At 45.2% G+C, this 72,089-nt stretch overlaps 1 protein-coding gene, 3 long non-coding RNA genes and 1 pseudogene across 4 annotated transcripts; 2 read left to right on the top strand and 3 right to left on the bottom strand.

Moving 5' to 3' along the window:
- The first annotated feature begins 42,258 nt into the window (after nt 1-42,258).
- Nucleotides 42,259-45,916, top strand: LOC127298748 (uncharacterized). Its single transcript, XR_007850102.1, has 2 exons — nt 42,259-42,404; nt 45,073-45,916. It is a non-coding gene; the product is annotated as an uncharacterized lncRNA (long non-coding RNA).
- On the bottom strand, nt 42,808-44,928 carry LOC127298747 (uncharacterized). The gene is made up of 2 exons (XR_007850101.2): nt 44,361-44,928; nt 42,808-43,057 (listed from the first exon to the last, which is right to left on the bottom strand). It is a non-coding gene; the product is annotated as an uncharacterized lncRNA (long non-coding RNA).
- Nucleotides 43,350-43,788, top strand: LOC127298749 (uncharacterized). The gene is made up of 2 exons (XR_007850103.1): nt 43,350-43,418; nt 43,495-43,788. It is a non-coding gene; the product is annotated as an uncharacterized lncRNA (long non-coding RNA).
- Nucleotides 45,917-46,285: 369 nt separating the features above from the next.
- Nucleotides 46,286-53,499, bottom strand: LOC127298746 (uncharacterized). The gene is made up of 14 exons (XM_051328604.1): nt 52,943-53,499; nt 52,692-52,731; nt 52,352-52,440; nt 52,069-52,268; nt 51,032-51,074; nt 50,602-50,678; nt 50,481-50,510; nt 50,295-50,390; nt 49,774-49,876; nt 49,383-49,465; nt 48,914-49,036; nt 48,653-48,764; nt 47,749-47,862; nt 46,286-47,636 (listed from the first exon to the last, which is right to left on the bottom strand). Exons 1-14 carry the CDS (start codon nt 53,369-53,371, stop codon nt 46,683-46,685), a joined length of 2,493 nt encoding a protein of 830 aa, XP_051184564.1. The 5' UTR covers nt 53,372-53,499; the 3' UTR covers nt 46,286-46,682.
- A 1,767-nt stretch (nt 53,500-55,266) lies between these two features.
- On the bottom strand, nt 55,267-57,825 carry LOC139831225 (uncharacterized; annotated as a pseudogene).
- Nucleotides 57,826-72,089: the final 14,264 nt, after the last annotated feature.

The raw sequence follows: 72,089 nt of genomic DNA, 5'->3' as shown, positions 1-72,089 counted from the left end.
GATCGAGTGCAACAAGTCCACCAATTCTTCGACAAGAGCTACAAGGCTATGAGGGTAGTTTGGAAGATGATGTTTCCTTTGAATGCAGTTCCTCCTACTCTTTTGACTTTGATGTCTGAGTTTGGAAGTGCCAAGAAGGTTCGGGAGCTAGTAAGATCTCAAGTTTTTGCAGAGGCCAAGTGTACGCTTGCCCTTGTGCTTGCTCATTATCCTTCAACTTGCTTGTTATCTATTGCCAATGCGACTGGTGATTTTGAAGAGCTGTATCCGAAGGTTTTAGCACCCGCCCATATAATTGTCGACAGGCTTGAGGAGGAGTCAAAGGTACCTGAGGAAAGAGAAACTCCGCAAGGGTGATGTGAAGGTGTAAAGTTACTTTTTGTAAATTGTTTTGGCCAGTCCATCCTAGTGTTAGGATTGTTGAGCCGAAACTTTTTATTTGGTTAATACATGAATATGTACTTTTACCATGCCGTTGGCAAATATTCAAAGGAGCAAAGCTTAATTGCCCGTTGGATGTATGTGAACTAGTTGGTCAGCAAATCATTATGAGTGATCAGCTCGTGTTGCAGGTTTTGCTAAACCTGTTGTATGCGCAACTTTGCTTTCAACCGATTGTAAATTTCGATAGTCATTCCCAAATTTTTCGGGTGTAATGATTCTGCCGATGAGCCCGTTGCTCTCTGATATTTCCATAAGTGAAATATCGAGCGTGGGTTGTGTATAAGTTTTCCAAACTCTTGCTTTGTACGGCACTCGTAGAGGCATCTGAAGCAGAGGGAAGGGTTAATGTCCTTATTCTTCTTTGCAGTGCTCGTAGAGGCTTTTGCCCTGGGCGCTATCTTCTGCAGCGCGTTATGTTATGCCGTTACTTGGCGGCGGCACGGTCATAGATGCTTTAGATTACTGCAATACTTTAACAAGAATCGAAACTTAAGTGCTTATTGATAGGGTAAATACGAAACTAGATGGCGAAAACAAGAGGCCCTGTGTAAAGTAAAGGGAAAAAATTTAAAAGCTAAGGGAGTGTTTTATCAAGGAAGGGGTTCTTCTCTTCTTCAGAAGCATCTTCCGATTTCTTCGTCATGCTGGTGGTTGCTGCAGCGCTATTGATTTCGCCAGGTGCCTGGGCAGCGATTGTTAGCATCTTGCCGCCTCCTATATCTTCTGCTTTGGCCACTGCCGAAACTTTTTCCGCCGATACTTTTGCTGCTGGGGCTTCAGGAGTTGGCTTCTTCTTGATTTCCCTGTCGAGTTTTTCCTCCTTGATTTCTTGTATCGTCAATTTGGGCGGGGGGTCGACAGTCTCTCGCCGTGGCCCAAACTTTGTAGCAATCCTTTGGAAGTCACGATCACAATTGTCCGAGCGCGAGAAGCTTCCGTAGACTGTGATGTTTGTTCCGTTGTTCCCTGGCATCTTCAGCTTGAGGTATGCATAGTGCGGTACAGCCATGAACTTGGCATAAGCTGGTCTCCCAAGTATGGCGTGATACTGTGATTCCCAGTTCACGACTTCAAACTCGATCTTCTCCTTCCTGAAGTTGTCGGGTTTGCCGAAGACGACGTTCAGGTATGCCTTGCCAAGAGAGTACGCTGGTGAAGTAGGGAGTATCCCATGGAAGCGGGTGTCTGAGTCTTCCAACATTCTCATGGTGATCCCCATACTTTGAATTGTGTCAAGGAATATCAAGTTGAGTCCACTTCCTCCATCCATGAAGACTTTGCTCATCTTGAACCCTCCTATCTGTGCTTCGACCACTAGGGCGGCGTGCCCTGGTTTTGGTATAGTCATCGGGTGGTCCATTCGACTAAACGTGATCTCCTGAGACGACCACTCGACATATTCAGGGATGTTCGCCATAACACTTTCTGCCAGGTTGATTTCTCGGGTGAGCTTCTTCATCTCTCTTCTTGAAACACCTGTCCTGTGGATCATACTCAGTTGCCCACGTGGTGGTGGAAACGCCTCGTTGGGTTGATGAGGTTGAGCTTGTTGGACTTGATGTTGTGACGAGGGTGGCGGTGGTGGTGGCGGTAGCTGTTGCTGGCCTGCCTGCTGGATGAGTTTATGCATATCGAGGAACTGCCGACAGTCCCTGAGCAGGTGGCTAGACTTTACTTTACCATCCTTGGAATCGGTATATGAATGCAGGTAGCAAGGGGCGTTGATCTGTTCAGCGTAAGGTAATTCGGGAGTTCTCTACGGTCGTGGTTTATAGTTGCCATGGTTCCCAGAGTCGTTCCGATTACCGTCCTGCCGATCGTCTCGCCTGTTGTCGTACCGATCATCCTGCCGATCAGAGTAACCTGCGGCCACCAAGTTATTGTCATCGTAACTGCGGTTCTTCCTTCTCTTGTTCCGATCCCTTCGACCACCCGAATCATGCTTCGGCTGGTCATCCTCTTCATCGTCACTGCGCTGTCGTGGCTTTCGGACGTTGTCTTCACCATCGGCCCAGCTGTTGGCGATTTCCATTAACTTGGTTATGGTTTTCGGCTTCTTGCGCCCAAGTTCTTCTATATAGCTTTCACGTCGGATGCCATCACTGAAAGCATCGATTGCTCTGTCGACAGATACGTCTTCTGCAACATTCAGGAGTTTGGTGAACCTCCCGATATATGCGCGCATCGACTCCTTCTGCTTTTGCTGACAGTGCCGTAACTCCTCGATCCCGACGGGCCTTTTGTAGGTTGCTTGAAAGTTAGCGACAAAAGCTTCTACTAGGTCATCCCATGACTTGATGGAACCCTTCGACAGCCCTCTGAGCCAGGCTCGTGCTGAGTCCTATAGGTAAAGCTGCAGGCATTGCATTGCCGCTATCTGATTCCCTTTTGCGTAATTGCGTCTGCGCAGATAGTCCTCTATCCAGGATCTTGGCTCCTGCTGCCCATCATATTTGGCAGCGTCGGTAGGTGTAGGTTTGAACTTCTTGGGTGGCATCGCCTCCCGAATTTTGTAGCTCAAACAATCGGCTCCTCTAAGCTCGCCGTCGTTCTCCTGGGTCTCGTCCGAAGAATCACTGTCAAGTTCTTCTCTGATGGCGCGTCGTCGCCTTGCTTTGTCGATCCTGCTCTGAGTGATTTCGTCCCGAGCGTCTTTTGCGCGATGCTTTGACCCGCTGGCCTGCAGGGTCTTCTCTTTCGGTGGAACTAGATTATGTCCTAGTATCGCAAGACTTTCCAAAGCGCCACGGTGGGCCTGAGCCATGGATCCTTCTGGACGCTGGTTAATGGGGTATGCTGCAAGATTGGTTGTTGCTCCCGCAACGGTTTTTGGCCGTGGCATGCCCGCGGTGTCTGTGGTCATAAAAGACTTGGTCAGGTTTGATGTTATCTCCCTTGCGTCATCTTCCGAAAGCCTGGACATTCTCGATCGATGTTTGCCCCCTCCGTGGGTACTTCGAGAGGCACTCCCCTGCGAGCCCCTTCGTCGCTCGCTGGACCGGTCTGCCGCAGATAGGCGTCTCTCGAGGGTGGCTTGCTCCTTAGACAGGCGCTCCCGATTTTTCTTCAATATGGAGCGGTAAGCATTGAGTGTGCCAACCGTGGTTCCTGCCGAAAGCGGTGTGTTGTTGAGTACGGCTGCCTTGGCCGCTGCCCACTCTTCTTCTGTAATGGTGTGGTCGCTATTGTCATTGCTGGCGCTATTCTCAAAAGTAGCCCGCCTGCTGGAGCGGGGGGTGTGTTCTCCGTCTCCCCTATTAGCGACGTAAACTTGGAGGGGCGCCACTCTTCGGGTGTCTCCTCGGGCGATGCTGCCGATGCTATCCTCTCCCGATGAATAGTAGGCGTTGCAGATGAATGGCGTGTCGCCATGCCTGGTGTCGCAGTTCATGCAGTAGTACGAGGTCAGCTCCGAGGGCACGGGGTCATCAGATCCGACCGACATGGAAGATGCCGAACAAGGAGTCGATGGTGCGGACGGACTCGACGGGCTTGTCAGGCCAGCCGAAAGGTCGAGTGTCGACGATGCGCTTGGACTCGTTGATCTGGAGATAGGAGATTCCAGCAGCCGAAGAATTCCTTCTGAGTTGACGTTGTAGTGGACGCTTCCGAAAGCCATCTCCATGTTGCCTTGTAGACCAGAGAAGGTCGAGCGAGATGATTCGCTGTGTGGGGTGAATTCGTAGGAGCCAAAACGGATCGGGCTTCCCAGATGAGGCGATGATGGTGCAGATGAAGCTGCTGATGTCATGACGGGTTCAGCCGATGTCCGATCTTGTGCCGACAGGCTTCCCACAGACGGCGCCAATTGTCGAGGGTACTCCTCGCCAATGCCCTCCGATAGGGGCTTAGGGTTGATGGAATCCTGTAGGCTGACACGAGACATCGGTTCACAGACAAGCGGGGAGATCGATTTACCCAGGTTCGGGGCCCTCGATGAGGTAAAACCCTTACGTCCTGCCTGTATGTTCTTCGATTATGAAGATAATGGGTTACAATGGGGCGCCGAATAGTTCGGCTGAGATCTAGGCGAGATTGCTATTGCTAGGGTTACCTAGCTCTAAGCTTTTCCTGGCTAAGATTGCTAAGATTGTTCGTGTCCCTCGGCAGCCCCTCTCCTGGCCTTTATATAGGAGGCCAGGTCTCAAGGGTCCTAACCGAGTACGACTAGGTTTACAGTACTTTTAGGTCTAATCTTTCCTTGTTCGTTCGCTTCCTTGTCTTGCCCGTCAAGGAATCTTCTGGTGCGCCGACCTAGCGGCCCATCACGCCTTCAGGTATCTTCATGGGCCTCCAATTAGTCAATATCGGATAGGGCAACACTGGTTACTCGAAGGGTAATGCCCACGTCACCGGGAAGGGCAATCGTCGGAGTGGACTCGACGCATTGAACCGTCGCGAAGTGGTCTGGAGAGCCGAAACGACTCGTCGGGAACGGTCGAAGTGGCCTCGATGCGAGAACCGCCGTAATGGAGCACGAACTCCGCGGAAGAGCAACCGCCGCTCTCTTCGTCGAGAGACCTACATATACGGTTTCCGACGGCCGACGCCATTCATCTGTTCTCTCCTCACCATCCTCCGTCAACCATGAGCGATCTCTCTTGGCCATCGGACACCGACAGCGAGGGGAAGCCGCCTGGATGGCGCCATTGGTGGGATAAAGCTGTATCGTCCAGCAGCGACGATTCCCCCCCCCCCCCCCCCCCCGCCGGCCAGCGAGGACGAATGGGATGACGACGAGGAGGAGGACGCATGGGATGACGACGAGGAGGAGGACGAAGAGGCCAAGGAGCAGGCCGAGGAAGAGGCCGAGGAAGAGGAGGAGGAGCAGCAGGAGGAGGACGCCGAAGAGGCTGAGGACACTGAGGAGGAGGAGGACTCAACTTCCTCTGACGAGGAGGTGACGAGCCGGAAGCGTCGCCGCCACGACGATGAGGCGGGGCCATGTAGGAAGAAGAAGTAGTTTAAGTTTGTTTTAAAGTTTTTATATGTAATTTTTATGTTTATTCGAATTATATTCGAAATATATATAATCTATCTATGTTGCACCACTTGAGAGTTCAAAGCTTTCGTTCGACGAGGGTATTGCCGTAGATCGGGAAGACGAGGGTATTGCCGTAGATCGGGAAGACGAGGGTATTGCCGTATAAACCCAGACCATTGTCGCCGACAAGTTGGGACCACGCGCGCTTTCGTTTCGTCCGGACTCCCCGAGCGCTCCCCGGGGGGCCGGGGATGGCGTGGGATCGCCGGATGAATTTAGGCCCAAATCCGGACGAAAACGAGGAACCGGAGGCGCGACTGGGCTGAATTACGCCGTCCGGATGGAAAAAACGCCGTTCGGGGGCCTCGTCGGGGAGACGAGTGGAGATGCTCTTACTTCCGGCCACCAACAACAACCCATGTTTTATGCTGCTCCCTTTATCTGATAAAATATATACTGTATTGATTTTATCTAAATTTGAATTTATATATTGTTTAAACTAGCTAAATGCTCGTGCGTTGCTACGAAGTAATAAAGAAAATATAAAAATATAAAATAAATAATTGTCTTATATTTTATAAATATGTTAAATATGAAGGCACATGGTTTCTATTTGTGCATCATAAATACTTATTATCTCTAACTTATTTCCTTCTTGTTATGTTTTTAAACATTATAAAACACATGCTATTAAGAAAAGATGGCACTTTAGTTCCCGTAATTGTAAATAGATTTTACAATTTTTCGTGCCTGAGATCAGACATGAGGAATTTTCAGTATGCAAACATGATATTCTATCATACATTCACTGTAATCGTTTGGTTTGTATCATGGATAGAGGCAGATGGTGATGCGACAACATTTGATTAGAGAGAAGAGATCATGTGCCGTGAAGAGATCATGGAGACAGTAGTAACAGATTGTAGCACATGACCGCGATCCGACAGGTCGAGGATGTCTTGAATTTTGGCTGATTATCCGATTGCTTGACTGAATAAAATAAAATAAGTGAATTTTCTGCACCACACACGTGGTATCCTTATCCTGTCTCTCTCTCTCTCTCTCTTCGTTTTAACCACGGCCAATTCCTCTGTTTCTTCTCAAATAGCGTTTTAGGTACAGAACTACAGCACACGGAGGCACTAAGTAGGCAGCAGAAGGGATCCTGTCACATTGGAGGAAGCCTTCCTCAGGAAGCAGCATATTTGAGAGAAAGAGCGGAGGAGCTACAGCGCGGCCAGAGAGAGCAGCAGAAGCAGCGCCGTTAGGCGGCGACCGGGGCAGCGCGCTGGTGCGATAGTGCCGTCCACAGATAAGAGGAGGAAGGCGTAGAAGTGCATACAGTTGAGGAGGCCGGTGCATATGTAGAACCGCAAGCGAGCACAACGCCACAACCCCTCTCTTCCTCATCGCATGGCGCCGCCTCGTCTTAAAATCCGGCGGCCCATGACGGCTTTCCCTCAAGCCTCGCCTCCTTTTACCTCTCAGGTCCCCGCTCTCTCTCTCTCTGCAGCTCACGCGCCACCGCCCACCTCGCCTCTTCTTCGTCTTCTATCTTCCCCATCGCAGCCCCACCAACTCTTGCCTCCGGCCATGGCGCATGGTCAGCCTCCCTGCAACCTCCATCCCCACCAACCCTGATGGTCTCCCTGCAACTACAACGCCAGCTCCGGGTCTCCAAATCCATGCCACCGAGGTCTCCCCCCCTGCGTCCCGACGGCCGGCGCCGCCCCGAGAGACCCCATCTTGCACGGCATTGGTCGCTGGATTGATTTGCAATCGGTTTCTTCTCCGGTTTTTTCCCCACGGAGGAAGTCTGGCCTGTTTCCCGTCCGGTTTTTTAGCGAGCGATACCAACAAAGCATTGGTTTTTTTTTGACGTACCATTGGTTTTTTGACGTACGGACACCACCCATTGCAAACTAATAGTAAAGATATACATCTAAATTTAAACAAACTTAAAATATGTTTCATAAAACGGAGGAGCAGTTCTGTCCGATATGTATGTGTCATCGGCATCCTGTAACATATGTCTCGCGGCCGATCGTGTGCTGTAGTATACTATTCTCTTGCGTGTGTTTCAAAAGATTCTCATAATAAACGAATACTGTATGTGGCAGTAGCGCTCCCAAGAGATTCGGAAAGATTCACAGAGTCCCAACAAACTTCACCGACGGTGACACGGCCGTCGTGCAGTAGATAGAACGGCACGCTCTCGCTCGGTCAGTGCCGCCGCCCCAAAAATGAGCTACCTTCCAGAGCACCACCGTAGAATAGATCGCCGGCCCCCGTGAGCGGAACACGGATAGCGACGACGAGAAAACTGACGGCCCCCGTGAGGAAACAGACGGAAGTGTGCAATAAGCTCTCTGACGCGAAAACTGTCGGTTTATATTAAAAACAGAGGGTGACGGATGTAACGTGGCACGTTCGTTGTACCTAGCCGCGGCTACGGACCAACGCCACAACGGTGCTTTCAATTCAGCTCTAGCTCAGGCTTGGTTGGTGGTCAGGTCCTGGTCGCGTTCCGTAGATCGGTCTAGACCATAATTTATCTGCTAGCCCAAACTATAAAGTGAGCTTCTCCTAGGTTCGTCTCCAAGCTGGATTAGTACAGATGGCACACAAGATAAGGCTCGATCCCAAGATTAGAGAGGAACACAAGTTGCCGTGCCGGCTCTGATGACACGAAATTCGCACCTTATCAGAAGAGGTGTCTAGCTACTTGTTATGTTTACCTCTTCTCCTAAGCGTCCCTGTTCATTCGTGCCCTGCGTCAGAGCAAGCCTAGCAAATTACGGATATCCGTCCGGTCCGGATGATAACAGTAGTTTTCGGTTTTTACCACACACAAAATAAAATGACCCGTTCATATCTTGGAAAAAAACAGTCCTGGGTATTTTTATTGGGGATGCTGGGAAAATTATTAGTCTCCGGAACCTAGAGCCAGGTGCTAGGCTCACATTTCCCGCACCCACATGCGATGGTTGGGGCCGAAAATTTCAGCTCCACCATTGTAGGTCCCTCAAACATAGGCTCAAACGGTGCCTCCCCGTCTGTCCACCGCCGTCATTCGTAGGGGTGCTCCCGGGACTTCCGCTGCCGGGACGAAACGGAAACAGCAGGGCAACCACATCTGCAAGGAGGCGATGGCCTTGCAGCCGCGAGCTACAGGGTACCTCCCCGTCGATGGTGGCTATCACGAATGGTGCGAAAGAGGAGGCTTTCGGTTGTATGGTGAAATCCATGTCCACCGGTCCACCGAAACAGAAGAATGTGCACCGCACGGATGTGCGCCTCCAAGAACTCCCATGCTGCCAACTACTCTGGCGCGCCTCCAACGTGTTCGCTGAAACACCTCTTAGGTAAACTTTCTTGCCTTTTTATCTAAATTTGGCAAATTGGTTGCAAATATTATATGCTAGGTAACTTAATTATGTAGCCACGACTTGCATACGGTTCCTACCCCGTATATGAACATGTCGGAAGAGAACAAAGTGAACATTGGTACGAAACCTCTCAATGATTACGATACCGGTATTGATGTGGACGATATAGTGAGATAGGGGGTTTAAGGGGGATCATGAGGTGGAGCCGGAGTTGGAGGAGATTGGATAGGAGGCGATTGAAGCTTGTCGACCAAAAGTAAAAGCAAGTAAGAAGGGCCAAGTATACGGAAATCGAGGAACTCATTTTGTTAAATGCATGGGAGAAGATTTCACTCGCTGCAGTGTCCTGCAATGATTAAATCGAAAGAATATTGGCAAATACTTGAAGACATGTTCTGATGGAGTACGAGTGCATGCCACGTATATGTCTAACTAGACTTGGTTAGGATCCAATCTAATCCCTGGTATTATTGCCTTTCCTATCTTGTAATTCGGTCAATATATATGAGATGTGTGCCGAACCTGTTGAGGTGCCCAGCATTGTTCCCTCTGCCTCTCTCTCTCACGAACAATCTTGTTTTATAGGTTCCATCGTAATATGCCGACTCCTTCTAGCTGCTCAATGAGATCATTTCAAGGCCGATATAACGCGATCAAACAAAGTTATAGCCGTTGGAGTACGCTCTGTTTTGGACATGTTTTAAATTGATACTTCTTCTGTCATGCATGTTTGATTGTGAGACTATTATTTACTAATAATTGTGTTGTATAATATTTACGAACTATAAACTATTTTACTTCTGTTTGTATGAGCTAAATGCCATAAACCCTAGTTTACGATACCTCTACGGGTTATCCGGGGGTTTGGGAACTATTATCCCAAAACTACCCAAGATCATATTCACGAAAGATTCACAAACCCAGAGGGCCGAGGGATCCAAACAAATTTCAACGACGGTGACACGTTCGTATATTGTATCGTTGTGCGGTAGATAAAACACCACTCTCGGTCGGTGTCGCCGTTCCAAAAATGCACTGCCTTCCAAAGCACTGTAGATTGCCGGCCCGCCGTGAGTGGAACATAGATAGAGACGATGAGGACGAAAACGACGGAAGTGTGTGATAATCTCTCTGACTTAAATTCAGGTCGAACTCGTGGTCAGTTGGTGGGTGGTGTCCGATCGGTGTGGTCGCATTCAACAGAATCGATCTAGAGGTTAGGTTATCTGCTAGCCGAAAATATAAGCAGGCAGTGAGTTCGCTCAACCTGTAAATTTCAAGAATTTGGAAGCGCAGCTGAAAAGCACGGAAAACCAAGTGATTATTTCCGGCGAGAGGAGATTGCTTGTTTTGGAAGAGACGGCGGTACTACTGCACAAGTTGCCAAATTTTCAGGCGCGGGCTTAATTTGCTTAGAGCATCTCTAGCCGTTGGGCTCCCCAGGCCGAAATCCGGCGCTATTTAGCGCCGGATGGATGTAAAGTTTGGCCTGGGGAGGTGTAACATCCCTGTTTAACCCTGATTAGGATTTGTTTGTGCATTCATGAGCATCATATAAAATGCATTAAGAAAATTTTGATTCTTAAATGAAGTGGAAACCCTAATTCCAAAGTTCTACCTCTATTTGAAATGTTTCAAACATTCAAAATCTTGATATGTGGTATTCATGAATTATTCAAAGAATGCCACATAATATTTGTACAAAGTTAGGAGGGTCTCTGGGTTTTCAAAATAATCCAAAACAGCAAATATAAATGGTTTTAGCCCTGTTTTTATTTGTTTTCAAGAAAACAGAAAAACCCAGGGGGTTTTGGGCAAAAATGCCCTTGTCTTCTTCCACCACGCAGGCAGACACCTGCGTGTGGCCGCTCCGGCCGTCGATCCCTCGCCAGGATCCTCGCCGCCGCTCGCCGCCCTTGGACGAGGGGATAAGGACCCCGCCGACGCTCCCTTCTCCCCTATCTTCCCCCTCTCCCTGACCCTCTCCTCCTCCTCTCTGTGAGCGCGCGCAGCAAACCCTAGCCGCGCCGGCCGCTGCTTCGCGCCGCCGTTGCCGGCCTCCCCAAGCCCAGACGACCATGCCAGCGGCTCCGCCTCGACCTCTGCACCTTCCTCGCCGAAGGGATCGACGCGATGAGCCGCCAATCGCCGCCGCTGTCTGCTTCTTCCCAGCAGCCGGCGAAGACGCCAACGGTCGCTGCGGCGCCTCCCGGCCACCTCCCGCCTCGCCGACCCCCCTACGAGGTTCCCGGTGAGTAGGCCAACCTCCCGCGCCCCTCCTCTTCCTCCCTTCCTTCTCAGTCGCTGCCGCGACGCGCACCCAAAACCGCCGCCGCGCTGCTCGCCGCCACATCGTCTCCGGTGGCCATTCCGGGGCGGCGCCCCCACCATGCGGTCACCCGCGCTCGTGCGCGTCCGCCGCGCCAAACGGCGCATCCAGGGACGCCCCTGGAGCGCCTACTCTGCTCGCCTCTGGCGCCGGACCGCCGTGGTCAACCACCGGCGGTTGACTCCGGTGGGACCCGGTTGCCATGTGGCATTTTCTTTTTATCTTTGTTTTAATTTTCTGTAAAAGAAAAATCCCTGACAGGTGGGTCCCTCTCGTCAGAAATTTAATCATTTCTAAAATATTTCGTTAATTAATAAAATCCTGACAGTGGGCCACGTGTGTCAGAGATTTCATATTTTCCAGAAATTCCAGAAAATGGATAAAACTTGTAAAATCAATAACTTATTTATTTTAAATCAGAAAAATGTGTATAATATATCAAAATCTTCAGAAAAATGAGATCTACCTTTTAGTAGCAACATCATGCATTGTTAAACAACTTTAGTCCCCGTCTTTAATAGGAGAACAAAAGAACCCTTTTCTTTATTTATGTGGTTTATGGAAATGCTAACCCTAGGGCATTCCAAACCCATTTAAATTTCCTTTCATGTTTAGGGATGATTCCAATACCTTTAAACATGTCATGTCATCATTATTGTATGCACATTGCATCGATGCCATGTGTTGATTGTTGTTTTGCCCTTTTCGGTGTTTGCTTCTTCGCGATCGATAGAGCACGAGTCCGAGACGATGAAGATCAACAACACCGATGATCAATTCCTATCCTCCGACGAACAAGTCAATCACAAGATCTATGAAGATCCATATTCTTTGTCAGGGACAAGGCAAGCCCTAACCTGGTTCATCAATGATTTCGAAATGTTTTTATCTCTGGTTCCTATATATTGCATACGATTCAACTGTCTTTTATCGATAGATAGAGTTATCCTATCTGTTGCATGTTCTACCCTTGTAGCCTCAAATCCCTGATCCACTGCTCCTAGCATACCTAGGTTTGGCATGTGTGCATCGCTAGAGCCTTTATATCTTTATGCTTAGCCATGCTTAGTCGTTACGCTATTACTCCGGTCTTCGGACTGGAGGCTTACAATGAAATGAATCTAGCATGACAGGTTGACATGGTAAGTGTAGAGATATTGTTAAACATGATTAAAGGCTCAGACGAGAGGCCATATTGGGATGTGGTGGGTTGTTTCGTTTCTGCCGACCCTAGGAACCGAGTTCTCGCCTCTTGAACCAAGACCGAGCGTACAACCACACGAGGCCCTATTATGGTACCCTCTCAACTCACTAACTTGCCTAGTCGATTCCATGAGTCACATAGTTTGCGCGTTACCTGAATATATGCATTGCATTTTGCTTGGGGGAAAAGGTACATAACAGGTAGGTAAGCGTGGTCGTGGTGGCTGGGGGTTGCGGCCTCTGGGGAAACCCACCTCGGCTCACATCGTTAAGGACCGGCTTCGGGACTTGACCCGTTACGGCGGAATAATCCTTAGCGCGTGACTCATGGTCTAGGCGACAGCAAGGTAAAGGTCGCGGTCAACCACCCTCTGCTGGCTTTCCAAGGAAGAGAGCTTAAACGTTGGCACTAAGAGTCGGTTGGCACGTGTGGGTAAAGTTGTGCACCCCTGCAGGGTTATGAATCTTTTCGAAAAGCCGTGTCCACGGTTACAGATGACTTGGGAACAGACGTGGAGATCATAGAGAACATGAACCTAATCGTAAAACTTGGCAACCAATTGTGTTTACGGATACCTTCTTCGGGTGTTGAGGGGGTGATCCGAGGATAGTGGTTCGAGATGATGAAGATTGGTGGATACAATATGATGATCAGTAGAGCTAGAGCTCTCTTATCCCCTTTTAAAGGTTCTGAGTAGTCGAGCTTCTTCTCCCTCTTATTTAACAAAGGAAAACTGGCTTTACGCAAAAGAAGCTCTACAGAAAGCCCGCATACCCGCTTTGCTAAAAGGTTGTACTAAGTCTTGCTGAGTCCCTGTACTCAGCTTTGCATGCTTTTGTTTCAGACGAAGTTGCTCCAACAGATGGTGGTTTCTAGGTCGACATCGACGAGTAGCTTGAGGTTCCCAGGTGGCAGCCTGGAATCTATGGGCTGGGACGTCGCTGTTATGCTCCTGGCCTCTTAGGCCTTTTGCTATCTTGCTATGTCTAATAGCATAACTTCGCTTTCGTTGATTGAAGTAATGTCAGGTCAGTGACCTCTGTTTGTAATACTTTGGTTCTTCGCTCAATTATGAGCTTGTATTACTTCTTCAGTCGTAGAGTCACTGTTGTGTTACCGATTCTCTCACTGTAGTCTCTCGAGCTCTAGGTTAGGCTTATGTCAGATGAAGATCTGGTATTTGTCTAACCCTGATCCCGGGGGTGCCACTGGTTTTGGTATCAGAGCAGGACTGCTAGTAGGAAACTCTTTCCATTGGTCGATGTTGAGTCTAGTGTTTGTGAAAACTATTTGAAAGCTAAAAGTATTTGCGAAAATCTGATTAGGCTTCTTTTTACTCCTTATCTAGTATCTCTCTAATTCTAAGATGCCTTACCTCGTGTTGATTTGAAAGTTTTTCTATCTTTTCTAGTCTTTCAAAGCTTAGGTGCCTCAAGGGCAGGTCGTTTCTAACCAGTTGACCTAGGGCAGAGTTCTCTAAAGTTTGTTGTGCGTTCTTTGCTTCCTCTTTGTTTTGTTTTGTTTCAACAGAGAGATTTCTTTCCATCATGATCTCTCTATTTTGTGGGTTCCACAAAATTCTGTTCCAGGCTTCGAAGTTTCCTTTCGCCTTGGATGCCTCCTTTTTTATTTGATTGGGTACTTCGGAAGCTATGCATGTCTTGTAGAAAGTTACCTCGTGATTACTACCTCGTAATGTCCTCTGTGTCACTCATCTAGTAGTTACTCCTTTCTCGGGTTTTAACCCTTGGACTTGAACCGAAGGTCCCCGATTGTGCTGGATTCTATTTTATGAATCTTAGTACATGAAGCTGGCCTTTAACCCAAGATCCATTCCATCAAACACTGGTGTTAATGTTCATACATTACATCGGGATGGTTAAATTCAAATCAAACTATCCATCAAGCTTGTGGTTATTGTCGTGTTGAATTGCGGCACTAAATATCTTTCCCTTACAGTTGCTATCGCAGAGGTTCTTTCATCGAACCAAATGGATCACGACAAGAGTGCTCTTTGTGAGTCTCGCATATATGTCTCTGACTCTGCCACACCTCCTTTTTCAGCATGAGTTTCACAAAAGTGTTATCTTGTGCATCTATATCTCAAGAATTCTGATCCTCATCATGTTCCTCCTCTTTAGCACCTTCCCGACCTTTGTCTGCAAGTTAGCAGCCAAGTGGTAAATGTGCATTGGTGTCTCCAGTGCATGTTACTCTTGTGGTTCGTCAAGACATTCCACTTCAGTATGTCAGGAGAAACAAACTTCAGTACCTCGTCCGTTTCTAAGACTTGGTCAAAGTGTTGTAATCCGCAGATTAAGAAGTCTAGTTAACTTCTGTTCTGTTCTACCTTGGAGTATCACCCTCTTTTATATCATGAGGTCGTGTTGTGTATCATGACCTTATTGATGAAGTGATGCTCTTGCACATCTTTAGTCACCCTTCCTTCGAGCTTTCTATGCTTGGGAATGTTGGGATGCATGTATTGATGTGGCCATTCAAGATTCTTAGCAATTCTCATTGCTTTGAATTCCAAGGATGTTGGTGTCATTCTAGCATGATTGGTTTGCCAATTACTAAGCGAAGTTTGATTGTGCTACCAAGTCTGTTTGTTCAGACGCACATTTTCGGTCAAAGAGTTAGGGTTATGCCGAAGCTCTCAAGACCATATCATTTTCTTTGTAAAGCAAGTTTCCCTCTTGAATTCAGTGATATACCGGTGGTTCGTGATATTCTGGTTATCTTTCTAGAAGTATCGCTATGTTTTTACATGACCGTGTTGTCGAGTTCATGAGTAAGTTGGTTCTTTGAACTGCTAATTCTCCAAGGAACCGTGTTGGATAACCCTGGACTAGTTGGTTGAGCTTACCTTCATGGTGTCTCATCTGAGTATACCTTCATGTCCTTTGGTCTGACCAATACTTCTGCCTCGTTCATGCAGAATATGAGTTCCTCATTGGAGTATCATGATAAGTTTGCTATTGAGCCCATCGATGACATTCTTATTTCCTCCATGTTTAAAGAGATTCATATTGAACAATTGGCACCAATGTTGGAAACTTTTGAGAACCATCTTTGTGTTATCATGAAGTATGTGTTCTGGATGTTGGAATTGACCTTCTCTAGTACACGTGCACTTGCTGAAAGATGTCATCGTGGATCCGAGTCGAGTTCCCTTTGTTTTCCTCGGGAATCATCGCAAGTCGGTCAGGCATGTGCGAAGTATTCTTGAGATGGCAGGTTGTTACCTCCATTCCTTGAAACGTTCCTCTATGCACACTAAGCGACTGACTGGTTTGTTCAAGAAAGAGAAGAAGTTTAAGAACTTCAAAATCTTCCTTGATGTCCCCACCAGGACTCAACTGTGTTACATTGCAAGTTCGTATGCACGCAATTGTCTTTGACAGTTGCAACCATATGTATTACGCAATCTGGCTCAATCTTTTGGAGCTTGACATTGTAGTCTATAACTTGAGAGTCTATCGACTTTACCTTGGTGGCAACTATTGAAAATTTTCTAATTGGACATGCTGAGTCTGAAATATCTTTACACATAACCTAAGCTGAATCTCAAACGGCAATGATGGTTAGTGTTTCTCAAGGATTTTTGACATAGGTCTCTTTGTAAATCCGGCAAGATTGATATCGTGGTTAACACAATTAGTCCGAAGGCCTAATGCCATAATTTCTTGAATCATCAAGAATAACCACTCTCCATGAGGATATTGTGCGGCTTATTTTAAGAGTTGCCCTCATAGCATCTTTTTAATTCCGAAGTCCGACCTTCACTTGATGACCTATTGAAGGCTAGTCAGAATCCTGATATTGGTGTCTAGAACATCAAGGAGAACATTAGAAGCAGACTTGCTAAATGTCTTTCGGTCAATTCCCCGAAACCATCTCTCTTGTAATAACAACTCCGTTAGGAGAAAATTCACTCCCCGGTGATCCTACTACGTTGTTCGACGATGCTCCTCCCCTTCCAGTTGTTTGTACTTGAAGTTCTCTTTAATTCACACGTTGTGTGAATTCGTCAGTCATCTAGGCCCCAACCTTTTGAGTAGACTTCAATCGTTTCATGTACCCATGCCAGAAGAGTGACTATGATTCTTAAATCCAAAGTTGCTCTGATTGCATAACCCTTTGTGATTCTACGAGTCACCCGTCCTAAGAGTGCCTCGTTATGATATCAAAGGCAATTTAACTCTTCGCCACCTTGTCCCTTTATGTTCTTGTCAAGCATGGAGAAATTGCCTACCAAAATTTGAAGCTTCTTCAGTCTCCTCCTTTACCATGACGTGTTTCATGTTTGTTAGCTCAAGAGTTGTTTTTAAACACTCCTTCCATGAGTTGACCATGAGATACTCAATCTTCTAGAGATCCTTCGTTCTAGAGTTATTCTCTCTTTCCTTTAGGTGCAGTTGAGCAACAACCTCAAGGGAAGAAAATGAAGCGATTCATTCATGGTGTCATGGATCAACTTCTTCAACAAAGAAGATCATCGTGGTATCGACAAGCTCGTTGAAGACCGGCGTAGTCCTTGTTACCTTCTCTTTTCCTACCTTAGGAATCTCGGGGACGAGATTCTTGTAAGGGGGATAGAGCTGTAACATCCCTGTTTTAGCAAACCCTGATTAGGATTTGTTTGTGCATTCATGAGCATCATGTAAAATGCATTAAGAAAATTTTGATTCTTAAATGAAGTGGAAACCCTAATTCCAAAGTTCTACCTCTATTTGAAATGTTTCAAACATTCAAAATCTTGATCTGTGGTATTCATGAATTATTCAAAGAATGCCACATAATATTTGTACAAAGTTAGGAGGGTCTCTGGGTTTTCAAAATAATCCAAAACAGCAAATATAAATGGTTTTAGCCCTATTTTTATCTGTTTTCAAGAAAACAGAAAAACCCAGGGGGTTTTGGGCAAAAATGCCCTTGTCTTCTTCCACCACGCAGGCAGACACCTGCGTGTGGCCGCTCCGGCCATCGATCCCTCGCTAGAATCCTCGCCGCCGCTCGCCGCCCCTGGACGAGGGGATAAGGAACCCGCCGACGCTCCCTTCTCCCCTATCTTCCCCCTCTCCCTGACCCTCTCCTCCTCCTCTCTGTGAGCGCGCGCATCAAACCCTAGCCGCGTCGGCCGCCACTTCGCGCCGCCGTTGCCAGCCTCCCCAAGCCCAGACGACCATGCCAGCGGCTCCGCCTCGACCCCTGCACCTTCCTCGCCGAAGGAATCGATGCGGGGAGCCGCCAATCGCCGCTGCCGTCTGCTTCTTCCCCGCAGCCGGCGAAGACGCCAACGGTCGCTGCGGCGCCTCCCGGCCACCTCCCGCCTCGCCGACTGACGAGGGATCACCTCGCCAATGCCTACGTATTGTAGACTTGGGTTTTGGGAGAGAGCGACGATGGAGATTCCGGGAGCGAGATTAGGCACACGACGTACCCAGCTTCGGGTCCCCTCGGTGGAGGATCCCTACGTGCTGCTAGCAATCCAGTATATGATCATATGTATGTTTACAGGATGCCGCCATAGGCGGAGATGTGTGTCTATCTGTTCTCCTCCCTATTTCGGGTGCCCTGGCTAGCTTTATATATGCAACCAGCCTAGGGTTTTACAAGAGTCCTAGTCGACTACTTCTTCGGGTTGCCTTGTTGGGCCTTCTCCATATTTGGTCTTCTCCATATTGGGCCGAGCCAGGTATACTAATAATGGGTACCCGAAGGGTATACCCATGTCAGTAGCCCCCGAGTGTCTAGGGAAGTCGAAGACTTGCGTAGAGACTCCAAGCATAACCATCTCCGAAGTCGAAGAATTACAAGGCGAGGTCCATGTCGTAGATCATGTGTAGCGTAGATGATGTCGACGATTCTCGAAGTTATTTTTCTGTCGGGTGCGCGACAGCGCCCTCGATGGGAGTAGCCCCCGAATCTATGGGTAAGTGCTTGCACTTGGGCATAGACTCAAGTTGTACTACTCGATGAAGAACTTGACTATTTCGGGCACAGCCCCTCTTTTTATCAATTCCTGCTAGAGGACTTGATGAAATTCATGTACTCCCGATGGGAGTAGGCTCCACTCGAGTCGTAGAATCGAGTTGAGTCTATAAACCCTGATTATCGTAGATGTTGTTGAAGTTATTTTTCTATCAGGTACGCGGCAGCGCTCCCGATGGGAGTAGCCCCCGAGGCTACAGTCAAGTGTTTGCACTTGGTTGTAGGCTCAACTTGCTTTTATATCGACTCCACAATTTTTCCTCTTTCTTGTATCTTATCGGGAGGGTGAATAATGCTCTCGATAAGAGTAGCCCCCGAGCCTATGGACAGGTGCTTGCACCTAGGCATAGGCTCAAGTTGTACTACTCGATAAAGAACTTGGTGCAGCCCCTCTTTTTATCAACTCCAGGCCGTTGCTATTTTTATTTGACATCCATATCTATATTGTACAGGGATAATGGTAAATGGGGCTGGTTCATCTGACGGATCAGGTACCAGTTAACTGCTCTTGTGGCAATCCCGCAAGAACCTACTTCAAGATCAAGTCCCCGGACTTGACCTCGGTACCTGGCGTAATTCGTCACGTGCCGCTTAAGGACTTACCATGATCCGAATTCCAGTAATGTTTTATCGGGTACCTAACGCGTCTGTTAGGATTTTTCTTCGTATCTGTTGATACGGAAAAAAGTAGCAAAGCGCCGTCAGAGGCGGTGCCACGCCGCGCAGGACGGATCCCGGGGTCTTACCTTCGTAAGTATTACGGCATTCAGAGATTTATTCGCGACGGACGCGCTCTGAGAATATTTTGTCAAATGCCTTGTTCGGCTGATCCAATGACCCATTTTGCGGGTTCTTCTATATTTTTCTCTGGCGTGATGAGACAGCCGAATATATTGGGTTCTTCTATATTGTCGGGTACATCACCGATGCTCTTGCTCGGAGCAATATGACGATTCAATGGACCCGAAGATTTGCCCATCCTCTCTCTTCTTCTTCTTCTCTTTTTTTTCTCCTTGATGATAATTTCGTCGAGTTCCTCATTGAAGAAAAATTTCTTCGAGTTCTCCTTGAGGGAAATTCTTCGGGTCCTCCTTGAGGGAAATTCTTCGGGTTCTCCTTGAGGGAAATTTTTCGGGTTCTTCCTTTGGGAAAAATTTCGTCGGGTCCTGTCCTCTTTTGAAAGACAATTTCGTCGGGTTCCTCCCTGAAGAAGATTTTGTCGAGTTCTCTTTTTGAAGACAATTTCGTCGGGTCCTCTCTTGAGGAAAGTTTCGTCGGGTTCTCCTTGAGGAAAATTCTTCAGGTTCCTCCTTCAGAAAAATTTCTTCGGGTTCATCCTTGAAGACAATTTCCTCGGGTTCTCTCTTGAAGACGATTTCGTCGGGTTCTCTCTTGAAGACAATCTCGTTGGGTTCTTCCTTTAAGAAAATTTTGTCGAGTTCCTTGTAGAATTTTTATCGATTTCTTCGTTGATGTAGTGTTTCCTTGGCGCAGTTCTTCTTTTGCCAACCTGAGATGTAGAGTGAATTTGCACAGCGCAGCCCCCGAGTGTCGGGTGCGTCAAAAGTAAATGATAATCAACTTTGTATAAAATAAAGAAACACTTAGCTTATTGGATACGACGGAGTTGATGCGTGATGTAGTCTTCGAGTGTAGATAAGAAGTCTAGCCAAAGTAGAAACCACCAAATAGCAAAAAATGGATGCCGCCAAATTGTTGATGAAGAAATAGCCGAGCCCCCGAGCGTTGCTGGGGTGATATCATAATTGTTGCTTAGACAAGGTACCGCAGTTATAACCCAAGGCAAAGTCATTGTCGGGCCCCCGAGTGTTAGCCGTGATGTCGGAAGAGGTTGATGGAGTCGCGGCATCATATACGGTGAAACCATTTAGGATGAAGCCATTGTCAATAATATAATATGAGTCCACGAAGATGAATCCAAGATGAAGTATTCGAGATGAATCCATATTGAAGATTATACCATTAAATATAGAGCATATATTGAAGATGAATCCGTCGATATCATAGAGGATGAATCCATTGATCTGAAGAAAATGAAATCCAGTAATAACCGTAGAAGATGAATCCATTGACCCGGAAACACATCGGGTAGTATTGTATAAGAGTAAACCAGTAATATCCATATAGATGAATCCAAATACATTCACTGACCCGAAAAAATAAATCCAATAATAATCATCGGTTATAAATCCACTGACCCGGAAATCCGCCCGGTAGTATTATATTAGAGGAAACCAATAATAACGCGAAGAAAACCAATCCAATAAGCCGAAGAAGATAAATCCACTAAGTTGAAGAAAACAAATCCACTAAGCCGAAGAAAATAATTTCACTGAGCCGGAGAAAATAATTCCACTGAGCCGAAGAAGATATATCCAGAGCCGAAAAAGATAAATTCACCGAGTAATTGATTGTATTTGCGGTAACGATGTAATGGCGCCTCCCGGAGTGTCGGGTGTAGTGGAAGTAAATAAATAATCAACTCTTGGAAGAAGAACACTTAGCTTTGTTATTGGATGTGACAGAGTCAACGTGGAAGCAAGTCGTCTGTCAGATAGAGTCGGCGAAGCGGACGCATCCGATGTAGCAGAGGCATGCGGCGTTTAGCCGAAAATATTCAACACGGTGGAAGTAGTCGGCATGGAGGAGAGAATCGTCGAGTTCGCGGCGGGTGAGCCCCCAGGCGAGGCGGGTGCGTGTTGTCAGGTTTGCGGCAGGCGAGCCCCCGAGCATGCCACTGCACACGGCGAAGTAATCGGCGCTTGTTCCGATCCGAAGTTGTACTGAAGCGCAAAAATCTGCGGACAAATAACAGCACGAGCCGAAAAAATATTTGGCTGAAATAAATTGCAAAGAATAGTTAACTGGAAATATAGCACCTGTTAATTTTTGTGTGGGATAATCATTGCTGATAAACTTGTGATTTCTGCTCTGAAACAGAACGTCTAATTTTGTCCCACGTAGAGGAGTAATAGTCAATCTGTAGGTTTGAAATTGGGATCCTGCCAACGTTGTGTGTACATGATAGCTTTTGTCTTTGGTTTGGAAATTCACGTCCACGCACAGGCTGCTGGTGATTCTTTTCTTTGCTCCACATTAAGTGTACCAGATTGATTGGTCTATATTGCAGCAGATGTGAGGCAGGTTTCGTCGAGTTGTTGTCTCTAGATACTCGGTGATCTGCACGTGGCTGGCTGTTGCACGTTGGTCGAGCTGCACGTCTCCATGTCTCCAGATACGTACATGTGACGACTTCCTTGTTCTTCATGTGGTCGAGCTCGCAACTGGTCTATCCACGATTGGGGATAAAGTTTCTGGACGCGCCGCAGATGAATAGCCAGATGCGTTTTTGCAGGCGAAAAAATCCGGTTGGCCGGCAGATGTAGTAGTTCACGACGAACTTGATGACTTTCTGTTCGGATGTGATCTGAAAGTTGCTGATGATGAACTCGATGGATCCCGGCCAGATGACAAAATCCAGTCATCGCTTTTCCCACAGACGGCGCCAATTGACGAGGGATCACCTCGCCAATGCCTACGTATTGTAGACTTGGGTTTTGGGAGAGAGCGACGATGGAGATTCCGGGAGCGAGATTTGGCACACGACGTACCCAGCTTCGGGTCCCCTCGGTGGAGGATCCCTACGTGCTGCTAGCAATCCAGTATATGATCATATGTATGTTTACAGGGTGCCACCGTAGGCGGAGATGTGTGTCTATCTGTTCTCCTCCCTATTTCGGGTGCCCTGGCTAGCTTTATATATGCAACCAGCCTAGGGTTTTACAAGAGTCCTAGTCGACTACTTCTTCGGGTTGTCTTGTTGGGCCTTCTCCATATTTGGTCTTCTCCATATTGAACCGAGCCAGGTATACTAATAATGGGTACCCGAAGGGTATACCCATGTCACCGACCCCCCTACGAGGTTCTCGGTGAGCAGGCCAACCTCCCGCGCCCCTCCTCTTCCTCCCTTCCCTTCTCAGTCGCCGCCGCGACGCGCGCCCGAAACCGCCGCCGCGCTGCTCGCCGCCACGTCGTCTCCGGTGGCCATTCCGGGGCGGCGCCGCCACCATGCGGTCACCCGCGCTCGTGCCCGTCCGCCGCGCCAAATGGCGCATCCAGGGATGCCCTGGAGCGCCTGCTATGCTCGCCTCTGGCGCCGGACCGCCGTGGTCAACCACCGGCGGTTGACTCCGGTGGGACCCGGTTGCCATGTGGCATTTTTTTATCTTTGTTTTAATTTTCTGTAAAAGAAAAATCCCTGACAGGTGGGTACCTCTCGTCAGAAATTTAATCATTTCTAAAATATTTCGTTAATTAATAAAATCCTGACGGTGGGCCACGTGTGTCAGAGATTTCATATTTCCAGAAATTCCAGAAAATGGATAAAACTTGTAAAATCAATAACTTATTCATTTTAAATCAGAAAAATGTGTATAATATATCAAAATCTTCAGAAAAATGAGATCTACCTTTTAGTAGCAACATCATGCATTGTTAAACAACTTTAATCCCGTCTTTAATAGGAGAACAAAAGAACCCTTTTCTTTATTTATGTGGTTTATGGAAATGCTAACCCTAGGGCATTCCAAACCCATTTAAATTTCCTTTCATGTTTAGGGATGATTTCAATACCTTTAAACATGTCATGTCATCATTATTGTATGCGCATTGCATCGATGCCATGTGTTGATTGTTGTTTTGCCCTTTCCGGTGTTTGCTTCTTCGCGATCGATAGAGCATGAGTCCGAGACGATGAAGATCAACAACACCGATGATCAATTCCTATCCTTTGACGAATAAGTTAATCACAAGATCTATGAAGATCCATATTCTTTGTCAGGGACAAGACAAGGCCTAACCTGGTTTATCAATGATTTCGAAATGCTTTTATCTCTGGTTCCTACATATTGCATACGATACAACTGTCTTTTATCGATAGATAGAGTTATCCTATCTGTTGCATGTTCTACCCTTGCAGCCTCAAATCCCTGATCCACTGCTCCTAGCATACCTAGGTTTGGCATGTGTGCATCGCTAGAGCCTTTATATCTTTATGCTTAGCCATGCTTAGTCGTTACGCTATTACTCCGGTCTTCGGACTGGAGGCTTACAATGAAATGAATCTAGCATGACAGGTTGACGTGGTAAGTGTAGAGATATTGTTAAACATGATTAAAGGCTCAGACGAGAGGCCACATTGGGATGTGGTGGGTTGTTTCGTTTCTGCCGACCCTAGGAACCGAGTTCTCGCCTCTTGAACCAAGACCGAGCGTACAACCACACGAGGCCCTATTATGGTACCCTCTCGACTCACTAACTTGCCTAGTCGATTCCATGAGTCACATAGTTTGCGCGTTACCTGGATATATGCATTGCATTTTGCTTGGGGGAAAAGGTACATAACAGGTAGGTAAGCGTGGTCGTGGTGGCTGGGGGTTGCGGCCTCTGGGGAAACCCACCTCGGCTCACATCGTTAAGGACCGGCTTCGGAACTTGACCCGTTACGGCGGAATAATCCTTAGCGCGTGACTCATGGTCTAGGCGACAGCAAGGTAAAGGTCGCGGTCAACCACCCTCTGCTGGCTTTCCAAGGAAGAGAGTTTAAACGTTGGCACTAAGAGTCGGTTGGCACGTGTGGGTAAAGTTGTGCACCCCTGCAGGGTTACGAATCTTTTCGAAAAGCCGTGTCCACGGTTACGGACGACTTGGGAACAGACGTGGAGATCATAGAGAACATGAACCTAATCGTAAAACTTGGCAACCAATTGTGTTTACGGATACCTTCTCCGGGTGTTGAGGGGGTGATCCGAGGATAGTGGTTCGAGATGATGAAGATTGGTGGATACAATATGATGATCAGTAGCGCTAGAGCTCTCTTATCCCCTTTTAAAGGTTCTGAGTAGTCGAGCTTCTTCTCCCTCTTATTTAACAAAGGAAAACTGGCTTTACGCAAAAGAAGCTCTACAGAAAGCCCGCATACCCGCTTTGCTAAAAGGTTGTACTAAGTCTTGCTGAGTCCTTGTACTCAGCTTTGCATGCTTTTGTTTCAGACGAAGTTGCTCCAACAGATGGTGGTTTCTAGGTCGACATCGATGAGTAGCTTGGGGTTCCCAGGTGGCAGCCTGGAATCTATGGGCTGGGAAGTCGCCGTTATGCTCCTGGTCTCTTAGGCCTTTTGCTATCTTGCTATGTCTAATAGCATAACTTCGCTTTCGTTGATTGAAGTAATGTCAGGTCAGTGACCTCTACTTGTAATACTTTGGTTCTTCGCTCAGTTATGAGCTTGTATTACTTCTTGAGTCGTAGAGTCACTGTTGTGTTACCGATTCTCTCACTGTAGTCTCTCGAGCTCTAGGTTAGGCTTATGTTAGATGAAGATCTGGTATTTTACTAACCCTGATCCCGGGGGTGCCACAGGAGGCTCATTTTTCCAGCGGCCAGTCCAGGATAGATGAAAATTTTAGATAAATAACGGTGAATTCAGACAAAACAAAACAAAATTCGTTCAAACATAGGCGAAATTTAAAGATATTTAACATATATAGACGAGTTCGTACATATATAGGCCGAATTCGTAATATATTTGAATTCGGCCACAGGGAAACAAATTTAATAACGACGATCTACATGCCAAAATGGCGGTAGAAGACCGTGTAATCGCCGCCGTCATCGTCGTCGCTCGAGTTGCCGGCGTCCTCGGGCGGCGACGCCTCGTACCAACGGCTTGAACCCTGGCCAGGGTCGCCGCGTGGCGGCGTCGGCCGGTAGAGCTCGTCGTCGCTGCTCTCCTCGAGCTTGATGAGCGGCACGGGTACGGGCGCGACGGTCGGTGCGGCGGTCGGTGCGGCGGCGCGGACGGTTGCCGCGCGGCAGCCAAGTCCAGCAGGCCACTAGTAGAAAAACCATTATAGGTAGGAATAACATCTGTGGCGTATTAAAACGTGCATGCTCCACAAAATTATTTTTGTCGCGCATGCAGAATAATACTCCGCAGAATTTCTGGTGCACTTGTAGCATATGCGCCACAAAAAGTGGCCCAGAAAGTTGGTGGGTGGTGTCCGATCGGTGTGGTCGCATTCAACAGAATCGATCTAGAGGTTAGGTTATCTGCTAGCCGAAAATATAAGCAGGCAGTGAGTCCGCTCAACCTGTAAATTTCAAGAATTTGGAAGTGCAGTTGAAAAGCACGGAAAACCAAGTGATTATTTCCGGCGAGAGGAGATTGCTTGTTTCGGAAGAGACGGCGGTACTACTGCACAAGTTGCCAAATTTTCAGGCGCGGGCTTTGCTTAGCATCAGATTCGCGCCGTCTGTACTAAACGTGCACGTACGAGTTAGAGTGGGCGATTGGCAACAACCTCTTCTCCTATGTAATCTTGGGATCGAGCCTTATCTTGTCTGCCATCAGCACTTATCGGGATTAATGGCGGCGGATTTTAGTTTGGTGCCGTCTTATATACTCTGCAGTTTTACGTATGAATTAAGAAACTGCATGTACTTCTTCCTTTTTGTTTCTCTTTTGCTACTAGAAGTCGTCTTATATTTTAGGAAGAGGGAGTATGTTTCATGATGGTCTCTGTTTTTTGACGTCCATCTCAGTTTTCACCTGGTCTTCTCTAGCTAATCGGTCAATTTTATTCTTAATTGGTGAAAATGGTCTCTTTGCCTCTTTAAGGAAGCAATAATCAGAAAAAATGTGTTGATCACAAAGGGGAAAAATATAGATTTTCGCGTGCTTGCTATCAGCTTGCCACACGCATCAGTTAACTCGCTTTACCTGATAATTGAAAACCTCATCACCGAAGATAAGCATTGTCTGTCGCCTCTGGAAAATGCGTTGCAAGCTACAGGGTCTGTGTTAATCTATATCTATACCTAATAATAAAGAAAATAAGGCTTCTTGTTGGTCCGTTTTTTATTGTCCCTAATTTTTGTCCAAATTACATGCCCTGCCACCGGCAAGCTTCTGAAGCGTTATCCTTCGAACGGAAATAAAAATTGACTCGCCAGACCATAGTCCCGGCAGCGCACATTAACCTCAACCAGAGTTCGATCCGATCTAAATCTCCCTATCTGCTGTATACGTATGTGCGTAGCTCGGCGGTATTCAAGTTCTAGAAAGAACGATTGTTTCTTCTCCAAGAGCTAGAGCTAGAAAGAGACGAACGAGTGCAGCCCTTGGGCTAATCATCGTCACTGTCAGATCTGTCGGCTCAGTTCAACGTATTTGGGCATGGCCTGGACGGAGAAGGAGAGGAACTACTTCAGTAGAAGATCGGCAGGGGAGACGAATCAATCCAGAGTTCGACGAGAGGCGAGTTGTTCGCGTTGGGAAGAAGAGGTGATGGGGGAGAGTCAGGTGGTGACAAACGCCAGCAAATCATTACTCCTCAAAATCAGATCGAATCAGATCCTGGCCGCAGCTCCATGAACCTCTCTCCGGCGGCACCCCGTGCTCTGCTCCGAACCCTTCAACGTGTGGTGGCGACCTGATCGGCAGTTTCCACCGCCCCGTGCTCCTGTCGAGATGGTCCGGGCAGGAAGCGCTCCTGTTGCCCGCCGAGTTCTACCTCCCTGCGCGCTCTGCCTGGCCAAGAAGGCCGCCTCGCCCCCGCAGTAAAACAATCCATCCGTTCTCCTGGCTGACTTGCCGCCGCTCGTGCGTCACCAGGCTATTGTTGTTCACGGGTGGTTCAGTTGGTGTGCGTTCTTCTCTGGAAATTCAGTTGGCTTATCTGAGTTGGTTTAACCGATGCTCCGAACCTTGTGGAGTCTTGCGCCCATCTAGGCTATCGATTGTTCATAATGTCGGCCAGCTTATAATCATAATTGTGTTCTCATCGACAATCCCACAGGCACGCTCGCTAACCTCGTGGACGCACACGTCCTCTAGACTTTACTTGCTACTACTCTGTTGATTGTGTGTATGCAGCGGGGAGCAGCTCCTGTAAACAATCTCCCATAAGCTTGAACTGATGCAACCTTCTTCAACTGAACGCCGATGGTGACAGAACTTCCCCGAGCTACTATAGATTATTGATGTGATCTACTCAATGAAATCCTTCAGGATTGTTCCGTCAAAAGAAAATCATTCAGGATTTGGTGATTCTGTTGATGGTGTCGCCCAAGTTTGTGAAATTCATCTGTCTACCTTAAATCTGTTTTTTTTTTCCGCAGGACTCCATGGTCAATTCGTAATAAGTGGATTTGAGTAAATACCAATGGATGAGAATATCAACTAAGGACCTACCGTTGACAACACCCAACCACTTGTGTAAGGGCATTATAATTTTTGAAAGTAAGCAACATTCTTTCCTTTTCTTTCTTGTGTTGAATGATTTCTGCATAGTAGAACAGCTGGACTCATGTTATTAAAATTCAACAAATTAATAATATATCAATTGTGTATGATCAAAATAAGGATCGGAAGTAAATGTTTGTACGGTGAAAACTATAATTTTATTAGAACCATATTCTTGTATTATTTTTCTTGATTCGTCGCAACGCACGTAGGATTTTTTATACTGGACCAAATTGGAGTACATGAGTACACTCTATACAGAGAAATATATGTCCCATATGCCAATGTCTCAAGTATGCCTGCTAAATTTTACTCCAGTAAAACAATGTGTGGAAACTTTAGAAAATTCAAATATGGATGTGGGACCGTGTTGTTTTTATCTGGAGTTGGAGCTCGAATTGATGCTGGCAAATACGCTGCAAATGTTATTACTCTGAAAAGAAATCGACAGGGGCTCGATGTGGTATTCTAAGCTTACCTGAATTTACCAAAGGAAAATGGCAATCTCATCTTTTTCAGTGAACAAAAGGCAAAAACATCATGCGGTTCAAAATATAGGATGTGAAGGCGCCCTATCAATCTAGCGGCATGCGGCGAGAATCGGCGGGAAAGGGGAGCCGAGAGGTAGGAAAAGGTTATTCAGGTTTGCCTCGCCGCCTCCGTCGGCCGGCCGGGAGCCACCGGGCGCTGATAGCTTTGTTCCTTCATACTGCAAACAGCTGAAGCTGACTGATCGAATTTTGCAATGGAGCCGGCCGCGGTATTCACGGAGAGCCGGGGGAAAAAGGATTGAGACACACGGTGATGACCAGCGTGTGATCAGCTTTTAATCTCTGCAGGTTGCAAGTTTCAACCACTCTGCATTGTCCACTCTCATATGTTAAATATATGAACCACGTAAAATCATCTTGATCTGAACCTTGTCTTTTAATAAAGAGAATATCGGTATTGTATACATGTGTATCTCTGAATAGGTTATCTATTTTAGAGAGATAAGGCGAGCCACTTCGGTGGCCTCAAAAAACACCAAAGAGTTCATACAGTAGAGCATGCAGTTCACATCGATTTTACTTGTGGCTTAATTTGCAGATGTTTTTTTTTTCTATGTTTTACAGAAAGTGAGTTCACACAGTATGGCAGGCACTTAACATCGATTTTACAGCATGTATTCTTATGTCACACGGACACCACAGCCAAACCAACTTTGTTGATTCTATTTATCTGGATGATATCTTTGCCTTTGACTATACAGGGAAGGTGCCAATTAGAGAAAGAAAACTAGATTCTTTAATAATTTTCTATATATCGGTCATATTTAGTTGTTCCGTCTGTAGATCCGGTGGCCAGATTTCAATTTATTGTCTATGGGCTTTTTTGATACGCTGCAACTATACCTGCAATAACTTGCGTTTTACAAAGTAGCCTTTTATTTTCCGGTGTAACACACATGCAAATTTACTACTTCTCCTCAATTTTTTGTCTGTTTTAAAATTACCCCTAATTTTTAGTTGATATTATATATGGGCTGCCACCGCCTAACTACATAAACTATTTGGTGAAAAAATCGGTTCATCCATGCTTTGTCCGACATGAAATTTTGGAAGTGGGCTGAAGTGGGTGAATAAGGCTCATCTTATTCCTATAAATCAAGTGTGGACAACAATAGGTCAAAGTTTGAAGTATTATAAATAGATAGGTGATGCGATTAATCATGTTTAGTTCGTGGTGAATATCGAAAAACCTATGTAATCACGGATAATTCAGTGCAGTAGTTGATGTTTTTTCTTCCCGATGCAACGCACGGGTATTTTACTAGTCATATCCTATGCAGCATCTCGCATCTTACTCAACAATTTTAAATCCAACCTGCGGCTCCTATTGGGTCTCTGCTTTGTTTATGCGCTCATCGTCAGGTGATCCTGCATCCACGATCTTGATGCCGCATTTTAATGGATGGGTTACAGTAAGCATCTCTTCTCAGTTACAGGCATCATGATCGAGAAAAGAGATCGCATCGAACGAGTGAAGAGAACAAAAACTAAGACTAGAGTTTTTTAGGAATCAGTGCGGATAATCTCCTATAGTACTAGATAGAACAGTATGTTCATCCAATCCTCCATAAAATCTATCTTCAATCCACTAGGTAGGAATAAAGTATTAGAAGTTGAGAAAAATACGCTAAAGTTTAGAAAAAGTAAGGATCGATAAGCAGAGATTAAACTCAATACTCTAGTACCAAACATACTTTCACAAATAAGTAAAATTTAAATTTACTAGAGATTATCCTCACTAATTCTACTCCCTCCGATTCATATTACTTGACACTAGTATCTAGATACATCTATAGTAATTGCAACAAATTTGGATCGAAGGGGGTACACTACAGGAATGGCGCGCTGCGCCGACGGTACGCCACGGCCAAATGTCGGGGTTGTCGGCGTATGTCCTCATTGGGGCAGCTCCGAGTAAGGACCGTCGGCGTACGTATGCCGTCGGCGTAGAGGAGGCTACGCCGAGGGCTGCCCTCGGCGTAGCACCAGCATGGCTCCTCTCCCATTCGCGTCGTCACGGCACGCTTACGGTGTCAGCGAAGACGCCGAGGGCCACCCTCGGCATAGGCCGTGCCCCTCCTATGCCGACGGCCACCCTCGGCATATTTTTTTTTCTTTATTTTTCTCTCTCTCATGGTATGGAACCACTCTAACTGCATTGCCTTTATCAAGAAATTCTTTTAGCACCGTCTGTGATTGCCCCGAGTAAAAAAATGGACGAGCTAAAAGTCTCGCGTGTCGCAAAATCTCCTGAGTATCTACCTTATGACACTCGTGGAATTATTTTATCTACCAAATGTAATACGGATCACTAAGGGATTATTTGTGCGCTCGGTGAGTTTTATAACTCTCACGAGTGACCGGCCAAATAATCAACATCTGCTATCGATGTACATATATCCTAAAACAAAGGAAAAAGTACATTGCTAACCCTAACTCTAACCCTAACCCTAACCCTAACCCTAGGGGTAGATCTGCGGGGTCCCCACCCTAGGGTTTCCCAAGATACAGATCACCGGAGCGTCGGAATTGCTGTAAAACTTGCATCTGTCCCTAACATATGTGTACAAGTGTTATGTAAGGTTTGTCTAACCTTGCATGTACCCGGCGTTGACGATTTTCGCATACATAAGCTAGCACTTGGTAAATCCAGGATCTGTATGTGGAAACTCCTGCTACGGCTCATCCGGGGCCTATTTTATGGTAAATTATGCCCAACCTATGATTTCCATGTGCATATGTCCTAAACAAACCAAAGCAAATAAAAAAGACCATTGGTAAACCCTCGCACGGAGAAAGCTATAGGGGTAGATCTGCGGGGTCTCCGTCCTAGGGTTTCCCAAGATACAGATCACCGGAGCGTCGGAATTGCTGGAAAACTTGCATCTGTCTCTAACATATGTGTACAAGTGTGATATAAGGTTTGTCTAACATTGCATGTACCCGGCGTTGACGATTTCCGCATACATGGGCTAGCACTTGGTAAAATTCAGGATCTGTATGTGGAAACTCCTGCTACGGCTCATTCGGGGCCTATTTTATGGTAAATTATGCCCAACATATGGTTTCCATGTGCATATGTCCTAAACAAAGCAAATCAAATAAAAAAGTCCATTGGTAAACCCTCACACGGAGAAAGCTATAGGGGTAGATCTGCGGGGTCCCCGCCCTAGGGTTTCCCAAGATACAGATCACCGGAGCGTCGGAATCGTTGGAAAACTTGCATCTGTCCCTAACATATGCGTATAAGTGTTATGTAAGGTTTGGCTAACCTTGCATGTACCCGGTGTTGACGATTTTCGCATACATTGGCTAGCACTTGGTAAAATCCAGGATATGTATGTGGAAACTCCTGCTACGGCTCATCCGGGGCCTATTTTATGGTAAATTATGCCCAACCTATGATTTCCATGTGCATATGTCCTAAACAAAGCAAATCAAATAAAAAAGACCATTGGTAAACCCTCGCACAGAGAAAGCTATAGGGGTAGATCTGCAGGGTCCCCGCTCTAGGGTTTCCCAAGATACAGATCACCGGAGCGTTGGAATTGCTGGAAAACTTGCATCTGTCCCTAACATATGTGTACAAGTGTGATGTGAGGTTTGTCTAACATTGCATGTACCCGGCGTTGACGATTTCCGCATACATGGGCTAGCACTTGGTAAAATCCAGGATCTGTATGTGAAAACTCCTGCTACGGCTCATCCAGGGCCTATTTTATGGTAAATTATGCCCAACCTATGGTTTCCATGTGCATATGTCCTAAACAAAACAAATCAAATAAAAAAGTCCATTGGTAAACCCTCGCACGGAGAAAGCTATAGGGGTAGATCTGCGGGGTCCCCGCCCTAGGGATTCCCAAGATAGAGATCACCGGAGCGTCGGAATTGCTAGAAAACTTGCATCTGTCCCTAACATATGTGTACAAGTATGATGTAATGTTTGGCTAACCTTGCATGTACCCGGCGTTGATGATTTTCGCATACATTGGCTAGCACTTGGTAAAATCCAGGATCTGTATGTGGAAACTCCTGCTACGGCTCATCCGGGGCCTATTTTATGGTAAATTATGCACAACCTATGGTTTCCATGTGCATATGTCCTAAACAAACCAAAGCAAATAAAAAAGACCATTGGTAAACCCTCGCACGGAGAAAGCTATAGGGGTAGATCTGCAGGGTCCCCACCCTAGGGTTTCCCGAGATACAGATCACCGGAGCGTCGGAATCGCTGGAAAACTTGCATCTATCCCTAACATATGTGTACAAGTGTGATGTAAGGTTTGTCTAACATTGCATGTAACCGGCGTTGACGATTTCCGCATACATGGGCTAGCACTTGGTAAAATCCAGGATCTGTATGTGGAAACTCCTGCTACGGCTCATCCGGGGCCTATTTTATGGTAAATTATGCCCAACCTATGGTTTCCATGTGCATATGTCCTAAACAAACCAAATCAAATAAAAAAGATCATTGGTAAACTCTCGCACGAAGAAAGCTATAGGGGTAGATCTGCGGGGTCCCCGTCCTATGGTTTCCCAAGATACAGATCACCGGAGCGTCGAAATCGCTGGAAAACTTGCATTTGTCCCTAACATATGTGTACAAGTGTTATGTAGGGTTTGCCTAACCTTGCATATGCCCGGCGTTGACGATTTTCGCATACATGGGCTAGCACTTGGTAAAATCCAGGATCTGTATGTGGAAACTTCAGCTACGGCTCATCCGGGGCCTATTTTATGGTAAATTATTCCCAACCTATGGTTTCCATGTACATATGTCCTAAATAAACCAAAGCAACTAAAAAAGTCCATTGGTAAACCCTCGCACGGAGAAAGCTATAGTGGTAGATCTGCGGGGTCCCCGCCCTAGGGTTTCGCAAGATACAGATCACCGGAGCGTCGGAATCGCTGGAAAACTTGCATCTGCTGAGGCCGTGATGAGAAAGTTTTGGGTAAGACATATTTTCTCGAGCTTCGTTCATATTTGATGACCCCAATGTGCTAACTCATGACTCTCACAATTGTTTTTTGCATGATTGAAGTGTTTTTATCATGTGGCGCCCGATATTGAGGAGACGGCGAAGATGACTTTGCGGGCGACTTGTGAGAGGTTGACACCGCAGGTGTGGTACAACCAAAGGATCACGTCCGCTAGTCACTTCTGGGCACAGAGAGGCGAGAGGGTCCATAAGCCGGACATTGTCGGTAAGAATGCTAAGGCCGAGTACGTGATGACGGTGGAGGACTACATGTCGGTGAGTAAAATGTCAATGAGATTCTACATTGCTACTAAGTTGCAATTGCATTATATTGAGTTGAGTATTGCATTTTCAGGTTCTCCCCGGTTGGGCCGAGCCGCATGCCGAGGCCTGGGAGGAGATGGTTAGGACGAGGTGGCTCAAGCTGGACGAGGACTTTGCAGTCGTGGCGAGGCGGAACGCGGAGAACCGAGGCGATGGTGGCACACACTGCGGGGGAAACCTCAGCTACGAGCGCTACGCGGGGAAGACGGTATGTATACATTTTATTTTCCGTCATGTTCAAAGTTGATACTCACAACATTTCCTTTCGCGATGTAGAGGGCCGAGTTAGGACCCGGGGAGGAGATTTCTGACGTCGAGATATACAACAAGATGCGGCTTAAGAGGCCCGATCTCTCACAGCCTCAGCCCTCGCTCCCTGAGTACTTCGGCACCTACACCGAGGACGTCGAGAACTACTGTGCGATGGTGAGGCATCGTCACCCGGAGGTGGATGACCCCATGAGCGCGGAGATCGACGAGGAGTCGTTGGTCCTGTCGTCCGGAGGGTTGCCGCATGGCCGTCTCAAGATGCTTAACAAGGCCGTCAAGCATACCCTCACCACGACCTTCACGCGTCTCAAGGTGGGCCTCACCAAGAACAGCCCCCCTCTCCCGCCTCGTCGCCGGCCTCGGCAACCCGCATACGACGTAAGTTTCCCTCATTTCCATCATCTTTCCGGCTTTCGTTCATACATGGCTAAGTGCTAACGAGATATGAATTTGTGAAATTGTAGCCTGACTTCGAGGCGGCCTACGTGGCCGCTCATCAAGAATATCAGGAGGCCTTTCACCGGCACCAGAGGGAGTTCCAGGAGTACATGACGCATGTCCATGTAAGTTTCAACCTTTCTTTTCGCAAATGATGACAAGTCCCACTTTCCCCTAGTTTCATGCTTTATTTCTGCAAAGCCTGACATGTAAACTATCTTCCAGACGTCGATGGTGGCCACTCAAACTGGACAGACAGCGGACTTAGGACCGTGGCCTCCCTTGCCGGGGCCGGCGCCATTGATACCATCGAAGGAAATTTTCGCAGCGACATACTATGGGAGTACACCGGTAAGTTCTTCGCCAAACCGAATACTACGGCTTTCCTTTGCCTCGCAAGTTGCTAACATCTAGGGAACATGTATGTAGGGAACGGGATGTTCCGCGAACCAGGGTGGTGGGAGAGAGATGACACCGGTTCATCATGGTGGTCCTTCTCCCGGTGCTACTCCCGCTTCTTCTTCCGGTGCTTCTCCCGGTTCTTCTCCCGGTGGTTTTTTCGCAGCTTCTACTGCAGCAGCACGTCGACCCGGGCCGGTGTTCAGCAGCGAGGAGTTCGCTAACCTCTAGTTGTCTCATGTATCTCTTATCGACACTATGACACTATGTATGCAATGTTATGAGACTACGATTTGTACCTATTTGCACTTTATGCACTTCATGTTATGTCTATTTGCACTTCATGTGAAGTTCCTGTGAATTATTTGTGTTTTTATGTGCTATTAAATGTGCCAAACCTGGAAAAATCTGGAAACAGCAAAAAACTGGAAAAACGTCGACGCTACGCCGACGAGGTAGCCCTCGGCGTATCCCCTGTCTAGACCAAATGATCAATGCTGTGCCGACGGGGCTGCCCTCGGCGTAGCCGCGGCATAGAAGACCCCAGGGCGCGCCAGGACGGGCCACGTGGCTGCGTACGCCGACGGGCTGCCCCTCGGCGTATCCGCGGCGTAGAAGACCCCAGGGCGCGCCAGGACGGGCCACGTGGCTGTGTACGCCGACGGGCTGCCCCTCGGCGTAGCCGCGGCGTAGAAGACCCCAGGGCGCGCCAGGACGGGCCACGTGGCTGCGTACGCCGACGGGCTGCCCCTCGGCGTAGCCGCGGCGTAGAAGACCCCAGGGCGCGCCAGGACGGGCCACGTGGCTGCGTACGCCGACGGCTGCCCCTCGGCGTAGCTCAAACGGGCGTTAGACGGACGGTGCCGTTTGGCGTGCTACGCCGAGGGCCAGTATGCCGGCGGGTGGGGCCAGCCGTCGGCCCTCTACGTCTACGCCGACGACAACCTCTACGCCGAGGGCCACGCGTGCTCTGCCGAGGCCGACCTTCCCCGAGGGGCTACGCCGAGGGCCCCCGTCGGCGTAGCGTACGCCGAGGGCTAGGCCGTGCTACGCCGAGGGCGGGCGGCCGTCAGCATCTTCCCAGATTCCTGTAGTGGTAGGGAAATTCACCAAGCAAGGCCTTATTATTCCTAAGCTAAGCGTGTGTCTTTTTTTCACTCAAAGCGAAATGCCGTGCCAGAGTAGTCAGCAAAGCTGGTCCCTCCAAATCATTTCCCAACCAGCAACCGGGAATAAAATTTCGCTACTACTTCCTCCGTTTTTTATTAATTAACTCTAATTTAGTATAAACATAAAATATTAAATTCAAGTCAATTAATAGAGAATGGAGGAAGTAGTATCACCCAAGAGGCAAAACATCACTCATATATATTCCTATGAAATTCGCGACGTGGGATGAAATTCGCGAAAACAAACAAGACGCCTCATTGTAGTGATCCAATGTGAAGCATAGTGCAGAGTTTCAGACTGGATCACCTCAGTGAACGTGGATGAAATTCGCGAAAACAAACAGACAACGTGGGAAGCAAAGCTTCTCGATCAACGACCACACCTGTTCTGACGGAGGAGGAGACTCCCCATTTCCACAGACCCAGTACAATCTAATCGGATGAGGCGCCGCCGTTCCTCGCTGACAACGGTGCCCCGGCTGCCGGCTGGAGGCCCAAGACCTCCTTCAGGAAGTCCTGGGCCATGTGACGCATGCGGTGATGCTGAAATTCACAATGTATGTAGTAGTGTATATTCTTGTATATTCTGTATATATATACTGTAGCATGTGAAGCGGACTTGTTGGATGCAATTGTGTATACACATGCCTAGATAGTGACTCAGGGAGTTGGTTTGGTTAATATCTGTGATCTACATACTAACATTGGATCACCGATGCTGAGGTGAAGCATCATTGAGGTCAATGTGGCCTCTTGGTCGTCGTTTCAGAAATGTGGCTTCTCGATTCCAAGCATCGCCTAGGTGGCGTCCAATGGTACCTTATCAATGCATGATGATCTTGTTTAGAGTAAAAGTATTGAGAGATGAACTATCGATTTCATTGATGATTGAGGGGTATATATACCCAGCGAACAGGCACCGATAAAGGCGGTTTACAGGGCTGTGTCCCTTCGGAGAGACACGGCTGTTGGACAAAAGTAACTGCCTAGTTAGCTTAAGACTTAAGCTAATCCTATTTCTAACACTCCCCCTTGGACAACGCCATTTCTTGAAAATCTCATGTGTAATCTTCAAGATCTTCTCGCATAGTCTTCTTACTTATATATGAGGATGTCCTTGTAAACAATGGTGCTCTTTGTAAATATTCATCATCTTGAAAGTCATCATTTTTAAAATGTCTCCCCCAAAAACCCTGTGGAAAAAATATGAGGAGAGTTGTATTTGATATGTTGCTAAAACTCCTTTAAACCCTTTAGGAAAAATAAGGAGAAAATAGTACAACATGTAAAGATTGTTGTCTCCATGAGAACTCATATGAGAAAACCTTTGAGAAGGAAAAAACCTCACGAATGAGTTTGGAGAACAATAAATATGCCTTTTGTACTTCCTTTAAAAACCCCAGCGGGGAAAATAGGAGGTACGGCATATATCTTGCGTAAATATTGCAAAGAGTGCAATATGATGTGCCACGGAAAACTCCTTTAAAACCCAATGGGAAAAATATAAGGAGAAAACAATGTGGCATATCTTAACACTTGTATTTATATCGTCTCATTAAAAACCTTTTATGAGAAACCATTAGGAAAACTCATTAAGGGAAAAAAGAGTACAATATATAATCTAATGATCATCAACGGGTTATAATTTGGGAGTTTTACTCCCCCTGGACTTTGCAAGACTAAGAGTTGTCTCACGCCAATCCATGAACTTAAATTCAGGAATATGGGAATATGTAAAGCACTGTGAATAAATCTGTTAGATTTCACATGATATGTTTGCAAAGTGTTTATCTCCCTAGTTTGGAAAATATTAATTTAACCCTTATGCATTTGAGCAATACAAGTGGTATTATCTGATAAATAATGGTGGGTGATTCTGTTGAATCTCAACCACATGATCTTGAATGTGGTCAGTCGAGCCTATTTTGTTCTCTTAGTTAGAAGGCTCTTTCATTGAATTCAGTCTATGATATGGTATTTTCGGGATCGATAATTATAGCCAATGTAGATTACACGATGGTCAAATCTTGATATTCCTAAGGGAATTAATCAAGATCGTTTGAGCCTTAAATATATCGGAGGATATTACTTACACCAATCTTTTAGTTGAGGCTTGCACTTTAAAGAAGTTGACAACAAAATATTCACATTTATGATGTAGTTTGTATTGAGATATGGAACAAGAGGTCCAATATCACTTCATCACTACTACAATGTATGAATGAATTTGTATCCCTGTTAGGGATAGTGTGACCATATGTATCTTTGATTTGATTTATCCATATTTAATTTCTCCAAAACTTTATGGACATGTAAAGACTGATAGATATGTATTCCGAAGGAATATACTCAAGTTATAAACTTGGTTAATACTTGGTTCAATCCAAATCTCCGTCTTGATATGATTGCAAGGACCTTTCATGTATATTATAAACTTTGATGATAAAAGCATTGATATATACAAAGGTCATGTAGAATCCAATTAGGGATTTTGTTTATGACTACATATAAGCAATCATCATTGTACAAGTAATCCTTTATAAGAAGGAGCTCTTATAGTCAATTGTACCACACAATTTGTGTTTGACTATTTTAAGTCATAGAGTGACTTTTGTATTATTACACATATGTTGCGATTTAATTTTGGATTTGGATTTATAAGTCTTAAGGACTTTAATATAGATATCCAAATTGAGTGACCCATATGATTATGTAATCACTACATCCATCAGCTACATGGATAGTTTATTTATAATTGCCAATAATATTAGTATCGAAACATAATTCCACCTATACCAATAGGGTATGTTACATCATATATAATTGATATCGGGTCTCTGCATGAACCCTTGCGCTACAAGCCTCACTTTATCACCACCTCATTTTTTTTGTTGTTAACAAAAAGTCATTTGTCTTCCATAGGGAAGGTGCTTATGAGGAATAGGTATTACGATGGTAAATACCTCCCTTGTTGAGTGAGTGCTATTCTTATTCAATTGCATCCTTCTAGTTGAACCAATATATGAGTGCATTAGGCACTCTGCCATGGACTTTGGTTCAGGGCCCTAAAGGTTTTAGCAATTTTTAAGAATAAATATATTTGTCGACAAAATGTAGTCTTTGTTGTATGATTCTGTTGAATCAAAAATATTTGTGGAAATGTGATTAAATATTTGAACTCCTCATGATTTTCCATAACAATGGAGTCAAGGTGTTTCGATATCCCAACACTTAAAATTATGTGCACATTTGTGCTGGGTTTGGATGATGAGCATCCACTATGTGTTATTCAACTTGAGGTTGAACTACATTTACTTGTTGAGAATATAATTTCCTCTGTTCCGCGGAAGCATGTGAGAATTTATATCTCATGTGGCCAATTTTCTCCCCCTTTTGCTTTCATTTTGGAGGAAAGTGGTTACATTAGGTACCTTCACTCTTTTGGCACATTGGTTGCATGCATAATATGATTTTGTGACATTTTTATCACGAGTAAATGTATGTGGCAGATTTGCAATATGTTGCAAATTTATGACCGAACTTATCGTTCAGATTTTCAAGTACGTGAATATAAGGACTGAAAGTCTATGACATTTATTATTTATTTATCGGCATTCTTTGTGGTACTAATCTCCCCCTAATGCCGAAAAATATTCTTATTGCAAATGCAATCAGCGTACGGGCTATCAATAACTCCCTTGTTAGGGTTTAAGGTATTTGACGGATATTGGAAAATTATACCTTAGTAATTTATCACATAGATCCCAAATTGATGTGAGGGCCCATGATGTACGTTGGGGTGGTGATATCGGTATATAACCGAATTATCGCAGATGGAAAATACTTGTTTGATTTTCACGTACTTACTGCAAGGGGAAGCAGTATGATAAGCAGCTGTTGTGATCTTGATTAGATCTACGGCGTGTAAGACCGCATGTGTCCAACAATATGTTGGTGTATCAAATTTTGTTGGAGTGGTCATTTAATTAGTTTAATTCTTTTGACAAAGAATTTAGTTACACTATTCTGGGTATGTACTCTTAGGTACTTAGTAAAATCATAAATGCTCATGAAGATGATAATTAAATTGGTCAAACCAATATATTATGATAATTTTCTCTTAATTTGAGAAATTAATTTAGTAATATCATGGGTTTGTGGAGATTAGAGACCCACATAAGACCATCAACTAGATGTATCTATGAATACCATGAAATACTTATATCACCCAGATAGTTATTGAATAGTCCACAAGTATCTTCTTGAATAAGTTCAAGAAATTTGAGTGGAGTGTGAGAGACATAGAAAAAAAATTCTCATGGCACATTAGGTGCTCATAAAATCTGATGATTTGAGAATTTTGCAACTTGTAAATTGTGACCAACAAAATTTCACCAAGTTTTCGCATTATCCCTATAATGGGTAACCAAGGCCATTATGACAAATCTTAAATTCATCAAGATCCGAAAAATTAGTTTGTACGCAACAAAGTTTAGTATGAATTTAGTTCATACATTGAAATTTCATGTATGAGAAACATGATATTAATGGAAAACATACCACATTTAGTAGTATGATTATTGGGTAAATGACATATTGGAATAGTTATGAGACTAAACGAGGTTTTCCAAAATGTCTTGGGAATTTCATTCCACAAGTAATTTATTATTTCGAAGGAGTGAATCTCCTACTAGACTATACTTATGGTTTCTTTCTAATGAAGATTATAAGTACAATCTGCAAATGGTGTTTATTGAAGTGAGCTTCAAAGTTATCCCGTTGAACTCATATTATTTGATGAATTTGTGGCATATCCCAACCAATGATTTGGGAATTGGAAATGCATATGTATGATGATTCATACAATAAAAGATTTGATAAACTTGATAGTTATCTTATCCCTTTTAATAAGGTACACTTTGTTTCTGCTTGTTATTTTTACCTCCACTTTACATTGATTTCTCGTGGTTCTTTTCAATACCATCGAGATTCTTAGTATTATGAGTAATAGTTGAATTTCAGGTAGTGCTATATATCACCCGTAGGGTGTATCTAATGATTGTTTATAAGAATACATCATATAGCCTGAAATAAAGACCATAATAATGTTCTTACATTACCATTAAAGTAGGATGTAAAGTGCATCGAGGTATTTGAATCAGGCATATATTTGAAACTACCTAATCGCAAAATATAAACTTGGAGCTGATTTTATAGACAACCGAACTGAATAACTACAATGGACTAGAAATCCTCAAAAGTGAATGAGAACCTATTGACATTGTGTTTATACAACAAATATCTTGTTGGTGGATATTTAAAGAGGAATAGATATTTATCCAATTTCTCTCATCTAATTGAGTTTAGTGAATTCCTTTGATGGAGATTCTAGCCCCGCATGAGATGATCATGCAACTCATTTACTATGATAGTAAATAAGTTTATGAAAATGCTTCAATTGAACATATTAATGGTCGAGGTAATTCCTTAATAATCATGGAGTAGACATTCAATATTGAGATATTAAATGATACATCTATCTATGCTTTGAACTTCTTACCCAAAGTGATGGGAGATGTTAAATTCATTTCCAAAACATAGACATGTATTTTGACATGGGTTATTTATGGTGAATATAATTATCACCATATAATGTACAACCTATAGTAGTTTTGTGAGAAATTTATATTTATCATGGATTGTCTTGATAGACATTGCATCCCTGTCCAATGATTAAACATTCCACATCTTACCAATGTAATAGAAGCATGCAATAATAATGCATCAATTTTATTTTTACTATGATAGTAAAATTTATTTTAGTAAACAACAAATATGCTCTAGAGAAATAATTTGAATATTAAGCTGATGCTTTTGTGCCATATGTGTGTGGATTTCAAATTGTAAGTTAACACATTATGGATGATCCTCATATTTATGAAGTACATCTCTTTAGTAGTAGTAGAAAGCATAGTCTGACATGTGTCACTAGATGCCTTATCCTACTACCTTGTGTTATACTTTGGTATTAACATATTTGAAAAAGCACTTTGGAGATAATTTTATTGTCAAGATGACAAATATGTTCATGTCACAGTAATAATCTGCAATTTATGTAGTTGATGCCATCATCTTGTGATCCGCAAATAAATTTTAGATAGTCACATATTTATCGCCAATATTATCTCATAATTTAAATGAGATTTGTAAAATAAGGTTATTGTACCAAAATATGTGTTATATAAAATGCTAGAGGCAAATATACATAAGAACATATAATTTATGAATATATAAAATATGAGTTAAATAATATGGCTCGATATATGAAGGCTTGAGGACTTCATGTTATACTTTTACATAATGTAAAAGGTACATGATTAAAAAAAATCATATGTAATATATATTAAAATTTTAACCTGATGGACTGCCATTAATATTTTTCTTAAAGAAAAAGTTCTTAAAATGCAAATAATAACCAGAAGTTAAAAGTGCTAAGAATATGTCCGTCTGAGGACTGGACTAGTATGTTTAATGAATTAGATGGTTTATATATTAAATGTAGCAAACAAGGGGTTAAATTGAATATGCACCAAGGAGATAAGGTATCTGGGAGATTTTATAATATACCACGCTTTACTTCGTTTCTTTACTATTTACCACACATTACTTGGCTATTTATTATTTGCCACACATTAGACTAATTTCTTTATAATTTGCCCTGTTTCTCCTTTTACAGAACAATTCATTTTTTTAACACGAAAATACATAGTGAAATACACTGCATACGCTCTTTGGCTGGAACGAACCTAGCTGGACATAATGAATCAACCAAACAGATCAATCAATCAGGTCAAACCAAATCCCTAGTTACTCTTGGGCAGCGGACGGGAAACACATAAGCCGCCGAGCGCCGCCGTTGTCTGCCCGGCAACCAGGGACGGACCAGGCATGATCGGCAATCATGAACGACAGCCACGATCCATGTAATTCTTCCTCTTCCCTGGCTGATTGCACAATCTATTTCATCATTGCTAAATAATTACGGATGAATCACACAGCCATCGGCTAATTTCTTTTCATAGAATCTCATGCACTCCGTACATTGAATCAACTATTGTAAGGAAGATTTTTTCCAGTGCCAACGAGTCGAGTCTTTGCTTTGCCTGATTTGAAATCTTCTACTCCCTATCCCTGATCCATGAGCTTCAGTGCCTCAATGATCCTAGATCATGCTCTTCACGGTAGCAAGAAATGCCTAATTTCATGCAAATTAGTTAAATAACAATGTGCAACAACGAATTATTAAAAGGTATGTAACTATCCTCAAGAGAGGCTACAGCATACAACATGTTGTTCAAACTAATTAGCAACTGCAATCTGTAGTAGAAGATCGACGACTTTTGATTCAAATGTTAAACGAGTCTTCCAGTACATTTACAAGCAAGATGGAACTTTATGGAAGCCTCTCAATTGTCAAGTGCTTAGACTGAGATAATTCTCCTTATTGTACTTAACTTTTTGAATAAATATATTTTGTTTTTGAGTAGGGCATCGACGACGGATACTACAAACTTGCCTCCTAGTCTTCTTGACAGCCCTATGCCTGTTACGAGGAGGTAATCCTTCTACTTGCTTTCATATGCACAGAATTATGGGACAAATCTGTTTTCTAACATCATGTATAATTTGTAGGAGACTTGCTATGGCCATGGCCGAAGGTGGCGCATCACCGCCACCAGTCACAACTACTACATCTCCGGCTGCGCCTAGTTTTGATGTGCCTTCAAGTTCCAATGCATCCAAGAAAAAATTAACTCCAAGGAGGAGGAAAGAATGATTTTATTGAGTCAAGACTCTCTTTTCGATTCTAAGATAGATGTGTTGCCTTTCTTTGTTTGTTGAATAATGCACACAGAATTTATTATTTTGACTATTTTAAACTCTGAATTATGAGTTGGTGATCTATCGTGTGATGAATTATGTCAATTCCATGTAATCCTAAATTTTGGGATATCTAAAGGCACAACTGATCATAATCAGTACCTATCATGTTTAGGTGATATATATCTTTGAATTTGTAAACCAAGGTGTGCTCTGTTCTGTAGCTGTAAATGCTATGCTACTGTCTAATAAATTAATGCTTACTTGTTTCCTGGCAAATCTGAACTGTATTTCATCCATGTGCAGATAATTGCTAAATTGGATCTTCTTAATTCGAAATTCATCAGCAATCAAACCAAGGCTTGTAGTATTCAGAGTAGTAGATGTACCTCAGTACCACAACCCAATTTACACCTGACAACTAGTTTTCAGAGGAGTCCTATACCATACATATTCAGTTTTGACAATTAAACTTGTTTCCATGAAACCTTCAGGCTACTAGGTTCAGAGTAGTTTTATAGTATTGACGAAGTATTTAGTGTGGCATGCGAATTAACAAGCCAGATGAGTTAACTCTAGTCATACTTTGTATACAAAGTCATATGGACATTCAGTTCAACAACAAAAGTAAACAAACTTTATCCAGAGCATATGAAGGAGGAGAAGAGAGAGCTTACCAGCAGTAGCTTGTCGGGGAGGTGGCCACGAGCAGAATGACGGAGAGGTAGCCGACGGCAGGAGCTCGGGGGTGTCGCCACCCAGCTTTGGGATTGTCGTCGGAAGTCGCCGGTAGCATCTCTGTATGAACGCCGGCAAAATAACCTCAAGGCAGGCGACCCGCAGCTCTTCCTCAGTGCATCTCCGCCGCCACTCCAGCGCCGCTGCAACCTCCTACCACCAGCCGCGGTCGCGGCCGCCGCCGAGCGCCACCATAGCTCCATCTTGCTCGTCCCCGCCGGCCGCACGACCACCCATTCAAGAGCTCAGCGCTGCATCCCCTGCCTTGGCTTCCTCGCGCCTACCTTTGGCAAGCTCGCCGTGGCTCGGCCAGCCACAAGAACGAGCGTGGGCAAGGCGGCCGGCCGGCGCGGATCCTGGCGCTTCACTTCTCACTTTCTCAGCTGGAACTCACTGGACACGGATAGAATGGGGAATAGCACTGGCCAGATGTTTGGTTTTCTGTTTGGTTGGTTGATTATGTCCGGCGTACACGCAGTGTATTTCACTATGTATTTTCGTGTTAGAAAACTGAATAGTTCTGTAAAAGGAGAAACATGGCAAATTATAAAGAAATTAGTCTAATGTGTGGCAAATAATAAATAGCCAAGTAATATGTGGCAAATAGTAAAGGAACGAAGTAAACTGTGGTATATTATAAAATCTCCCAAGGTATCTTATCTTCCTCTGTGTGGATACGAATCAATCAATTTGTTCCTCTTCTTCGTTTCAGTTCTACACGGGAGACACCGGCCGTGGTTCTCGAGCAAAATTCAAGCATGCGGCCCTGTAGCGAAAGGAGCTTGGCCGAGGGCTGCGGGTGCGGACGCCTCCGTTCCAAGAGAAGCCTCGTCAGGAGAGAGCAGCATCGGGGTCAAAGGCCGCCGCGCGTGCTGGGAACTCAGGCATCACCGTGCGTCGCGCCGAGGTCAAAGGCGACGGCTGCGCTGGTCGAAAATTCTACATGGTGACACTGCCGCCGCGCTGCGGTGAAGTTTGAGGCTGAAGCAACGCCGGACGGGCTGCCGTTGAGACGAGCGCGAGTCCGCGTTACGCTTCGGAGGGCGCCGCTGCCCTGCCGGCCGTGGGCCGCCGTGACCGCGTCCTCGGACGCTGCTGTGCCACGAGGATCGAGCCGAAGGCTGCGGGGGTGCTACGCCGTTGGGGGTCGCCTTCGCCGCCGTCCCGGTTGTGTGCGCGCCGGAGGGTGCAGCCACACAGTGCGCCTGCCATTAGCCGGAGTCGTGCGCTGAGGAGCGCTAGCCACCGCGCCGCAGGAGTCGCGAGCTCGGGTGCCTCCATGCCACGAGGGGCGAAGGAGCCACACGAGGACTCTTGCGGAGGCCGAAGGCCATGGGTGCTGGGCTTGGGCGCCGCCGTAGTTGCAAACTCGGCCTCGTCAAGAACGTCTCGCCGACCGCCGGTCCTTTTCTTATGGCCTATCGCTCTACTGGAGAGCAAAGTGCGTGATAACGTGTTTAGAATAAAAGTATTGAGAGATGAACTATCGATTTCATTGATGATTGAGGGGTATATATACCCAGCGAATAGGCACCAATAAAGACGGTTTACAAGGTTGTGTCCCTTCGAAGAGACACGGCTGTTGGACAAAACTAACTGCCTAGTTAGCTTAAGACTTAAGCTAATCCTATTTCTAACAGATCTGAATAAGGAACCTCGTGCCAAATGCTGAGTAGGCTATGAGCAGACTTAAATGTATCAACGTGGCGGCTCTGAACTGGAGCAAGCCGCATGTTATTCCAACTCAGCAGTGCAAAATTGGCGAGGGACCAACATTGACACCTTTTCAATGAGGCCGTCCAGAACTTCAACAAGAAAAAGAAACTATTATGAGGCCAAGAATAAATATTAAAGGAGCTTAACATGACAAATAATAACTACGATTCATATTTGCGGGCATGGTTAGTGCACGAGGACAAAGCAAACATTTTGTTAGTAGATAGCTTATGTATGCGCATGAGTACGCGCCACTTTGCAGGAGTCCAAGGTACGGTAGCTCCAGAACGTGCATTTTGGATATGCTCTATATATATGGATTAACCTGTACACTATACATCCCCCTCCAAGCACACGACCGTGGCCTTCCTACCAAAACTTTACACAGCCAAGGACAAAGAGCCAGAGGAAGACTATGCATTGCCCAGCAATACATTCTATGCCTTCGCCTAACAGGTACCTGAGATCACCCAGCTGGCATATGGTAACAGGCACCTCAAAATCGTGGTTTGATTTTCGGTAGTCTGGGACATGAGCAGATGATGTCAAACAATGCAGCAAAGTTCACCCCTGCGTCTTCGCTTTTCAACTTCTGGGGCCTTCACTTCTTCCACGTCACTGTCAGAACAATACATAGTACGATCTGGTGTACTATGCATGACCTTTTCATTGTTTTTTGATCTGTCAGAGGATAAGATCTCAATGCATTGTTCAGTTTTTGCACTGTCAGAATCAGCTTTCATGGTATCATCGTCATCTACGCCATCAGACAACGTAGCTGCTTCTATGATCCTGGCACCGCTGCTGCGGGTAGTCAAAGGTGCTAGTGCCTCCATGAAGTCTTCTTCATTACGTGTGCTAGTGCCTCCACCTCCCACGGGCATTCCTGATCCGTCAGAGGGTAAGATCTCAACGCCTTGTTCAGTTTTTGAGCAGTCAAGATCAGTTCTCATGGTATCATCGTCATCTATGCTATCAGACGACATAGCTGCTTCTGAAAGAGCACAGGCTACAATCCTGCCATCACTGCTATGTGTGCTAGTGCCTCCACCTCCCACAACCATTCCTGATCCGTCAGAGGGTAAGATGATCTCAATGTCTTGTTCAGTTTTTGAGCGGTCCAAATCAGTTTTCATGGTATCATCGTCATCTATGCTATCAGACGACATAACTGCTTCTGAAAGAGCACAGGCTACGACCCTGCCATCACTGCAACGGGTAGCCAAAGGCATTCCTTCCAATGACCCAACCTCCACTAAGTCTTCTTCATTGCGTGTGCTCGTATCTCCACCTCCTGCAGCCATTCCTGAACTGTCACAAGGTGTAACCACTTCTGATTCTCCTTCCTTTATGATGCATTCTTCATCCAAGCCATCAGATCCAGCTGCCTCTGGCACAATGTCATCAACCCTAGCATTGTCAAATAATTCCAGCAGTAGTTCTCGTATCCCATTTCTTAAACCAGAAGCAACTTCAGATCTGAACCAACGGCGACTAAACTGTGAAGGCAATACAAGCTGAGTGTTAAAACCTTTAGTAAGAAGCTCCCTAAGCTAAATAGATAAAGCCTTATAAAAACTAAAAATACAGAAAAGAGTTGGCGCCACAAACCATGTCAAGAAAAGAGTTGTCTCGTGTGAACCTTTCTGGTGCTTGTTTTATAAACTGTTGAATATAATAAAGCATGAAGACACCACAATCATACGCATTGTTCTGCCCTGGAACCTGGTCATTGTACAATTATAATAATGAATTAAGAGTAACATGTATTGTAATTTAACTGCAGACCACAAATCTAGACAATTATTCAACGCAAACATCCAGGAATCAATAACCAAAAAATAAATTACAACCACAACTGCAACATAAAATACTGAACTATATGTGCAATAATGTTGCTTTAATGGGCATGGGCCAATATGAGTTACTGTAACGCATGCAGTACTGTACCCTAGATACTCATGTGTCAGATATATCATCTTTCACTTATAACTGTTAGTTTGATTAGGATGATGTATTTAAAAGAGTTTCACTTCAGGTCTTTTCTATAATACGAACAAGATATGCACATCTACATACGAAGAAAAAGCCACAGTGTGGCACATGTACACTGATTGACCCGACAAATAACAAAACAAAAACTATGGAGCCAATGACCTGGATAATTACCAACCTAAAGAGTTTGCAGATGACAGTTCTGAGCCATAGGTGATAAGTCTAGTTAATCCTACAAAAGTCTATGCATATACTCCCTCCGTTCCAAAAATAAGTGTCTCACCTTTGTCTAGATACAGATGTATCTACGCATTTTAGTTATAATAGATACATCCATGTTTAGAAAAATTTGAGACACTTATTTTAGAATGGAGGGAGTAACTTACAAAATCAAGCAAGAACAAATAATCAACTTTTCGTTATCAAAAGTCTATATTTCTCCCTATTCAACCCTTATTACCTTTAACACAAGCCAGCATAGTCTGCTTCTATAAGGTATCTACCCATCATGAACACTTACCTCAACTGTTTCCTTCTGTATATTACTCGGAAGATCCTGCCATATTGTCTCTGAAATCGAAATTTCAGATTGAGGGTCCTTCCTTAAATGACGCCATTCTTCTTCAAGGTATCTACAAAGAGTACAATTGAGGACATCAGCATTATGAAAGGGCTCTTTCCCTAACGAAATCATATAACTCATTAACAAGTTAGCCAGCCATGAAACATCAGTCGTAATAGTTACAGAAATTTCCAGCTGGCACTCAGGTTGGTCACTCACTTCCCAACTGTGTCAAAAAGCTGAGCACTTGGGTGCATCCCTAAGGAGTCCAGATGAAGTATGATTGGTCCTGAATTACTCTCTTTTGCAGGCATGCATACAATTATCAAGCTCCAGTGCGACCTAATTAAAGGGAAAGAAGCATTCAGCAGAAATACACATAGAAGTGTAATGTTGTTATTATTATATTACTATCCTCATAGGCCACAGCATGAACCTTGTACAATGATTCAGAGCAATTTGATTGATGCATTATCTCAGCTTCATGTTGCAGATCCAGTTGAAGCATAACATTATGTAACAATATCATAGAACTTTATCCAAGAGTATCTTCTGAGGATAAAGTGATCAATAATATGCACAACTGATATTGCATATGAATAACGCACTATAGTGGTTTGGCTTTCAATGCGGCTATGCAAACACTTCACGGAAAGATCTTAGAATTCCGAAGCAAGTACGTACTTACATTCCATGGATTGGCAAGATAATGTATCCTCTCTGAAATATATTGACACCTTTCCACCATCTTCTCAACTTCACGAACTTACCCTAGAACAAAAGTAGAGCATTGCAATATAAAATTACCATATGAAGATGATTAGATACTTCATAAACAAGAAAGATAAGGTCATGAAAGAGTATTAGGTAGATATAAAAGACAGGTAGTGAAGTACTAAGATAAGATTACAAAAGAGTGCCAAGCTTGGTTACTATCACATTTTAGGAAGGAAGCAACCAAAGCTAATCTCCAAAGTATACTCGTGCATCCACAACAACAGAACTTGAGAAATTTGTATTTTTGCGCCATTAATCCTATGATATATAAAAAATTAAGTTCATGGCACAAAAAATGATACCTTATCCAACAATGCTTCTTGAAGCTTGCTATAAAAATATGTGTTGAACATGTAGAATTTGTCTGTGCCATATTCAATATGCATTTTGGCTCTTTTGATGTATCTGCCAGAAGAATATAACTGAAAGAGTTAAACAGAAAATTCAATTGGTAGGGAAAAGTTCTTATGAACAGAATTCAGAAGTTACTTCAGTTCCACTACCTACTTGCAACTGCACTTAATCAAAATACACAATGCTATTTTTACTAATGTATCCAGCTCAACAGCTCAAATAGATAGCTTGATGATATTCCAGACATTTCAATGCCAACAGGCAATACAACTATTACTCATTAACACCTAATATTCTCAAATTAGATCCTGCAATGATTGCCTCCTAATATTCAAAATTCTGTGGTTTGTATTGCACTAAATTGAACACATATCAAAGAAAGGCGATGACATGCTCAAGCAGTCTCTGAAAAGATAAGGTCATAGAATGATACAAGTAAAACTTAAAAATAGGAATACATATTCTTAACTGAATGTAGTAGTTTATCACTGGCGATGACACATATACTCCAGGATTAAGACATTTTATATCTGAACTGCTGAGCTCTACGGCTTCCGGATTATCACTGTTCACATGGGTAGTGTTAATAACAAAACTAAAAAAAATCTTCACATCATGAATTGATGATTCTTAAGAAATAATGCACGGTGTTCACCTTGACGGATAGTAGATTTTTAAGTCCTTCCTGAAAAAACCGTTGTTTTATCAGAAAGATGAATCAAAAGCTTAGCTCAGCACATATAACACAGCAACCGCAATTTCGGGGAGAAGCATACCATTTGTCTGGCACCCCACAGTCTACAGGTTCATTAGGTTGCAGATCTTCATCATCCAGGAGAACCACATCATTAACCTAAGAGGCAATGCAATATAATAAAGCAATCGTGCCAGGTATACTTTCCATGTAAAAGTGGCATTGGGGCAATCTACTAATGAAAAGCATAACATAGTGCCCAAGAACTGTCCTGGAGATGGTTTATGATGGCCTAACTTCTACGCAATGCCTTAATTAGCATGGCCAAACTACTAGTGGAAATTATAGCAGTGTATACTAAATGGAGGAGGAGCTATGCTTTCTGAAGAAGCGACATCAGTAACACTCGAGCAATAGGAAATGCAGATCATTTGTATAGAGTAACACCTAAGATAACTTTTAAATCATAATTTTATCGTCATAGTTGATCGACACTTGGTCAGCATGCTCACCTTTTGATGCAGAAGAGATGAATCTTCGTGATGTGCCTTCCTCCTGTGTCAAAGAGTTGAAAAGGATTGTCACATTAATATTTTGGTAAAATATAAATAGTACATTGATATGTATTGTATAGAAGTCCTTAAAGATATGCCCTGAGTAATAAGTGGATAATATATACACAATAATTAATACAACAGAATTGTGCTCTAGAAGAATTCAGCAGAATATGCACACAACATCAACAACATGGAAGCCTTTTTCCCAAGCAAGTTCGGGTAGGATAGATATGAAACCCAACAGAAACAAAATGAAAAAAAAAAAAAAGAGGAGAATCCGGCAGAACATGTATTCCACACATTTCTATTAACTTATGCCAAACAGGTCTAACCAACTGGAGTAGTAGCTCTCTGTATTACACCAAATGTATAAGCAAGAAAATGGTAAAGCACACCTATAAAAAATAACACTAGAGAAGGCATTCTCTTCCCAAACAAAATGGAAAACTGGCATGGCTTTGCCGAATGCTTTAAAGTAGATTATCACATTTTGACATACTATTATTATTTTGATTGATTAGAAACTATCAATAGTCCTGTGTTCGGAACTCTAATACTACTACCAAGGTCTGCAATTACTCCAAAACACAACCGAACTAAGTAAAGAAATGCATTATTCCTAGAAAATACTTTGTTACAAAAGAGTTGTTTCTTATAAACTACAGCTAAGAAACAAACTGACATTTGAAATCAAACATAGATTCTGTAAATCGAAAGGCCTTGAAATCGTGAAACTCCAAAAGAAAATATAGCATGTTTGCTGAATACGCAAGTAGTAAAATGCAGGGCGCATGGGAGAAATACTATGATTTAGTAGGATGGAGACCCTAATAAACCAGGTTGGGCAAGGATGTGAGGAACAGAGACTGTCAAGAAACAGAAGTGGACACATATGAGGTGTCATAAGAAGCTTACACTAGGTGTTATATTTCATTTCTATTAGAAATGGATAAGGGGTGTTGCCCTGATATTTCGGAAGAAATGACACATACCTCTCTGCATTAGTTCTGTAATAGTTGTTCTCATTCTGCCTAGACTTTTCATTATCACGTTCCTTTGGATCAACGGCGCGAACTCTCATTGTGTGCCCACGTAAAGGTGTTGGTGATGTTGTGCTTGAGTACATCTTCTCCGCTGGAATAGGCTTCATTAGTCCAGCTTGGTTGGAACGTCTGCGCGTCTGTACACCTAGCTGCATTCACAATGATCCCATCTCAATTTTGCAGAGATGCCTATATAGATTAACAAGAACACGCAGAGGGCGTTACTGTATACCGTGCCATAGTTCTTCTTCTTGGGGCGAATGGGAGATGAATTCCGATGGTATTTGCGAGAAGTATCTTCCGCCTGTGTATCATCACTGTCTGCAAAAAAACAGGGGGGGATATAATATACCACAGTGGAACACCTTCCATTGTATGGCAGACACTTAATTGCGCAGGGCATGGCCAGCAGTAATGGCGGCCAAGTTAACAGGGGCAGATTCAACATTGGTTTTATGTTTCAGTAGATGCTTCAGATAACCGGATGCGCTCACATTGCCATTGCTAGAGGAGTAGCGGTGTAAGCTCAGAACTGAAAATGCAGTAAGCCACACAACAACAAAAAATCTTACCAAATGCGTAGACATCCGTCCTAGAAGGAGCACCCGGATCCTACAAATAAAATGTAACAACCGTTTTCAGAACAAGAGCGCAATAATGTGCATCGGTCCTCTACAGCGGAAACCTCTAATCCCCCGCATGCGCAGGCAAACACGGGACTGTTGGTTCCCCAAATCGCGCGCGCCTCGAGCCCTAGCCAATTGCAGCGATCCTCACACCGTACGAAAATATAGAGAGGGGGGACACGGGTGGTCGATCGAACCTTGGCGGCGTCCTTACGGGTCCTCCGTTGCAGCGCCTCCGCCTCGAGCAGCGGCAGGAAGAGCTGGTGGCGCGCCCTTTTGTCCCCGGCGAGGAAGCCTCCAAACGAGCGCATGCCCGCGATCTCCCGCTCCAGCTCGCCGTCCGACATGCCCTCGACCTCCCGCCGCATCCCCTCGTTGGACATCGACCTGAACTCCTCCGCCGTCCTCCGCCTCCGCTTGGCGGGCGCCGAGGGCGGGGAGATGACGTAGACGTCCGAGCTGCTGGGGGAGGCCGCGCTCCGCCTCGCCTTCCCCTTCCGCTTTGGGGGAGGAGGGGGAGTGGAGTCGAAGCAGGCGTCGGCGTCGCCGGCGGTGGCTTTGAACATCGCCTGCCAGTCGATGTCGATGCGCTCGCCGCCCTTCTTCGCCGCCGCCGCCCCCATCATCGCCGGCGATCGGCGCGGTGGGAGGGGAGGCAGATGGGGACGTTGGGGGTTTGCGAGAGGGGAATTTTTTTTTGCGAGGGGGAAATTTTGGGTTTGGGTTTTAGGTTTGGGGAAGGGAAAATGGTGATTGATTGGGGAGGTTGCCGCGACGATTGGGATTACTGCCCCGAAACTTGAGCTTAACTTCCACCGGAAGATTGGCTTGCGGATGACGGTTATTATTTTCGAATTTTTTCGAATTGAGAGGCCTCCCGACCCCGATTTCATTAAAATTGAAAGAGATAATTATAACGTAGAAGGAAAAAAAATCCCAGTATATTAGTAGTATCCTATAGGGAAAACAAAGGTCCTCGTTTGTTTCGATAGCTTAGGGAATTTTATTTCTCCATGTATATAAAATGTTTGTAAGACATGTGAAAATTGTTCCGTAGCAAATCGTTTCGCCATGTGCAAAACACATTTTTCTATGCTATAACGTCACCAGAAACCTACTCATGTATTTAGAAAAATTGCCACCCAATTCACATGAATACGAATTTTGTTATTTTTTTTGGTTACAACACAATTATAACACTAAGTAAACAAATATATATAAGAACTTCATATAATCGTTGCAAATAGCATTTCTATTGGGGAAATAATCAGAAAAAACTATAAAATTAATGGAGAATAAACCAAAACAATAAATAAATAAAGATGCGGAAAAAATGCAATTGATACAAAGAGCCCCTCGGACCTCGCAACTCCAAACTCGTTGGTTGGTAAAAATAACAAGGTTAAGTGACAAGGCACTCCAAGATCAGGTGAATCTATTTATAAACGTGTGCAATTCATGTGGAGCTAAGAATCAGGTATTACCTAATGCTTGGAACTATATGTGCTTAGGTATGAAGGCAAGGAGCATGAATACACAAGGGGTAAGCATATATTTGGGAAGGGACACAAAGGGAGCAACTCCGTCTGTAAAATGCTCTCTATGAGTCACTCGGACTCTCTAGACAGTTTACGCAGACCATCCGAAGGAGAACCCGAAAAGACCCAGATGGTGACTTGAACCATCCATCCTCCCCGTTTTAGCTTCTCCTTGGTTTGGTTTTCGTCCTAACTCTCAATTTTTAACTCCAATTTGGTTTGTTGTGATATTGTTCTGATTTGTGAGGGCACTAACAATACCTATACCGCCACCTCGGAGTTCCTTTATCACCTACGTCGGAAGCAATGCCATCACATTTCTAAGGTAAGGTTAAGTTGTCACCGGGAGGTAAAACCGGACCAAAATTTTCACTTTGGTGACTTCTTCCCTTTGAGAAACTTTTTTCCAACAATTACTAGCGCCTTGAGAATCATTTGCGCATCCCATACTTGTTTACGTATTTGATGCTATGTGAGCTCTTATGCATTTGATGTTGTAGTCGAACAATGAGAGATTAGGGGTGCCTCGAGCAACATGATTATTAAGTTAGTGGTGGTTAGTAGGGGTGTGTATGTCGGCCTTATAGTGAAGGTCATCGTACACTATGCCAAAGTTGACATAACGATGTTTTTTATAGCTTTGGTCGCCTCATTGGAGCGCTACTTGATCTTATGTCAGAAAAGCATCGAGGGGTCCAACATAGACGTTGGGTCATTCTCCTAGCAACGCGGACCTAAGTTGTACAAGAAGACCCCATTGAAATATAAACTAGAGCTTCGCGTATGAGACATGGATCTCTAACCCTCACGCTAGCTTTCTTGTATTGAGTACGGAGTGAATGGTCTCCACCCCTTGACAGTGGCGGATCTAGGATTATAAATCAGGGTGGTCCATCTTGAAAAAAATATTTTTTGACACAAACAAATCAATGTAAACATACTAGCATATAATGTGACAGTAACACTATGATCTTACACATATATAGTAGTTCACAACATTTCACAATCCAGTTTGTTTTTTGCATAAAATAGAACTACATACCTTCAAAAGCTCAAAGAAAAGACTACTTTTGATGGGGCCTCCGCCTTGTCATGGCCATGAAAGTCTCAATTACATCTTTTTCATCCACTTTGGAGAAAGTATCTCTCTCAATGTATGTGACTAGACAATCATCCAAAAGACTATCGCCCATCTTATTTCTCAACTTGCTCTTGACAAAACTCATTGCAGAAAATGCTCTTTCAACATTTGTCGTCGCCACCGGAAGAAGCAATACCAATTTGAGAAGCAAGTACACCAAATTATGAACTATATGCCTCCTTGTTTCTACAAGCTTAACCGAAAGATCAACGAGGTTTTGTAGGTCTTTGAATTTTTCATCTCTTCTCATGTCATCAATATAGTTATCAAGTTGTAGCTCAAGGTATATCAAATCTTGGCTTTTAAACTCATTGGGGTAGAACTCAGCAAGCTTGCGTACCTTGTGTGCATCAAAAGCAGCAAATGAGTTGGCGGGACTCAATGCCGACATACAAGAAAGCAACTCCATATTGATCTCATCAAACCTATTATCAAGCTCTTGAATAATTTGATCAACAATTCCAAGATAAACTTCTCTTCTAAAATGATCATCATTTGTTTGACGTCGAGAAAACCGTGATGATCTTCCATAAGGCACATAATCATCCTCCATCACAGGAACTTGAATGCCATTTGTATTGCAAAGTGATGTGACCCTTTTTAGGAATGCATCCCAACCATGAGACCTCAACTCTTGCATTCTATTCTTCGCCATTTGAACAAGATCAATTGCAGCAAGAATATCTTGGTCTCTTCTTTGCAAACACTCGGACAATTCATTAGTATATCCAAGAATGGCAAGCATCAAGTGTGCATGGAAAACAAAGTCAAATGACTCAAATACACCAACAAAAGTATGTATTTTTGGCCAATCACCTCTTTGTGAAGTATCTTCTCCAAGTTCTATGAGTGTATCACGAATTGAGGGATACATAGCAATCATGTTGAGAACAGTTTTGAAATGAGATCCCCATCGAGTGTTGCCTAGCCTAGGTAACCCCATTTCTTGATTTAATCCTCTTCCAGTTTCCAATTCACCGCATTCAATTGCCTTCATGATATTCTGAAGTGTAGCATTCCGAAGCATATCATGCCGCTTACAAGAAACTCCAACAATACCAAGCAAGAGAGACACTTGATCAAAAAACCATACACAATCATTATTTCCCTTGGCAACAGCAACAAGAACTAGTTGGAGTTGATGTGCAAAACAATGCACATAATAAGCAGAAGGTGACTCTTTCATGATAAGTGTCTTCAAACCTTTAATTTCTCCTCTCATGTTGCTAGCCCCATCATAACCTTGCCCACGGATTTGAGTTATAGCCAAATGGTGTTGCTTAAGTAATGCTTCAATTGCTTTCTTAAGTGATAATGATGTAGTATCACTTACATGAACTACTCCAATAAAGTGCTCCCGCGGTCTTCCTAGCTTATCAACATAACGCAAGCATAGAGCAAGTTGTTCTTTGTGTGACACATCACTAGACTCATCGGCAAGAATAGCATAGTAATCATCACCAAGTTCTTCAATAATTTGCTTTCTAGTTTGTAGGGCACAACATTGAATAATCTGTGATTGTATCCCATGGCTAATCAATGTGCAATTACGTGGAGCATTTTGCAAGACATACTTATTTACCTCTTAACTATTGGTTGCAAGCAATTTCAATAGCTCAACAAAGTTACCTCTATTGCTAGACTCTTCACTTTCATCATGTCCTCGGAATGCCAATCCTTGATGAAGAAGAAACTTCAAGCATCTAAGAGAATACTTCAACCTGATCTTGTAAAGACGAAGATCTTCGCTGTCCACTCTCACAATAATATCATCAATTGCTGCACGGGGATTCACAAATAAGTTGTATTTCTCTTGAGCTTTGTTGTGCACACTCGTTACACCACCAATATGTTTCCCAAGTGCATCATCTCTATTCCAACTGCTCCAACCACCATCGGTAAATGCATTAGTTCCCTTGCCACTAGTTTTTTTCTCTTTGAACAAGTAGCACACAAAGCAAAATGTAGCTTCTTCCTTGGCACTATATTCAAGCCAATGGTGTTGATGAAACCAAAAAGGATTGAATGAACGACTTCTTCCACCGATTAGCCTTCCATTAAATTGTTGCGAATAATCTTGGAATGGACCTTTAAGAATGTATGCTCTTCGAACCGCATCTTGATCATTGACCGGATAATCCGCAATAGGTACTCTTTCCCCGGGATCTTGTGGAAGCCGATTTATATCATAAACCGGCGGCGGTTGATAAGATGGCATGACATTCACAATTTCTTCAATAACTCCCTCTTGCATTGATTCAATTTCTTCCACCACCACTTCTTCCGCCACATCCTCCATAGGCATGGGACTGGCCGCAGGGATAAGAGATGAAGGAGAAGCCTTCTTATTTTCCCTCCGAAAAAGAGATGCAATCGTCGACATCGACGCCATGTCTCCGGTCCTCTTCATTGTTGAAGATTCAACAATTCTACATAAAAATTGTTCAACATATTTTAGTATGTGTCTAAACTTATTTGGACATCAATCCTAAATTCCTAATTGCTAAACAATCCATTATCCATCTTCCATCATTTTACATCTAGACATAACAGTGACAAAAATCTGAAATTACATAAATGCTTGGAGAATGAACTGGGGGCTGCTCAGCTGCTGGCCTTCTCCACGCCGCCGGAGCAACGTAGCCGGGCCGGAACGAACGCCGGTCGCCGGCGGCCTCCCTGCTCGGCTGCTCTGCCTAGGGTTCAGGGGAGGGGAATTGGGGAAGGGCGGCCGCAGTAATGGGCGGCCGTGACTGGCTGTTGCGGCGGCGGCCGGACGGAGGTTGGCTGGAGGGTGGAGGCGAGCCGGCGGCGAGGGCGCGAGGCGGGCGGGGTGGCGGCCGGCGGGCGCCTGGGGCGGGGCGGGGGCGCGGGGCAGCAGGGCGACGCAGTCTCGCGTCTCGGCTCCGTGTCTCCCGTCGCTCGTCCAGGTACGAAGTAACGAACAGGTTTGGGCTTTTCATTTTTTTTCCTACATGGTATATGGGCCGAATCAAAATTCCAGGGTGGTCCATGGACCACCCTGGCCACCCTGTAGATCCGCCATAGGCAAGGGAACATTAATGGCTAGTGGGATGGTACTTGATAAAACTTGGTACACTTATTTAGGACGGATGCGGAGGAGAGAATGGTAGTCCATGATGGTTGATGGACGAGCTAGTCCATCAACCTAATTGGATTCTTTTTTATGGGATTCTTTCCTTAATTCTTCTATTTATCTTTGATTTTTTACCATACTATGACCATAATCTTTTGCTAACTAGTATTGATTTACTTTGCTTGACTTTTGTTCATGTAGATGCTTAGTAACTTGGGTGAGACACCTTGGATAATTAATATTTATTCTTGTAACAATATTAGTATAGTATCATCTTGGCACAAGGGAGAAACAAGAAAGTAAAACAAGTGAAAAAGGGAGAAGAAAAATGTTAGCAAGCAAGTTGTGCCCAGTACGTTCTTATAAGAAGCAAAAAAAAGTGCCAAGAGTCACTACAACAATGTTTGTGTTGCCTAGAGCTTTTAAATGTCGAGCCTGTTGCGGTCAAAACCCACCGGCGGGCAGCGACGGGCAACACAGTAGAGCCGGGAACAACTTAGGGCTGCGGCTGGCCCTGGTCCCTCCGAGCGACGGCCCGCAAAGCCTCTGGTACACACGTCCGATGCTGGTGCAAGGGCGTGCCACCTGACCTATACCTGGTCAGGAAGGTGATGGAGATGCCTCGCTTAGTTTCCTGCATGGCATACACGTAAACATTAAATACGAGCCTCGATCGGCTCTCAGGTTATCCTGTGAATCGGCTCAAGGAGCCGATCCACCCATGATTCGTACGAGGTGCACGAATATATGGTGGTCCTGCTTGTTCAAGATAAAGCTAAAACGACCTACGACGATTTAGGGTTTTCACCGCATAATCGGATCATCCTACTCACGATTGGGTCTCGCGGCCACGCACGGTGATCGTAAGCCGATCCTAGACAAGGCCTAAAAACCAACACGAGGTTGATCCCCGGAACATCCTGTCTAGGACTAGCAAACGACACCCTACGTGCCGCTGGATCCTCCAACCCTTTGTAAGGCCTAACTATTGCAGATATTAAACTAATCCTTGAAGAACAAGGAGCAACCGTAACGGATCGGATCTACTAAATAATGATCAAGCGGGGTGCCGCCCCTACACCTAAGATAGGTGTAAGGGCGGCTAGATATGCAAGGGTTGCACTACGACAGCATATGATACGAAGAACAATGCTAACCCTAACACATCTAAGATAACTACGTTGCTCGCCATCAAAAAGGCTTCAGTACGAGCAACGCATGAACAACGTAATAAGCTTGTGCTGCCTAGATCGCATCTTGCGATCTAGGCAGCATGATGCTTACCGGTAGAAACCCTCGAGACGAAGGAGTTGGCGATGCGCCGAGATTGATTTGTGGTGAACGTTGGTTGTTGTTTATTTCATAAACCCTAGATACATATTTATAGTCCAGGGGACTTTCTAATGTGGGAATAATCCCAACCGTGCACGAGGCAAACTCTACCTAAACGACACGTATCCTACTATATTACAGATACACGGGCCAACTAGCCCAAACTTTGCATAACAGGCCGATTCACGTATTTCCTCCATGTATATCCTTCAAATCCTTCTTGATCGCGGCCCACCTCTGACTCGGTCAAATTCTGGTGATAACACATGCCCCCCTGGTTTTGGAATTGATAATTCCAAAATCACTCTGCTTTTCTTCGTTGGGTCATGTCGTGGCAGAACCGTCGCAGTATCCTTCATCATGATGCCTTGCCTTCTCAACTTCTCCGCGTGACCTGGCATTTTTTTTTCTTTTTAGGCACCACTTCCTCGGAAACTGCTGTGGCATTGAATTTCCACTATATCCCCTTTTATTTAACCGCTCCGAACAGTTTACTTCCGCATCCCCTTCGCATTAGCACTCCAAAAGCCCTCCTGCGCCACCATGTCTTCTTCCTCCTCTGCCCCATCGGATCTTTCCACCCAGTCCTCCTCTTCCCGCGAGCCGACGCCGGAGCCGAACCCGGCGGAGGTCCACGCAGCCAATACCCGCCGCGCCATCGAGGCCGGGGAGGAGCCCAGCCATGACTTCTCCGTCTGGTCTGAGGACGACAAGTCCTTGACCGACGGGGAAAGCGACCTCCGCTTCCTCGCCGACGGGGAAACGGAGGAGGAGAGCGATGACGATCGCTTCTCCTGCGACGACTTCTCCTCTCCCGAGGAGGAGGAGGAGGAGAAGGAGGAGGAGGAGGAGGACGACACCTCCTCCGATGAGCCGCCGGCCAAACGGTTCTGCCCCTGGCCGGGGAACCTCAGCGACTTCAATAGCGACGACGATGACGCTGACGAGGAGGATGAGGACAATGAGGGCCCGGCCGGCGGCCACTGGAGCAGCGACGATGAGCCCGCCGGGAGTAGCGCCGACAGCGGCGACGACGGCGACGACGAGGGCAGCGACGGCCCGTAGATAGGGCCTTTAGCATAGGATCAGTAGTAGTAGATGGGGCAATGTATCCCCTAGTACTTCCTTTTGAGAGCAATCAGCTCTTTATGTAAGAAATCTTGCTTATCAATGAAGAACTTCTCCCAATTTGATTTTGCCGATTTCCTTTGAGCTTAATTTAGCCGATTTCTTCTCATACTGATTTTGCCGATTTATCCCCTTAGCCAATGCGTGATGAGCCGATAGCAACGCATCGGTCTTTTAAAATCTATCCTTCAATTCTTCAACTGATGATCTTGAGATCTGGTGAATAATGTAGAGTCTTCAGAAAGCCTTTGAATTCTTCCAACCAGACCCAATGGTCTTCTTCAAACACTCATCATTTTGTGAAGAAAGTCGCGACGAAGGATCAGCCGATGGTACCCCAATCGGCTCCTCAACAGAGCATCTACCAGGCCTGCTGCCCCCCAAGCCTTACTCAAGGCGAGAATGTCGGTGAGGATGCACCAAAGCCGATCACCTTTCTTCCCTCGAAAGCCGATATATTTCTTCGGACAGTACTGCTGAATTAGCACCAAGGACTAAAAATCCTCGACAAGAAGGTTCAGGCACCAGAATCGGCTCAAGGCAGCTGAGGAAACTCTCATTGTTTTACTCCCTCGAGGAGGCAGAAGGCCCCACAGCTGAACTGGACTTGGTGAAGATCCGTGCTTTGAACACGTAGCCAGTAAATCCTGCGTAGTTATACTAGAGTCGATGGCTGTGCATCGGCTTTGTCTCTTAGTTCTAAAGTCGATGTCCGCATCGGCTGTATGTCATGAAAAAAAAAAATTTTACTGGCCGATTTTTCTAATCGGCCCCCAATGTTTCACTGTACACATGTTCACATGTCCATCTGGTTCAGGTGCCCCCCGAGCCGAATCTGTCAGGTAACTGCAGATATCGGCTCTGTAGTTTAGCCAAGGCATTGTATTTGCACGTCGGCTTCGGTAGGACCAATGTCGATTTTTCCCTGACTCATCAGCCGATGTAAACCGCTGCCCAGTAGATCGACGTTGAACACAAGCAGAACATGTGGTGAGGATAATTTAGGCCGATTGCTGGAATCAGCCTCCATATTGATCGAAGCGCTCAATGAAGGTTTCGTAACGTTCCTTCAACAGATCTTTGGGGCCGATCCAAAGGATCGGCCTCGCCACGTTTCTCACCGGTTTGTTCTTGCTACTCGGTCAGGCCAGTGGATAAGACCAGCCTAACCCTGCCCTTCGTCACGTCGATGCGCTCGCAGTCGTCCAAATTGATACCTGAGAGGGGCTCTTGGCCTGCTGCTTCCCACGCGTTCATGCCAGCCATTGAAATTTCGGCTGAGTCATCAGCCTGGACGACCTCTACCTCATCTCCATCCCACTGTATTATGCATTGGTGCATCGTGGAGGGAATGCAACAGTTGGCGTGGATCCAATCTCTTCCTAGCAGAACAGCATATGTGCTCTTGCTATCGACGATGAAGAACATCGTAGGGATAGTTTTCCTTCCTGCGGTCAGATCCACGTTCAGAACACCTTGTGCGTCAGACGCTTGGCCGTTGAAATCGCTCAATGTCACGTTGGTCTTGATTAGATCCGAGCTAGAGCGTCCCAACCGACGTAGCATAGAGTATGGCATAATGTTGACTGCCGCTCCGGTGTCCACCAGCATCTTATTGACAGGCCTCCCATCGATATAACCTCGCAAGTACAGGGCCTTCAGATGTCTGTAGCTTCTTTCTCGTGGCTTCTCAAAGATAACCGGCCGTGGGCCGCAGTCAAGTTGTGCCACAGGTGCCTCGTCTAATCCTGGAGCACTGAACTCCGAAGGAAGGATGAACACCATGTTTGTACCAGCCGATGTTTCATCATCGGCTTTCCTTTGCTTGGGGCACCACTCCATTTTCCGTGGTCGACCCTCTTCATCCAGGGTTCGCTGAATTTTCGCGGCCAGATCAGGCCGCGCCTTTCTTAGCGTGTGCAGGTATAACCTTTCGGCTTCCTCCAAGCCGCGCAATCGCTGAACCCTACGCTTTTGGGAACGGCTGAGTCCATCAGGGCACCACCTTGGACGGTGGTACGTGTCTTCTTCTTCTTCTCCCTCGTCTTCCGAATCCTCGAGATCTTCCATCCGAGGGGACTCAGCGCGTTTGCTTTGTGGTGGGAGAGGCCCTAGACGTTTGAACACGGACACGTTGGCTGCCTCCTTCTTCTTCTGGTTACATTCTGGGCAATTGCCGATTGTAGGTAATCGGCTCATTCCTGAATCCCAGCAGTGTCTGAAGAAGGGGCAGTCCCAGTGCCTATCCTCGTTGTCCTGCTCCCTCGACTTTTCCTTGGCACGGCGCTCGTACTCCTCCTCATCGCGATCATGCCGACGATGTCTCCTGGCGTCCTTAGCCAGACGGTCTCTATCATCATCGTCACTGGATCGTCGGCGTTGGCTATATTGACTGACATACTTATTGAGGAGGTGATCAGAGAGAGGTCGCTGATATCTTATATTCTTCACTTCTCCCTCTGTGACGTAGCGCTTGCCATCATGACGGAGCCGATCGCGTGGAGCGGCCTCCTCTGTGTCCTTGCTACGAGAGCAGCTGCCCTCGTCTCCATCCTTGCCAGAGTGGTGCCCAGGTCCTACCATGTTGATACTGAACGAGGATCCTGGCTGGCAACCTTCAGGGTAAGTGCACTCCACCATGTTAACAGCGGGGAAGGGGTGAGTGTCGACCTTCATGGCGTACTGGTTGAAAATCAGACGTCCTTGTTCTATCGCCATTTGGATCTGCTGACGCCACACCCTGCAGTCGTTGGTGGCATGGGAGAGCGAGTTATGCCATTTGCAGTATGGCTTTCCGTTCAGCTCCTGTACCGTGGGGAATTTGAGACCTTCGGGTATCTTCAACTGCTTCTCCTTGAGCAGGAGGTCGAAGATTTGCTCAGTTTTGGTCACGTCAAAATCAAACCCTCTGGGCGGGCCTGGTGGCTTTACCCATTTGCAGGACACGGGGGTTGCCCCCCGAGTCCATTCAGCCACTGCTACCTCTTGATCTCCCGCAAAGCCTTCGTCTTCATCCGCCTCAACCAGGACTACCGCACGCTTGAATTTGTCCTGGTACAAGTCCGGGTGGCGCTGTTCATATGCTGACAGTTCGAACCATGTGCGCCGATGAAGGATAGTCCGCTTGGGAGGCCATGTCCTTGATTTGTGAGGCAAGGCCCACCACCGCCAACTCGATCGCTTCCTTTTCGATCACACGAGCCGAATAGCATCGGTTCCTCGGATTTACGAAGCGCTGGATGTGATTCGCCACGGTTCTCCACGCTTCGACGTATACGTGCTAGATCGGCAAGGCCAGACTCGGAAGCTTCTGAGTGAAACTGCATGTGGAACTGTTCTTCCAACTGCTTCCAAGTCCGGATCGAGTCCGGTGGCAACGAAGTGTACCACCCGAAAGTCGATCCCGTGAGGGACTGCGCGAAGAACCTCATGCATAGTGGATCCGACGCTGAGGCCGTTCCTAGCTGTGCCAAATATCGGCTCACATGCTCGATGGAGCTGGAACCATCTGACCCACTGAACTTGGAGAAGTCGGGGAGCCGATACTTGGGTGGTAGCGGGACCAACTCGTATTCATCGGGGTACGGCTTGGAATAGCCGATTGTCCTCCTTTTCGGCACCATGCCGAACTGGTCCCTCAGGATCGTACTGATCTGGTCCGCGGTGCTGGCTGTAGGAGTCGAACTCTGAAGATTCGCTGGGGTGGCGTACTTAGCCAGCCATGCTTGCTTTTCCAGCTCTGAGCCAACTGCAGGAGTTGAGCTCTGGAGGTTCGTCGGAGTGGCATACTTAGCTTGCCACGTCTGCTTCTCAAGATCTGTTGCTGACGTTCCTCCTGCTTTCCCAGAAGTCCCTGATGTTGTGGCCTGGTTTGTGAGCGCCCAGTTACCGCAGTCTGGCACGTATGTGCACATGTACCCGTGAGGGATCTCCTTAAGCGCCTCATGCAAGAACTAGCAGTCACTAGGGTCACCACCGATCTTGTAGACGACGAATGCCGGTGAATTCGACACTTCTGGTGCTGCCAACGCAAATGGCAACGGTGGACGGGACTGGAGTGGCATCTCTCCTTGGTGCGTCCCGAGAGCTGGTCCTGACGGAGAGTACTGGTGCCTCATGATCTCCTGGATCACCCGGAGAGCAACACGCTCCAAAGTGTTCACCAGGTTCTCAGAGTGGCGGTGCAGCGAGTGAGCCACCATGTAGTTGATCTCCTGACGTAGGGACCTGGTGCGTTCTTCTGACGGGGCAGAGAGGTCTATCCCATCGAGCGCACCATCAGGCGAGAACCCCTTCCACCTGATGCCATGTGAACGGGTTCTGTGAAAAGAGCCGATGAGGTCGGCTTCGAGGATTGCTTTGACCTCGTCATACTTCTTCTTGAGCTCGTCGGTCAGATCCTCGTACGTGACTGGAGTGCCGTCCGCCATCTCAGATGTAGATGGCGATGTGGTTGATGACGAAGCTTGTCCCACCGGGCGTGCCAGAATGTGTTGCGGTCAAAACCCACCGGCGGGCAGCGACGGGCAACATAGTAGAGCCGGGAACAACTTAGGGCTGTGGCTGGCCCTGGTCCCTCCGAGCGATGGCCCGCAAAGCCTCTGGTACACACGTCCGATGCTGGTGCAAGGGCGTGCCACCTGACCTATACCTGGTCAGGAAGGTGATGGAGATGCCTCGCTTAGTTTCCTGCATGGCATACACGTAAACATTAAATACGAGCCTCGATCGGCTCTCAGGTTATCCTGTGAATCGGCTCAAGGAGCCGATCCACCCATGATTCATACGAGGTGCACGAATATATGGTGGTCCTGCTTGATCAAGATAAAGCTAAAACGACCTACGACGATTTAGGGTTTTCACCGCATAATCGGATCATCCTACTCACGATTGGGCCTCGCGGCCACGCACGGTGATCGTAAGCCGATCCTAGACAAGGCCTAAAAACCAACACGAGGTTGATCCCCGGAACATCCTGTCTAGGACTAGCAAACGACACCCTACGTGCCGCTGGATCCTCCAACCCTTTGTAAGGTCTAACTATTGCAGATATTAAACTAATCCTTGAAGAACAAGGAGCAACCGTAACGGATCGGATCTACTAAATAATGATCAAGCGGGGTGCCGCCCCTACACCTAAGATAGGTGTAAGGGCGGCTAGATATGCAAGGGTTGCACTACGATAGCATATGATACGAAGAACAATGCTAACCCTAACACATCTAAGATAACTACGTTGCTCGCCATCAAAAATCTTGCGATCTAGGCAGCATGATGCTTACCGGTAGAAACCCTCGAGACGAAGGAGTTGGCGATGCGCCGAGATTGATTTGTGGTGAACGTTGGTTGTTGTTTATTCCATAAACCCTAGATACATATTTATAGTCCAGGGGACTTTCTAATGTGGGAATAATCCCAACCGTGCACGAGGCAAACTCTACCTAAACGACACGTATCCTACTATATTACAGATACACGGGCCAACTAGCCCAAACTTTGCATAACAGGCCGATTCACGTATTTCCTCCATGTATATCCTTCAAATCCTTCTTGATCGCGGCCCACCTCTGACTCGGTCAAATTCTGGTGATAACAGAGCCAAACACCTAAGGGATCATTGATGCGGCTAGGGGGTGATTCCTGCAAGTGCAATACGGTTGTTGTATCTTTTCTTGAAGTAAAGAGTATTGAACCATAGATTGTTGAGGAAAAGATATTTTCCCTATTATAGAGTTTTATTGAAAAGTGTCTACATCCTATCTTAAATTTCAAGGAAAAGAGTCGTGATTGTTAAAGCTTCATGAATGTGTTTGAGAGTAAGACTAAGTGTGATTTATCATGACAAAGAACAAGAGATCCACATTTATTTCCAATGAACACTACAAAGAGTACATGGCATACCATGGCTCTTGGCAAGAACAACGTAGATATATGAAGTGGCAGATTCCATACCAGCACAAAAGTGCGTCGTGATTGGTGGAAATAAAGACAGACACTTGCTAATGTTGCAGTAGGTGGGTGCAAGCATAAATTACCGCATGATGATTCTGCACAATGTTACAGTTGGTCCCATGATGAAGGATGGTCAATCATGTCCCACTAACATCTAAAACGTGTTCGGCTCATCGGTGAGTCCCAACACTACAAGCCTATCAGTTTATAAATATTTTCTTCTAAATGGTTACGTGATAGATATTTGATAGTCTTCTAGGCTAGGAAATACATAGTACATAGTGTTAGGGTAGTCTATCGAACCATCCAACATCAGCTGGTTTCGAGTATTTTCGGTATTAAAGGAGTTTTGTAGTGTGATCGTGCATCAAAACTAGGATATGTGCTCATTATCTTATGGACATATACACTTAAATTTTATATGTACATTGAGAAGTCCTTATCCTTTATTTCCTCCCTCGAACGATTATGAGCATACTGGCCTATGACCGCGCGGTTCAACATGCATACACGACGAAGAAGCCACCGACGAGGTCATCTGTATTCCGGTGCGATAGAGCTTCAGAAGTTAGCTTCCGCCTCGCTGACCAGAAGACTCCGAGGGAGCAAAGTGTGTAATTTGAGTTCATAAAGAGTAAGTCGCGGCTATCGTGGACCGAGACCGGATGGAGATCTTGCTGGTACTTATATATCCAATATATCCATAAAGATGGTATTGTTGCATCTAATGGGCCCTAATGGGCCCACATTTACGCAATGTGATTCCTTAACAAATCATGTGTGTTTTTGTTACGGTCCTAAAATGATCCTTGTGTGCGTTGTACCCGCACATGGGACGACTTGGTCCACAGGAGGCCAAACACTGTTTTCACCCCACATGGAGTAGGCCTTCGTGTGCCATGGTGGCCTTAAAATGCCTGATCTGCACTAGTGCACCTTCTTATCGTATGAGCGGAATTTTAGAAGTTGTAAATCGACGCCGAAAACGTAGATATACACATTTAAGGTTTGGTTTGAATAACAAGCACTAAATCATGCATCCCGCATATGTGTAAGAGTAATATTTTACGATATCACATTTTGTTGGTACGTTGTTGCCAACTTATCCTAGCTCCTTCACTATAAATTCAACCTTCTTCCTTTCACTTTCAACTCACCATTCACCAAAACCACCAATGTTCATTTGCTAGTTTTCCCGTGTTTCCTAATTGCTAGTTAGAGGTTAGCAATAGCTCCCAAGAAGGTGAATCTCCGGTACATCCTCAAATTCTCCACCCATCACAAGACCTTAAAGAAGCATATATATGGCTTGATAAAGAAGTCAAACGAGTTGTCTATTGATGGTGCTTCGGTGATGGCGCCAGACAATCTTGGTGACGGTTGTTGTGGAAACAGTTGGGAAACTCCAAGAGGAAGGTGTGATGAGCACAACAGCAAGTTTTCCCTCAATAAGAAACCAAGGTTTAATCGACCAGTAGGAGAAAGACGTGACTTCTGAATGTGTTGCTAGCTGACTAGTGGCAGGGCGCACTACCGGCGTCAGCAACAACGTGAAACCTGCACACAACACAACCAAAGTACTTTGCCCCAACTTACAGTGAGGTTGTCAATCTCACCGGTTTGCTGAACACAAATGATTAGACGTATCGAGTGGAAAGAGATGTTTGCAGTAACGAAATAGAACAGAGCTTTGCAGTAAGTAAAAGAACAGGATTGCAGTGGATGAACTTATCAGTGCAAAGGAAAGGACCGGGGTCCACAGTTCACTAGTGGTGTCTCTCCATAAAGATAAATAACATGTTGGGTGAACAAATTACAGCTGGGCAATTGATAAAATATCGACCATAGATGACAAGATGATTAGTATGAGATTCGTTTGGGCATTACAACATAATACATAGACTGTAATCGAGCTGCGTCTATGACTAATAATCCACCTTCCGATTATCATCCGAACCCCTTTCAGTATTAAGTTGCAAGCAGCAGATTATCACATTAAGTAATGTGTGTAAACTAAACAATAGAATTACCCTTGGATAAAATATTGTTGTTTTCTCCCTAGTAGCAACAACACATCTACAATATTAGAAGTTACTGTCATTCTCCCAGATTACTAGTGGCATGAACCTACTATCGAGCATAAATACCCCCTCTTGGAGTCACAAGCATCTACTTGGCCAGAATATCTACTAGCAACGGAGAGCATGCAAGATCACAAATAACATATGACATGAATATATAATCGGCCTCAACATAGTATAAAATATTCATCGGATCCCAGCAAACACAACATGTAGCATTACATAAGAATAATCTTGATCATGTAGGGCAGCTCATAAGATCTAAACATGAGGCACAAATTGGAGAAGATAACAACATCTAGCTACTGCCATGGACCTATAGTCCAGGGATGAACGACTCACGCATCACTTCGGAGGTGGGCATGACGATGTAGATGCCTCCGGCGATGATTTCCCCCTCCGACAGGGTGCCGAGAAGAGCTTCAAAACCCTCCCGAGATGGGTTCTGCAATGGCGGCCGCGACAGAACAGTGCGTGGATGGAGGCTCGGGTCTTCAGGGTTTTCCCGAGATCGTGAATAAATATGCGAAGGGGCGATGCCGGTGGCTGATAACCCACAAGTATAGGGGATCGCAATAGTCTTCGCGGGAAGTAAAACCCAAATTTATTGATTCGACACAAGGGGAGGTAAAGAATACTTATAAGCCTTAACAACTGAGTTGTCAATTCAATTGCACCTGGAAAAGCACTAGTAACAGGGGTGATGTGAAAGCAGCAGTAATATGAGAGCAATAGTAACAAGAATAACAACAGAGTAGCAATAACACAGAGGCGATGGCACCAGAAAATAGTTGATACTACTTCCAATGACATATAGAACGAGTATATGATGATGAGAGATGGACCGGGGTTCCCAGCGATCTACACTAGTAGTAACTCTCCAATAACAAGTGACAAGTGTTGGGTGAACAAATTACAGTTGGGTAATTGATAGGATTGAAAGCATTAAGACAGAACATCAAGATTATTAATTATGTAGGCATGTTTTCCATATATAGTCATACGTGCTCGCAATGAGAAATTTGTACAACATCTTTTGTCCTACCAGCCGGTGGCAGCCGGGCCTCAAGGGAATCTACTGGCTATTAAGGTACTCCTTTTAATAGAGCACCGGAGCAAAGCATTAACACTTGGTGAAAACATGTGATCCTCATATAACAGCCTTCCCCTCCGGTTGTCCCAATTTCTGTCACTTTGGGGCCTCGGGTTCCGGACAGCAATATGTGCAAACAACTTGTAAATACAATCTAAGCAATAATTATAGAGCTTAAATCTAAGATCATGCCACTCGGGCCCTAGTGACAAGCATTAAGCATAACAAGATTGCAGCAACAATAACTTCACAAACTTTATAGATAGACTAATCATAATGTATCATCCATCGGATCCCAACAAACACAACACCGATTACATCAGATGGATCTCAATCATGTAAGGCAGCTCATGAGATCATTGTATTGAAGTACATGGGATAGAGAGTACCAACTAGCTACTGCTAGAACCCGTAGTCCATGGGGGAACTACTCACGGAGCATGATGGAGGCGGTGGCGTCGATGGAGATGGCTTCCGGGGGCACTTCCCCGTCCCGGCGGCGTGCCGGAACAGAGATTCTGTCCCCCGAATTGGAGTTTCGCGATGGCAGCGGCGCCCCTGGAGTCTTTCTGAAGTTTCGTCAATTCGTATCGCGTTTTTAGGTCGAAAGGGCTTATATAGGCGAAGAGGCGGCGCAAGGAGGCGCCTGGGGGCCCCTCACCATAGGCTGGCGCGACCAGGGGGCCACCCGCGCCGCCTTATGGTGGGGGCCCCCTGCTGCCCGCCTCCGACTCTCCTTTGGTGTTCTGGAATCTTCCGGAAAAAATAAGATACTGGGTCTTTGTTTCGTCGAATTCCGAGAATATTGCCCGAACAGCCTTTCTGGAACCAAAAACAACAGAAAACAGGAACTGGCACTTCGGCATCTTGTTAATAGGTTAGTTCCGGAAAACGCATAAAAACATTATAAAGTGTGAGCAAAACATGTAGGTATTGTCATAAAACAAGCATGGAACATCAGAAATTGTAGATACGTTGGAGACGTATCAGCATCCCCAAGCTTAGTTCCTACTCGCCCTCGAGTAGGTAAACGATAAAAAGAATAATTTCTGTAGTGACATGCTACTTACATAATCTTGATCATACTATTGTAAAGCATATGAGATGAATGCAGTGACTCAAGGCAATGATCTATAGTTGCTAACAAATAGATAACATATATCAAAACTTTTCATGAATAGTACTTTCAAGACAAGCATCAAAGGTCTTTCATAAGAGTTAACTCATAAAGCAATAAATTCAAAGTGAAGGCATCAAAGCAACACAAAGGAAGATTTAAGTTTCAGCAATTGCTTTCAACTTTCAACATACATATCTCATGGATAATTGTCAACACAAAGTAATATAATAAGTGCAAATAAGCAAGTATGTAAGAATCAATGCACAGTTGACACAAGTGTTTGCTTCTAAGATGGAAGGAAGTAGGTAAACTGACTCAACATAAAGTAAAAGAAGGGCCCTTCACAGAGGGAAGCAGGGATTAAATCATGTGCTAGAGCTTTTCAGGTTTTGAAATCATATAGAGAGCATAAAAGTAAAATTTTGAGAGGTGTTTGTTGTTGTCAACGAATGGTAGCGGGCACTCTAACCCCCTTGCCAAACAGACCTTCAAAGAGCGGCTCCCATGATGTAGTTTATTTTTATTTTTGGGTGACACTCCTTCCAACCTTTGCTTTCACAAGCCATGACTAATCGAATCCTCGGGTGCCTTCCAACAATCACATACCATGAAGGAGTGTCTATTTATTTTAGTTTTATTTAGATGACACTCCTCCCCACCTTTGCTTTCTCAAGCCATGACTAACCGAATCCTTGGGTGCCTTCCAACATTTCATATACCATGGAGGAGTGTCTATTTGTGATTAATTGGGGCTGGGAACCCCGTTGCCAGCTCTTTTTGCAAAATTATTGGATAAGCGGATGAAGCCACTAGTCCATTGGTGAAAATCTGCCCAACAAGATTGAAAGATAAAACACCACAT

Source organism: Lolium perenne, chromosome 5 (genome assembly GCF_019359855.2).
Source record: "Lolium perenne isolate Kyuss_39 chromosome 5, Kyuss_2.0, whole genome shotgun sequence".
In the NCBI taxonomy this organism is placed as follows: Eukaryota; Viridiplantae; Streptophyta; class Magnoliopsida; order Poales; family Poaceae; genus Lolium; species Lolium perenne.
The sequence above is the reverse complement of the archived record's forward strand: the minus strand, read 5'-3'. Positions and strand labels throughout refer to the sequence as shown.

What these genes read in the sequence shown, in the direction of transcription:
- LOC127298746 (XM_051328604.1), bottom strand. Translation starts at nt 53,371, where the DNA reads ATGATGGGGGCGGCGGCGGCGAAGAAGGGCGGCGAGCGCATCGACATC. An exon ending in AGAAGAAGAACTATGGCACG is followed by an intron (nt 52,269 to 52,351) that starts GTATACAGTAAC and finishes TTGTGAATGCAG; the next exon opens with CTAGGTGTACAGACGCGCAG. An exon ending in TACAGAAGGAAACAGTTGAG is followed by an intron (nt 47,863 to 48,652) that starts GTAAGTGTTCAT and finishes TACAATGACCAG; the next exon opens with GTTCCAGGGCAGAACAATGC.